We start from the raw sequence: 72,089 nt of genomic DNA, 5'->3' as shown, positions 1-72,089 counted from the left end.
AAATATGCTTTTTAGAATGGTACTTGCTCTTTGTCCTTATCATACCTATGATAAGATATCTGGCATTCAAATTCTTCATTTTATTCCAATAAATCTTATAATTATTCCCTGGGTAAAGGAGGAAATTTTCTCAACATTTTTTGTTGATTCTTTATGATATCACAATCCAATCCCTCCTAGTACTTTGTCTCTGTCTCCTTGTTATTTCTGCCCTCAGCAAAAAATTCAATTTGAGTTATTAATATATTTTATTGGGTGTGGTCGAACTTTCAATGGTTTGCCCACTAAATGGAGCTGAATTCTTTCCCAACCAAAGCACTGCTGGGACTCCTCTTCTATGGACCATAATACCCCAGTATTCTATCAATTTTAAGAGATATTTCATGGCTTCCTGTCTAGGCTGTTTTGTTTTTGTAGTGGGTGTGGGTGTGACTTGGGGTGAATGTAATGGGGTTGTCACAGAAGTCATCTACGTCCTTTTGTTTCTAAACTGTGAATTTTCAGTTATTGATATTAGTGATAAAGTAACTTATTTGCTCTTTATGTAACACAGTAGCATGGATTATGGGCTTCCACATAGTTTCTCATGTCAATACAGATCACAAACTGGGCTCCCATTTGCATTAGCGCTACCAACCCAATTTAGGCCCTCTGATGAGACTGGGAAGTTGAGAACATGGCTTCTGATGCAGCATAAACCATGGACATCCACAGGGCATTTGCTGGGCAACATGGGACATGGACATCAACTCAGACCAGGTCTTAGTAAAACCAGGGACACAGCCATGGCTCTCTGTGGTAGCATGGACCTGTGCATCACCATGGCCTTGGGTGGCAGTGCTGGCCACTCAGATTAGTGTGGCTAACAGCTGCATCATAGTTCATAAACTTCAATATGGCTTCAAGCTGCAGCATAGACCACATATATCCACATAGCTTTTGGTGGTAGCACAGGACATCAACAGAGACCCAGCTATAAAGGAACACAGAACAATACATTTCCCTCTACAGCACCATGGACCTGGACATCTCCATGGATCCAGGTGGCAGTGCAGGCCACCCATATCTACGTGGCCCCTGGTGACAGCTCAGCCCATTAACAAGAGTATGGTTTCAGATTACAGCAAAGACGCTGGACATCCACATGACCTCAGGTGGTAGCATGGACCACAAATATCAACACAGAGCCAGATTCAGTAGGACCACTAACTTTCCCTCCATCCCCCTCTGTGTATGTATGGGTGTATGTAAAAGAAACAAACGTTTCTCTTTCATTCTTAAGAGTTATTGATACCCCGATTTCATCATAAAGTGCATTATTAGAATAATTTGTTATATTGACACAAATTCTATGTGGGGATAGTTTGAATAATTTATTATCTTTTAAGGACATAACTCTCTTTTTGCCAATTATCTGTATTGGATTTAATGACTATAAATACAGATTAAAGTGTTGTGAAAATTGGATAAGAAGAGTTTCAATCAATTCTTAAAATCAAATTGTTTTTGAATGTGTAATAAGAGTATTATATAATTTTATTTGTAAATATTACCATCCAGAATACAAAACCAACTTCTTTTAGTTGAATTTAGGAACTACTTCTAGTATCATACTGCAGGCAAAGAAGGAAGTCTCGTCAAAAGTGTCCCTAATTCTGGTCTAACAGTGATAGCATGTTATATAGATTTGGGGGGACAGCTTATATATAGACACTCAATACATTTCTATTCAGTGATCTCCAGTATTCAGTCCTTGTGGTCTGATGGCATATGGTATTATACTCTTTTGTGTTACTAAATATACTTATTTGTGTTTATATTTTATCATCCTGATGTTTAAATCTTAATATATATGCAAAATATATTTCTTGGTGCTGAGTTAATTGCTCATTTGACAAAGTAGTTGCTGAACAAGCATAAGCCAAGAATGGTGGTTTGTGTATAATTTCAGCGTGGAAGGTTCAGAAAGAGGAAGATTAATGGGGCTGGCTTGACAGCCAGTCTAGCTAAAGGGTCAGCTGTAAGTCAACAAGAGACCTTATCTGAAAAGAAAGATAGACAGCTTCTGAGGACCTGCACTAAGTTATGATCTCTTGCCTCTCCATGCATGTGCACAGAAACATATTTCTTGCTCAGAGTAATGAGTCAATTAACTAAAAATGGAAATTGAGATACAATCCACAGTTCAGCAACTTGAGACAAGTTGAACACTTCTATTTTCCCAGCCAAATATATAGGCTCAGACACAATGGAAAGATACTGAGATTTTTTTTCTGAAGAACCTGTTAGCCACAGTACAAGAAGAAGATCCGTGAGCTTCAAAATGATAATGAAACTAAAACTCTTGATCTGTTCTCTTAGGATTTTGTCTTCAGTAATTGATCATTTCTTTGGTCTATTGATTTTCCCTTTAAAGATAAATTACTTTCTTTTTCTTTCCTTGTTACTGTGAATGAACAGTGGAATTCATCATTGTGAGCAATTCTTATTCCAATTTAATTTAGCTGTCATCCATAAACTTGGAATATTCCTGACTTAGAAATAAATAGCACCAGTGTTTGAAATCAATCTCTTACTACTTCTTGATTTTATCAAAGCCAATAACAAACTAAATGATTTAGACTTCAAATGGAAAAGCTGTATTTTATAAAAATATAAATGTGTTACTTATACCCAAGTAATACTTTGACAACAAGTGATATTTGAAGATTAAAATGAAATGAAAATCTACATAGACATCTCACCAGGAACATGCCTTTCTTAGCAGCATTAAGGTGGTCTCAATTTAGAAATAAATATGAAAAAAGTCTATTTGAACCTGTCAGTTGCATAAAAGCAATAAATTCTTAAATGTAATTTACTACATGTGATTAACAACTTGACACAAAATAATATATAATATTTGTATACCTATTCATTTTATGGAGAATGAAGAATTGCCTTTTCTTTTATTTTCCATAAAGATTATGATGGTTTATGTTCCCACCACTAGTGTGAACATCTTTTATTTTTTTCATACATTCAGGGGCATTTCATATTTTCTTTTTAATAATATTCCTAATGTATTCATCATATTTTACCATATCCATTGGGAATTTCTTTGTCTCCTTTTGAATAGAAGATATTTTCAGGTTCATTGGCTACATTTTCAGTTGTGTTATTTAGATTTTATTTTATACGTTTACTATTGAGTGATATGAAGTTCTTTATATATTATATATACTAAACACTTATGAGATTTATTCTGTAGATTGCCTTGTCATTTGTTTAATTCTAACTTTTTTGCACTAAGTAGAATAAGCAAACCTCTAAAAGAAGCAAATTGCAATTTTTCTTTTATATACGGGAAAAATAAAAACATATATAACATACAAACAGAAGAGAATTACTAGAATTTCTGAATTACCATGGAAAGAGACATGGAGAAAGTTGAGAGATACAGGCCAAAGTATTAGAAATAGAAGTTATATCATGGCAATAAGTAGAGATCTATGGTACAGAATAAAGACCTGCAGTTCATCACAAGGAGTAAAATAATCCTTGTGCTACTTAATTTTTGTAAACTTGAGATAAACTGGATCATTGAACGAAGGGCAATTGCCCCCATCAGATTAGTTTGTGGGCATGTGTATGGGATATTTTCTTGATTAGTACTTAACATGGCAGGGAACAGTTTACTGTGAGCAGGACAATTCTACATAGGTTGTCCTGAGATTTATAAGAAAGCAAGCCAAAAAGGAGTATTCCACAGTTCTTGATTAAGTCTCTGCCTTCAATGTCTGCCTTTAGTTCTTGCCTTGACTTTCCTCACTGATGAAATGTAACCTGGGAAATCAACCCTTTCTTCTTTAAGTTTTCTTTAGTCAATGTTTATTAACTACAACAGAAAGCCAACTAGAACACTGGTGCATCCAGCTTCTTACAGAGGTTTGGAAATAACGTTCTTTTTTGTTTGTAATGACTAATGACTGAACAATCTTAATAACCCTACCTTACTATATAGTTCCTTAAACATTAAATTAAATAGATATTAATATATTGTATAATGTTCTTTTTGTGTATGTTTCCTAGTATATACTTTCATATCTTTTATGCATTCATAGATACTTTTGTTTTCACACTGAAATAAGACACAATGTATGAGGATATATACATTATGGCTGTGTATAACTGCAGAAAAACTAGAATATACTTATCAAAACTATATGATAAGTATATGATAAAGTGATAAGACTTGATTTAAAACAACAACCTATATTTTACAAGTTGTTACAATTACTCAAAAATGCTGCATAATCTGACCCCTTTTCAAAATAATTTCCTGCAACTCTGCTTGATAATTCCACTGCATTCACACTGACCTCCTTGGTAGTCTTTTAAAACATCAATCAGAAAAGGAATAATGAAAATTTTACTCCTACTCCTACTCCTCTTCATCATCATCATCATCATCATCATCATCATCATCATCATCCTCATCCTCATCCTCATCATCATATCTTTTCTTTCTTTTAAGAACAGTAATCCTTAATGGGAGTTGGAATGGGATGTTTCTAAACAAGTATTTTTGCCCTCTGTCACACAAACCTATATCTGTGTGCAAAAAATATTATCAATTATAAAAATTAGCCTTCATTACTATTTTAGCATTTCTGGCATCACCTCAATGTGTGCATGTGTGTGCGTGTGTGTGTGCATGTGTGTGTGTGTGTTTTCTGTTTGTGGAAACTTGCTTTGCTTTTTCAAACAATGTGTTATTCATTTGTGCTCCTGAATGATGCATTTCTAAATCATCCTAGCGTTAAGCTGGGAATATGTAACTGCAAAGAAAATAATGAAAAATAATGATAAATTATTTTGGAAACTCCAACAGTGCAAAAATCTGTATAACATTCCATATTTACTTTCTTACTTTACAATGGCCGTGAATCTCTGAGTATGGGGTACAGACTCCCTGTGTTTGTCCAAAATGAAGGAAAGTTTTAGGATTGATTTGTTTTGTTTCAAAACAAAGTATGACTATGAATGTAGGGATGGCTGAATTCTTTGATCACCCTGTTTCTGTTTTCCAAGGGCTTGAATTGTCATGGAAAATCATACCCTATAATAATCAAGGCCAGACACCTGATCCAGTTTAGGTATAGAAGTTACTACATTTAATTTTGTATGTAGTCTCAACCTGAGCCAGCTATATAATCTCTTTGAAAAACACTGTTATAATTATCATTCAGGTATATCATGCCGGTTGAATATATTCAGATATAATTCATCCATTCAGATATAATACATGCAGATATAATAATTGGCTGAATAATATCAGTTGAGTCACACATATAATCATTCACTGATATTTGCATTAATTTAATATGGCAATAGGCACACATTTCAGTTTTGCCTGTGAGGCTATTTCCTTATTGACCACTACATATATGTATTTAAGTTCCTCCTAGTTTTCATCTGTTTCTCAAATTATATATATAACTTTAATTTTATTTATTTTCATTTATCTGTTCTTGAGATATTCATATGATTGTGTTAATACTACCCTTCACAGTCTCCTGAACATTGCTCTTCTTCTTTCTATATTGAATTCTGTACCCATTAAATAATAACTTCTCATTTCTGTTCACTCTGTCCTTTACCAATGACATTTTAAGTTTTGTATTTTTTTAACTTGATGATGTTAGCCATCTCTTATTAATAGAATCTTACCATATTGCCTGTATATGGTAAATGTATTTAATGTAAGGTAATGCCTTCAATGTCCATGAATGATGTGGTAAAAGTTAAAAGTTTCTTTCTGATAACTGAACAAGAATGTATTTTATGTACTTAGTCTCTGCTCAATTGCTACGAAGAGGCACCCTGGCAATTCTAATAAAAGAAATGTTTTAATTGGAAACTTGCCTACAATTTCAGAGGTTTAGTTCATATCAATATGGTACAGAAAATGGTAATACACATTACAGTTATGGTCTAAGAAAGTAGATGACATAGAAAGAGAATGGACCTGGCATAGGTTTAGAAATTGCAAATCTCATCCCAAGTATTATACTTCCTCAACAAGTTCACACCTCCTAATCCTTCCAATCCTTTCAAGGAATTGTAGTCTCTGGTGACTAAGAATTCATATATGAGCCTATAAGAGCCATTATTATTCAAGTAACCAAATCTGTATTTTGCATTTTATTTATCCATGTTTATCACTGGAAATGGTTTTTAAATAACTTTTGACCACTGTTTTTTAAACTTTCTAATTTTGAGATCCTTTAATACAGATTGTCGTATTATGAAGACACCAATATAAAATTATTTTTCTCTCAACTGTAAGCTTTATGCTATTAGGAATTTTAATGTAAATACTTTTGTGGACAGAAGTTTGCTATAGGAGCAGTGACCCACCAGTTGAGAACCACTATTTTGATCATTGTGAATATGCTGGCACAAACAAAAATGTAAAAGTAATTGAATATTTCTTTTCAATGTTTCAAATAAATATTTTAATTTGTTTTGAAGATTTTAGTGCTTTCTATAGTGACTAAATTATTTTATATTCATAACAAAAGTATGTAATGATCCTCATAGATTTCCAATATTCTTGTGTCTTTATTATGGTTTCTATTGCTATGATGAAATATAATGACCAAAGCAACTCAGAGAGGAAGAGATTTGTTTGGCGTGCACTTCCACATCACTGTTCATTATTGAAGGAAGTCAGGATAAGAACTAAAACAGGATAGGAAGTTAGAGGCTGCAGCTCATGCAGGACATGAAGGGGCACTGCTTAATAGATTGCTCATAATATCTTGCTCAGTTTGCTTTTTTGTAGAACCCAGGATCAAAGACCAGGTTTGACTCTACCCCCAAATGGACTGGGAATTTCTCATCAATGACTAATCAAAAAAATAGTCTACAGGTCGTCCTATAAACCAACTTTACTGAGGCATTTTCTCAAATGAGGTTTCCTCTTCTCCAGTGACTGTAGCTTGCTTCAAGTTGACATAAAACAAGCCAGTGTATATTAACTTATTTTTCCTACTTTTTAAAATTAGACATCCTAATAGTAATAAAGTAGTATCTCATTGTTATTTAGATTTGCAAATTATTGGTTATTAACAATATTAAATTATTTTCATGAGTTTCCTAGATATTTTGTATAATTTATTTGATAGACATGTATATTTGAAATCATTTTCCAATTTAATATTTTAATTAATTAATTAATTTTTGGACGGAGAATATTTACACCTGGTTTCTAAATCCATCTGGGCAGAATAGTAAGCACTTCCATGGGTTGGATTTGTTTTAGGATTCTCTTGCCTCAGTGTCAGTAGAGCTGAGGTTAACCAACTTGATTTGTATTTATTTGTTTCTTTCTTTGTTTACTTATTTATTTATTTTTATTGGACATTTTCTGTATTTACATTTCAAATGTTATACCCTTTCCACACTCTCCCATCCCCTCACTTCCCCCTCAGTACCCTAGCATTCCTCTACATTGGGGAAATGAGCCTTCACCAGGACCAAAAGTTCCTCCTATTGACGCCAGACAATGCCATCCTCTTCTACATATGCTGCTGGAGCCATGAGTCCCTCTATGTGTACTCTTGGGATGATGGTTTAGTCCCTGGGGGTTCTGGGAGGTTTGGTTCGTTGATTTTGTTCTTCCTAGGGGGTTGAAAACCCCTTCAGCTCCTTTAGTCCTTTCTCTACCTCATCCATTGGAGTCCTCATGCTCAGTCCGATGGTTAGCTGCAAACATTCTCATCTGTTTCAGTAAAGCTCTGGCAGAGCCCCTCAAGAGACATCTATATCAGGCTGTCAGGAAGTACTTTTTGGCATTAGCAATAGTGTGTGGGTTTAATGTCTATGTATAGGATAGATCTCCAGGTATGGCAGTCTCTAGATGGCCTTTCCTTCAGTCTTTGCTCCACATTTTGCCCCTTTATTTCCTCCCTTGAGTATTTTGTTCTCCCCTCTAAGAAGGACTGAAGCATCCACATTTTGGTCTTCCTTTTTCTTGAACTTCATATGGTCTGTGAATTGTTTCTTGGTTATTCCAAACTTGTGGGCTAATATCACCTTATCAAGGAGTACACACTATGTGTGTTCTTTAGGGAATAGGTTACCTCCCTCAGGATGATATTTTCTAGTTCCATCCACTTGCCTAAAAATTTCATTTAGTCATTGTGTTTAATAGCTAAATAGTACTCCACTGTGTACATGTACCACATTTCTGTATCCATTCTTCTGTTGAAGGACATCTGGGTTCTTTCCAGCTTCTGGTTATTATAAATAAGGCTGCTATGAACATAGTGGAGCACGTGTCTTTTTTATATGTTGGGGCATCTTTTGGGTATATGCCCAAGAGAGGTATAGCTGGGTCCTCAGGTAGTGGAATGTCCAACTTTCTGAGGAACCTCCAGGCTGATTTCCAGAGTGGTTGTACCAATGTGCAATCCCACCAAAAATGAAGGAGTGTTCCTCTTTCTCCACATCCTTACCAGCATCTGCCATCACCTGAGTTTTTGATTTTAGCCATTCTGACTGGTGTAAGGTGGAATCTCAGAGTTGTTTTGATTTGCATTTCCACGATGAGTAAGGATGTTGAACATTTTTTTTCTTTTTCTTTCTTTTTTTCTTTTTTGCTTCATTGTGTATTTCTTTTTTTGTATTTTAAAATAATTCTCTTTTTTTAATTGGATTCTTTTATTTACATTTCAAATGTTATTCCCTTTTCTGGTTTCCCGGACATAAGCCTCCTATCCCATCCCCTTCCCCTTCTTCTAAAAGAGTGTTCCCCTTCCCATCCACCCAACCTTCCAGGCTCTGCTCCCCCAACATTTCCCTACACTGGGAGTCCAACCTTGGAAGGACCAAGGGCTTCTTCTCCCATTTCTGCCCAACAAGGTCATCCTCTGCTACATATGCAGCTGGAGCCATGCTTCAGTTCATGTATAGTCTTTAGGTAGTGGTTTAGTCCCAGGGAATTCTGGTTGGTTGTCATTTTTCTTATGGGGTTGCAAGCCCCTTCAGCTCTTTCAATTCTTTTTCTAATTCCTCCAACAGAGGTCCCGTTCTTAGTTCAATGGTTTGCTACTAGCATTCACCTCTGTATTTGGCATGCTCTGGCTGTGTCTCTCAGGTGACATCTATATCAGGTTCCTGTCAGCATACACTTCTTAGCTACATCATTCTTATCTAGGTGCTTCTAGGCCATTCGGTATTCCTCAGTTGAGAATTCTTTGTTTTGCTACCAAATTTTGATAGGATTATTTGATTCTTTGTAGTCAAACTTGATGAGTTCTTTGTATATATTAGGTATTTATTAGCCCTCTATCAAATGTAAGATTGGTAAAGATCTTTTCCTAATCTGTTAGTTGCTGTTTTGTCCTATTGAGAGTGTCCTTTGCCTTACAGAAGCTTTGCGACTTTATGAGGTTCCATGTTTATGTGTTTGTGTCTATGTGAGTATATGCAGTGTGTGTGTGTGTAGGTACATGTGTGTGTGCATGCATGTGCGCATGTTTGTATGTGCTTGTGTGTGTATGTGTAAGTGTGTGTGTGTGTGTGTGTGTGTGTGTGTGTGTGTGAGTGTTTACTGTCAGAGGTCATAAAGGGTTTATTCTGAGAAGTGTGAGTTACATGAACTCGATACTGGGAACTGGACTTATGTCTCTGGAAGAGCAGCCAATGTTCAAATCTCTTAAGCCATGTATCCACCTCTTTCTTTTTCTTAATTTTGTGGTTTTGTTGTTGTTGATTTGTTGACTTATTTGCATATTCTGAATATCGTATCCTGCGTTAATATATAGATAAGTAATGATTTACTCATAATTCACTGCAGAAAACATTGTCTGTGTTGTTTATATTCATTAGAAATGGTGTCATAGTATATCTCATTACTATATTTGTTCACATATAAGGCATTTTAACACTAATCAAATAGTTTTAAATTTTTGAGATCAGGATATTTAACTAAATATTAGTTAACATTTTAAAAGCTTCCTATTTATTCATTCAAATAAACAACATCTCTGTGTATCAACAAGTATTTATCTCAGCTGGGGCTGCAGTGAGTGTAAGTAACAAACATAACAACCTGAAATTTATAGTCAATATCACTGAGAACAGCAATAAAATAAGAAAATCATATTAACATTTCCATTTAGCCATTATGCAGAGTCTATTAGATAAAAAGAAAATAGACAATTTTTTATTATTTATTTAATAAGTAAAGGATAAATCTAAGGCAAAAGCATGTCTCGAATTTCAGCCTCACCACTGGGAAATTTAAGTCATATTTGCTCATATTTACTTTAAAATTTTTTTTAAAATGTTTTCTAATTTTCTTACTGTATCCAGATAACGATGAACTAAGATAAAAATTTTCAACTAAATCTTCTGTAGACTTCCTTTCCAACTGTTTCAAGACCCTAAAAGAGAAGTTTCCCTCAATATCATGAAAACTCTATGAAAAATCACATGAAACCCTTGGGAAACGTGGAAATTCCCCTAGGTTATTGATTTTCTATTTTATTGTACTGACTATATTTCTTACAGTGCAGCAGTTTGTTTATTGTACTGAGGGAGGACTCAACCATCCCTACTGTGAGACTTAACAAGCTTGAGATTTCTAATATTTTCTAAACTGATAAAGGAGAAAACAACTTGAAGGTAACGTATCCACTACATTAATGAATGAGCAAAGAATAAATGCGAGACTGTGCAGTATGCTAAAAATGTACATTTTGTTTAGGGTACAAGAAATCTTCAAAATGCTGAGAATTTGAAAGAAATACATGTGTTTTGCAAAACAATAATGTATATGACAAAGTCTATGATATTAAGTAGAACTTTAACACTATTGCTATTTATGTGATTTATAACGAAGTGGTATCTGGAAATGTTCAAAAAAGTTTGATAGTTCTAATAATTTTCTAACTGACATAAATGTGTAATATATGAAATGTCAAATAAAGTTCAATTGAGTCACATTAAATTTTTAAAGATTTTTAATTGATTAAACCCAAGTTAATTAAGATTTAGATTTGACATTAAGAGAATATATGTAATAGATTTCCATATATTATATTTATATTTTATCAGTTCTTTATGAGTCTCATATCATGCACTCAAGTTCTGCATATTTATTTCCCCACCATTCCCTCATATCTGCCCTTTGCCCTTGTAACCTCTCCCATAAAATTAAAAACACACACACAAACAGCAAAAATAAAGTGTACAAAACATCCCATCGTGGAAGCTTTAAGTAAATACAAGTCCCACAAGATATGCCTCTGTGCACATATCTTCACTCGGCATATTGGGCCACGTACCTCATCTTAGCAACACAGCAGAAGTGACTTTGGTGGAAGGGGCAAAGATGATTCTCTAAGAGGGCTAAAGTACCGGATAGCTGGCCCAGCCACTCTTCTAAGGTGAGATGGCATAGCGCGAGACTGATGTCCTCCCTCTTCTACTCACACCACTAGAAGTAGATGAGAGAGCTTCCCCCTCCCCCCCACATTGGTTGTAGCACTTTGGAGAGCTGGGCACTGCATCTTGCCTAAATGATACAGTACAGCTGGCCTGATGGATGAGCCAGCTCCTAAGATGCAAGTGGGAGAGCAGGCTTAGCCCCTTACAGGCTGGAGAACTTGAGAGCCTGGGACCTGTGTTTTCATATGGATCACAGTGGAGCTGGCTCTGGAGGCTTGGATGCAGGTGAGCCTGTTCTGAAGGCATGTGATATATTTTGATTATGGTGGCCCTTCCCTTTCCTCCTCCCCATTTTCACCTCTCATTTAAATCTATCCCTTCTCTGTCATTAGAAAACAAATCAGCTTTTAATGATTCTCTGTTTTGCTTGTCCTCCAAGAGAGTGTCTACCCAGACAGCTGACTGAAACAGATGCAGCCATCCAATGCCAACATTGGAAGGATCTTGGATTCTCTTACTGAAGAATAGGAAGGATTGCAGGCCCTGGAGGGGATAGGACCTCCATAGGAAGACCAACAAAGTCAATTAACCTGCACTCTTGGGGACTCTCAGAGACTGCACCTCAGATCATACACAGGCTGGACCTTGGTAGCCCATATATATGTAGCAGATGGGCTGCTCAGTCTTCATGTGGGTCCTGAACAACTGGAGCTGGTGCTATCCTTAAATCTGTTGCCTGTCTGTGGAATCCATTTCCACAAGAGGACTGCTTTGCCTGGCCTCAGTGGAAGAAGGTGCTCCTAGCCTCCTAAAGACTTGTTTAGCTAGGGTAGGGGGATACACAGAAGTGCTCCACCCTTTCAAAGAAGAAGGGGATATGGGAGGGACTCTATGGGGTGGGGGTAGGAGACAGCACTTAGAATGTAAATAAATAAATAAGTAATAATAGCCAGAAGTTGGAAAGTACCCTGATCTCCTTTAATAAAGAAATGAATACAGAAAAAAATTCGTATATTTACACAATGGAGTACTACTAAGCTATTAAAAACAATGACCTCATGAAATTCTTAGGTAAACGGATGGAACTAGAAAATATACTGAGGGAGGTGACCTAATCACAAAAGAACACACAGAATATGCATTTACTGTTTAGTAGATATTAGCCCAAAAGCTCGGAATACCCAAAATACAATTTACAGACCACTTTAAACACAAGAAGAAGGAAGACCAAAATGTGGATGCTTCAGTCCTTAGAAGAGGAAACAAAATAGCCACGGGAGGAAATACGGAGACAAAGTGTGGAGCAGAGACTGAAGGAAAGGTCATCCAGAGACTGCCCCACCTCAGGATCCATCCCATATGCAGCCACCATACCCAGTCACTATTGTGATGCCAAGAAGTGCTTGCTGAAAGCTTGATATGGATATCTCCTGAGAGACTTCTTCCAGAGGCTTACTGATACAGATGAGGATGCTTGCAGCTAACCTTCGAACTGAGCACAGAGACAACAATGGAAAAGGTAGAGTAAGGATTAAGGAGCTGAAGGTGTTTGCAACCCCATAGAAAGAACAACAATATCACTAACCAGACCCCCCAGAGCTCCAAGGGACTAAACCACTAACAAAAGAGTACACGTGGAGTGACTCAAGGCTCCAGCGGCATACATAGTAGAGGATGGCCTTGTCAGGCATCAATGGGAGGTAAGGCCTTTTGACATGTGAAAGCTCCTTTCCCCAGTGAAGAAGAATGCCACAGCATGGAGCCTAGAGGCAGTGATTGAAGGGGAGGGGAATGGGATAGGAGAATTCTGGAGAAGAAACCTGGAAAGGGGATAACATTTGAAATGTAAATAAATAAAGAAAAATCCAATAAAAATATATACATATGAAATAAAAACGGAAAACAAATCAGCATAATGTTTTTAAAACAAAAGTTGGTACCAATAGAAATATCTTTATACCTGACTAAAAATATCTGTCAATGGAAATGAGGTAATACATATTTATACACACATACATACACACACACATACACACACACACACACACACACACACATACATGAAAAAGACAGCACTAAAATAATTTGTTTGCCTTTTCTGATTTTTTTGAAAAGTAATAATGGACTAATTTCAGAATGCAGTAGTTTAGGATGACCAGGCCAATTCTAAATCTATTTTATAAAATACTTTCATCCAAACAGTAGTGAGTAATTTGATTTCAGTTCTCTTTACAGCTCAAAATACTCTACCTGAAGCATAGATTTGGGTTGGCATATTTTACAAAACACAAACCCAAGATTTATCATACATAAATATGATTGTCCTAAAATTCTGATTTTCATTATGGGTTCACTACTATATGGGATAATATTTTTGATAATAAATTTGAGTTAAGTTTTTTGTTAGATATGGAAAATTACCAGGCAGTAGTAACCCATGATACAGGATGATATAGCTACTTGTAGTGAGAGCCGAATAAATAATAATTAGCAAGATATAAACTATAGTTCATATAAATTAATTTATTTTCTACAATCTATAGCCAAGGAATACTCAACATTCAGTAGAATGTGTTTTGATGTTAAAACAATACTTGGTCATTTGTTTGTATTAGGTATTTTATATCAATATACTTTTTCATAAGATAGTTCAGTATAGGATTAATTCAATATCATTAGTTACAAGTAAAATAAATGTCTAATATATGTGGATGCCATATATATATATACATATATATATACATTATTTAAAAAATGAGGAATGATTGATTTCTTAAACATATATACCTTTCTGTTTCTACTTTAGTATTTAATTTCTATTTCTTATATATTTTAAAACTTCCTGGATTTAGAGAGTTGTAGCAAACAAAGGCAAATGTGACAAATGTTTTTCATGGGATGGAATAGATAAGACCAACAAACAATATGTGTTCAATATAGGATAATTGTATGAAAAAATATTTATGTGTAGACTGCCTAATTTTTGTTATACTGCCAATGTGGACAAAAATCCAACATATAATGTAGAGAGAACAGAATATATTTCCTTGGCTTTAATTTCACTTCCATAGCTTTGATGAAGACAGATACCATCATGAATACTCATTATATACGAGAAGAGAAATGTGATGAGAACCTAATGCTATGAAGGGTTTCATAGGTGGAAGAAATATTAAATCAAGTCTTTCCAAATAGCTATATGGGTTAGGAATTGAATAAGTATGGTAATTTAAGAAAGGGAACATGTTAATCATTTGCTTGACGTTTTCCTCCATATTTCATTATAATTTGTGAAAATTGCTGCACTCCATTCCAGCTTTTCGTAGGAAGAACTTACAAGCAATTTCAAAACCAAATCACATTCTTGTTAAAGGGCTACCTCATATTATGCTAAATTAATCCTTTTTACTGTACTTCTTCATGGATATACAAACATTGATGTCAGCTGCAAATATTAAAGCTATTTTTTGATTCATAATATTTCATTTCCATAGTAGCAATAAAATAAAATAAATGAAAATGAAGTTTGATTTTTGAAAACTTAATATTTACTAACATCTCTGTAATATTAATTTTATTACCTAAAATGGGTATAACTACTCTTTTCTATGATAATATTATATGATAGAATATGTATTTGTGATAATAACCACTTATATCACTTGATATATGAGATCCTTTCTAATCTGGAAGATGTAATGTATCTAAATGTAGGTACCTTATAAGACAGAAACTATTCTCCAAATGGGAGAATTCCAGTCATTGTTTCTAAATGAAGTCTATAGGGAATGAGGTAAAATAAATTTGAGAAAAATAACAGACTTTCTTTTTATCTCTATGTGCTTTCTATTTCTAGAAATTCCAAAATATATTTCTTAATGTCTCTGAGACAGCTGTCTAGTTGATCAGGCTAACTCATGAAGCTGTAAAGAAGTCAATGTGGTCACAGCACATGGTTGGAGATGAGGAAGAGGTTCCAAGATGTTAAAACATCTGCTGCTTGGTTACTATGTGACGGCTCAATAGACAATGAAGTCCCATGAAAGGAATGGTTCTTGGGAAATGAACCAGAAACAGTCTAGCTTGATTACTCAGTCCAAAGTTGCACATAAAGAAGCAGAAGCTTTTCTAATCTTTGACTATGGTATAGAAGGAGTAGCAAGATTTATCCTTGAAGAGAATTTAAGAAGAAATATGATATGTCTCTGTGGCTCATCACAAGTTAAACAACTGCTAAATAATATATGGTGATGCTTCATATAACATCATTCTCAACCATTCCTTTTATTTGGGAACTGGGAAGAACTCACAAATAAAGTTGGGGCAACTAATCATGAAATTTAGTAGTAATGATGACAAAATTTGACTTTCACTGCAGTCATTCTAATACATTAGTTGGTAGGTTATGAAAACAAAATAAAGATGCTCAAGACATAAAAGTTAAATAAATTTATACTACTGCTTTAAATTTATAGAACTGTATATATCATAAGAATATAAAGGACATCGACCACATACACCTTGTAACATTTTGGAGTCTTATTTAAGGGAGCCACTGTTATTATTATTTTCTTAACTGACTTGTTCTTCTATAATTTCATACATATATAACGTTATTATAATTTCTATGATTTATAATTATAATTTTGTAAGGAAAACAAGCTCTGAAGCTGGCTATGTTACCATGCCTGTGAGTCTCCTACTTGGAATGTCGAATTAAGAAGACCAAAATTTTAAATCCACCCATAGTTACACAATTTATTTAAGACCAGCTTGAGATGCTTTGTCTTAAAACAAAATAAAATAATGGAATAGAAACTACCTTGAGATGATGCTTCTATTTATCAGTGATAAGAAACTGTGATGAATATCTTTTCACTTATATCTAATCCTCAGGATTATTATTTTGAAATTGGAGTCAGGACTATTTTTAGTTGTCTTCTAATGTTTATTTTCAGAATAGCAATTGGTCAATTGTTATCTTACCACTTTTACCCAAGAATAAGGTTTATCAGACACCTTGCCAAACTGTTACGTGGACATAAATGGTATATTGTTGTTTTAAAGAATATTTCTTTGTTTATTTATTTTATTTCCATAAGGCTTAAAATAAGGTAATACAGGAATGAGAGAATTTTAATATTGTCAAAATACATGATATACTTGAATGAAAATACTATAAAGCTGGGCCTCCTGCCATAGACCTACCCTTCAATCTATTTCAGAAAGTGAGGCAGGAAGATTATAATTCAAGGATTATTTGGGCTACAGAATTAGTTTAAGGACAAGCTTAGACACTTAGAGATAATGTCTCAAAATAGGAAGAAAAAGGAATACCAAGGATAAAATTCAAGGATAGAATGCTTGCCTTAGCCATGTGCAAAACCTTAATTTCAATGCACAAGAATGAAACATCACTTTGTTCAAAGAATATAGGTAATGAAAAAACATATATATATATATATACACACATATACACACACACATATATATATATTACCTGTGTTATTTTAGTTACTTTTCTTTCACTATGAGGAGACACCATGTCCGATGCAACTTATAAGAGGAAGCATTTAATTAGAAGATGCTTAAAGTTTCACAGCTTTATTCGATGAACATGACAGGCAGACAGGCATAACAGAAGAGCAGTAAATATGATCTCAAATCTGATCCACAAGTCACAGGCAGACAGAGAGAAACTAGGCCTGGTGTGGGCTTTTGAAACCTGAAAGCCCACCTCCAGTGACATACCTCCTCCAACAAGTCTGTACCTACTCCAACAATGCCTCAACTCCTAATCCTTCTCAAACAATTCCACTAATTGGAGACCAAACACCCCTATCGGAGTTTTGTGTTTTCAAACCACCATATGTACACAGACATGGTTGTACATGACTTCCGTCTGACCACTTAGAAGTCACAGGTAGATAGACCTTTATTATTTAATGAAAAACCTGGTCTACATAAAGCATTTAAGAACATCCATGGCTACATATATAGTGAGATCCTGTCTCAAATAAATAACCTGGAACTAAGAATTTTTACCAAGAAATGTTTGTTATCATTTATTGAGTGACTGACTAATATGTGCCAAATGCATGTGAAACTGTATTTGTCTGAGCTTTGTTTCTAATGATGTGATAAAACGTCATAACAAAAAACAATTTGGGAAGATGCTCCTTTTATCTTAAAACTCTCAGGTCACAGTGTGTCACTAAAGAAAGTCACAGCAGAAATTTGAGGTAGTAACTTGGACAGGGATTAAAGCAGGAACACGGAAAAACTCTTTATTAACTTGCTCCACATGGTTTGCACAGCCTGCTTTTTATAGTAAGAAAGACCACCTTGCCAGTGATGGAACTGTCCCCGTCAGGCAGGAACTGAAGCAGAAGCCATGGAGGAAGGTTGCTTACATACATTCTCAATGTGGCTTGTCCATCCTGTTTTGTTATACAATTTAGGACTAGCTGCCAGTGGGTGGCACTGCTCATATAAAGAGCTGGGCCCTTTCACATCAGTCAGTCAAGAAATATCCTTCAGACTTGCCTGCAAGCATTATTTTGGAGGCATTTTCTCAATTGGGGCATTTGCCATATAAATTTAGTTTGTAGGAAGTTAGCAAAGACTGATCATTATGGCACTGTACATATTCTCAACAATCCTTTTCACAGTCTTATAAAGAAAAATTACTCCTATCCCCATTTTGCAGATAAGTAAAATGAAGTCTCAGTGCTCACTCAAAAGCCCAGTAAATGAATCAGAATGTAGGCTGAGTCACTCTACCTTCAAAATAGTGATTCTCAATCTTCCTAATGCTGTGATCTTTTAGTACAGTTCCTGAGGTTTTTGGATCCCTGACCATAAAATTATTTGTGTTGCTATGTTATAACTAAAGTTTGCTTGTGTTAATTGTAATGTAAATATCTGTATTTTTCAATGGTCTTAAATGACCACTGTGAAAGGATCATTCAATCCCTTAAAGGAATTTCAACCCACAGGCTGAGAACTACTGATTTAGAAACATTAAGGTTAACTACTTTATAAAGAATAATGTAATATGTGTAATCAAACTTAGAAACATATTGAAAGTCTGAAGCAGTCAAAGCTCACTTGCTTTAGAGTCATCTAAGTGAAGAGTCGAGCAGGTGAATAGTGAGTCATTTATTGTTCAGACACATTCCTCATTCATCAGCATGTTAGTACCTATAGGGTCCATAGAGACTAGCGAAATTAATTTTCTCATATAAAATATCCTATATTTACATTTTATAGAGAGACTTCTTTAACAATTTCTTTGAAAACAAATGAAATTTACAACTAATATTAAAAATTAAAATTTAAAAATGTAACAGGACATACACTTAACCAAATACTGTTATCATTTAGTTGAACAAAAAGAAAATACTAACTTCCATATAGCTCTGGGACAGTTCATAAATCCAGCTCATGTTGTATCTTGTTTCATATCAACAAATAAGACAGTAAAACTTATGGAAGGAAATGTTACTTTGTGGATAAGAAAACTGAGTCACTCTAATGCTAAGACACACATGTTCCAAGTAAAAGTCAGTCTGTGACAGAATTATGTAAGTATATGGGGGAGATGTGCATGCACACAGAGGACAAAAAGCAATATTTGGAGTGCTACACTTTCCACCTATTCCTTTGAAATATAGCCTGCCACTGAACTTGAACCTCACCTTGTTTTGGAGGGGAAGGTGAGTAGTCAGTGTGGTCAGCAAACCCCAAAATATCTTTCTGGTTTTGTGATCGCTTTACAACATCACTGGGCTAACACATTCCTGCAGTTATGCACAATTTTCCTCCATGTGCATGCTGGAGATTTGAACGCAGGTCCTCATGCTTGCTTAGCAAGTGTTCTTATCCACCAAACTATCTCCCTCAAAAGGTAGTTTTTTCATTTTAATTGCAGCCTCAACAATTTCCAAGTTTATTGCTTATAAAATACATTCAAACTCAAAATAGAAGTAATAAAATCTGTGCATTATTGCTATTGGGTTTTAAATATGGCCATAAGTGTAAAAACAAAAAATTACAAAGGACAAGCATACAGTTTTGCATAGATACCATAATCGCATTTTATGCTAAAACTCCCAGTTTATGAAAAACTTTCATTCTAAATGCTCACAGTATTTTCATAGTTTTTCTGGAAACAGAAGACCTATTTTCATCCATCCAATTGCTTATGTGGAAACAGAAGGACTATTTCCTTCTGAGCAATCTTATAAACATTTCTCAGATCCCTCCATTACCCTGACAATTCCATTAAGGCCATTATATAATTGCATGATGTTGTTTATCCAGTTTCAGGAGTCAAAGTTGAGAGTTGTAGTTAAGCAGCTGCCTGTGAATGGTAATAAAATTATTGATATTTCCAGAATATATGTTTGAATAAATAACTTGACATGTTATATTTTTAGGAGAGAAGTAGACAACAATAATAACAAAGCAAAAATAATAAATTGGATTGTTGATAATCAGTTGCTGATAGAAGACACTAAGTCGTGCGTAAACAAGCACTATTTTGTGGGAAAGAAGACTTGGACTTGGAAGTTCTCATCGATTCTCTCACCTGTACCCTCAGTATCTACACTGTGCATTATCTGAAGTATGCTCTTAATATTGAATTCATCAGAAATTTATCAAAAGTTCATATTATAGAATGCTTTTTCTAAGAAAATTATATAAACATACAGATTGTTACAAAAGAAGATACCAGGTCACAGGAATAAAACCTAGGAGCATAAAAAAATATTAGTTTGGTAGATATATCAAGGAACAAAGAAGCAAACTTACCTCTCTTCGAGGTTAGAAAGGAGAGACATCTAGCTGTCCTTTTCACCTACATTAGTGCTTCCTTCTGTGCCTGCAACACTAAACAGTAATTAGATCAAGGAGAGCTCTGTATGTCCTGCTAAGACATTTAGACAGTGTCCTGAAGGCCATGAAGTCACTAAAGGGTTTTAATTCACAGATGAACACTTACGTGTTAGTTTCAATTATTGCAGATTACTTTCCATGTGCACTTAATGTTGCTTCCAGGCAACTGAACAAAACACTGTAACCCTCAGCTTTTGCTTGTAAACATTTAGTATATTTTATCTTCTTCTGAAACAGGAACAGAAAGATAAACTTTGAGTTTATTAACATAAAATCTTTGGGGTGATGTTATAAAACTCAGTATTTATTAGCAAACCAGATACATTATTCTTAACAAGCTGGATACAGAATTCATTATGCTCATTGCCATTTTTCGAGGTCACCAGATATGAAGGCCTCTGGCAGCATTTCTAGTGGGCTAAACACTTTAATATATAATGCAAAAGCTTTTTATAGAGGAATGTAACTTTAGCTAGAGTGCCCACTCAGCAGTAAGGCATGCAGGCTTTTTCTCCTGTATTGAATCAAATTTGTTGACATGTTGCTCCTTAGAGTCCTTAAAGTCTGATGGCTTCCTAGATTTATTATAAACTCTGCTCAGAGGATCTTGAACTTCACAGAGCATATCTCTATGCTGCCCTTTCTCTAAAGTAGAGCTGCAATAACTTTATCTGCCTGGAAAGAATTGGCACTATGGAAATGAGACTACTTTTCTTGGCCAGTTAGAGGGCAATGGAAAGAGGTTTACATAGTCCAAACGCATTGATCCATTACTTAAACAATTTGGTTTCTTGCCTCTCAAGAGAATACAAATGTAAGAGGCTGAGCTGAAGCATTTGTGCAGTATAAAGTGCTATCTGTAAGTGGATAGCTATTCTTACTTCTCAGAAAAGGAAAGGTGACTTATTTGAAAACACATTTGTTTTTTTTTAAATTCTTTAGAATTCTTGCTTTCATAATTGATTGCTATTATTGCTGTTTAGATGCAGAGTCTTACTGTGAATCCCAGGAGGCCTAGAACTTTCTATTTAGATCAGGCAAGCCTCAAACTTCTGATGATCCTTCAGAGTTTGGAAGTTACAGTCATACATTATCTATCACGTATGTCCAAACTGCCAGCCTTCTAGGAAAAAGACCACTGCACAATCTGAATGTCTTCTAATATTTTATAACCATATTCAACAGTACCAAATATTACCATTATCAGTTCCTTGTATTACTGCTGAAATGTATTACTGCAAACTTTCTGTTTTTAGTAATTTAAGTCTATTACCCTTCAGTTCTATAGATAAGAAATAGGACCCAACTTCTCTAAATTCAGTTCTCCGTCAAGCTATCTCTTCCTTCCTTGAAGTTTGAGTGGTAATACTGTTTCATTTTCCTTACTATCATCTATAGACTGTTGACACATTGTCTCATACACCCTTTCTTTCTTAGCTAAAATCAATAGCATACCATTTTCATCTATCTCTGTCTCTGGATTCTGTTTAAATCATGTCTTCTCAGATTAAACTTTCTGATTTTATTTGATAAGGTTCCCACAGTTAAATTGCTAAATAAAAATGTAATCTTAGGATCTTCTGTTTTCTCTATCCCTAATACTTTATTTTGATGTCTCCCTCAACAAATAGTTTATATAAACTTAAGTGTAAAGATTTAATAGATTATCAAATCTGAGGGAAGTGTTGTGAGAAACATGAAATAGAAAAGAACTAAAGAAAGTGACCAAAGCTGTATGGAAACTTGATAAATTGTAAAAGAACATCAAGTCCATAATATCATTGTTATATATTTAAAGAAGTTTCTTTCAAACCCCTGTTTTTCAGACTTTTTCAGAATAATTCATTGAATTGATCAGCCTCACACATATTTATAAAGTCCTACTTGAATTTGATTTTTGGCATTTTGCCAATTGCTGTATTGAGACTTTTCTTTACTCTCAGGTACATATTCTTCTCAGATTTATTCTGTTTCATATCTCAGATCCATTTTAATCCCTAATATTTTAGATTCTCTTAATATTTCTCCCAAAACTACTCAGTCCATCCTTTATTTTTCTGTTGAATTATGTTCCCCATAAGCTGATTTTTTCAATATGTCAAAATTATTATGTTTCTCACTTTAGCAAACTCTAAGTTTCAGAAAAATGGAACTTCAAGTGTTTAAAATTTTGTCAGTATATATCTAAACCTCTGGGTTGTAATACATGGCTTGGGAGATGAACATATATTAACCAAATATTCACTAGGGGACTTACAGGACTGTTCTGTAGTGCTGTAAAGGACATTTGCTCCTTTGGCCTTCTGTTAACATCTGCTTTTTGTTGAAGGTACCATGCAAGCTTCCAAAGGAAGTAAACATTCAATTGCCTTATCACCCATGACAGCTATGGCACAATAACCGTAAGTGTACAGTAGTGGTATACATATTTTAGCAGTTACCAAATAGCTTCCATACTAGGCTTAAGTCTTACTAGATAAGAGGGTGTTTGTGTCTGGTAATGGGAACCTAGCTAACTGTTGAGTGCTTGTGAAATCATTTTTACTAGAATAACTCTAAAAACCACAAAATACTAAACATCTATAAAACCTAACAATAATCTATAAAAATATATATTCTTATACTGACAAATAAATGTCTTGATTCCCCATCAAGGCAAATTATTGTTGTAGCAGATGAAGATTATAGCAGAAAATCATAACCGTTTAAAATTCTGAGTTATAGCATCCAGTTTCAATGGGCACATCTACAAAAATATTCTGGGTATGTAAGGAAAGATCGTTGGGGAACAGAAATATTCTAAGTGCTAGAAGATCATGAAGCTTGCTGTGAAACAGTATTTCCTAGGAATTCCAGGATCTACATCCATAAAGTCTCACCAATGATATGAGCAGAACAAAGAAAACACCTATAGACATACCTAAGTTGACAGAGGAAAGACCATGAGGCCTCAGCTCTACAAACAGAACTAGAAGCAACTAATCATTGATGAGAGTGTGAGGGATAGTCTTCTCTAGGGAAGAGTATATCAACTGGTTATCCAATACTAGATGGTCAGCCCTGAAAATATACATAGTAGTAACATTATACAGATTGAACAGGTAATTTTTAGGAATATGTATGTCACATGCATATATGCACATACACATATATGCATATGAATACATTAATACAAAATGAGGCCATGAATTTGAAACCTAGGAAGCTACGTAGGAGGGCTTGGAATAAAGAAAGGGAAAGGGGAAAATCATGTAAATATAATTTCCTAAAAGAGAAAAAAATTTAAAACTCTCATAGGATGTATCACATGGGTTAATAAATGAAGGCAAAACTTACTGTATATCATTAATTTAATGCTTCCTTTTCTTGTTATCCAAAAAGGGGAGCATAACAATATAAGTTACCTTTTGTGTATCAAAGAATTTCATAAGTGCTTTCTTATACAATTTATGATTTTAATCATTTAAGTGAAATCAATGTCCATATGCTTATTTTACAGTGAGGAGGAAATTGCCCCTTTTTAAAATTTAAATAAAAATGTCCAATAAAAATTGTCATTTATATAAGATTATATCAGTCAATTTTAAAACTTTGACAGAATCTTGACCCATAATTAATTGATAGCCAAAGCTTTATATAAAAAGACTACCTGAATACATTGAATTGTAAGCGTTCATTTCAGAACTTTCTACCATATCTAATCATAAAAGGACAGAGGAAAACAGAAGTCTGCAACATGGTTCCAAAATCAGAATAGTTGACAAAGCATAAATCTACATATCATATGAATTCTCTGCAAAACTGTCCTGAGTCTCAGTTTAAAACTTCAAGAATGGGACTGAATTTTGTTCCAACCAGAACATAATTTTGTCATATAGCATAATACATTTAAGAATTTTTCATCACTGTGTATTACATACCTTCCAGTAATAGTATGTCTAGACTTGAGTAGACTTAGCAATTAGAAAGAAAATCTGACATGTTAAATTATACTAAATATATTATAGATTCCAAAAATATAATATAGGGAAGATATATAACATATTTAATATGCAATCATGGTCAAAGTGATATAAAAGTGTCCACAATATGTTGGGGAGGCGGCAATGTGGGTGGATAGGGAGGGGAGCACCCTTATAGAAGGGAGGGGGAGGGGTTAGGGGCTCATGGGCAAGAAACTGGGAAAGGAAATAACATTTGAAATGTAAATAAGAAATACTCAATTTAATAAAAATGGAAAAAAGAAGATATAAAAATGAATCTGTTCTTTCCCTTTCAAAATTGTTTCATATAGCAAATCTCCTTTCTCTGAGATTGTGGAGAGCCGCAATAACATTCGCCACCACAAGATGGCGCTGGCTTCCACTGCGCCCCACGTGGAAAGCCGGGATAGCATTCGCCATTACAAGATGGCGCTGGCTTCCGCCGTGCCAGCCCGACTTCCTTTCAGGAAGTTAACTGTGTGCGCATGTGCAAGAGTGTCTTCGTGCAGGGTTGGGGATTTAGCTCAGTGGTAGAGCGCTTGCCTAGCAAGCGCAAGGCCCTGGGTTCGGTCCCCAGCTCCAAAAAAAAAGGAAAAAAAAAGTGTCTTCGTGCCAGGTCTTTGCCCACTCCAGGGCGTGCCTATGAGATTTGGGTAAGCAACCAATCAGGTGTGGATGCGCCACGCTAGGGTGTATATAAGCCGCGCCATGCTGGCGCCCCGCGTCCCCTCTCTTTAAGATACAATAAACGTTTTTTGCAGAAGGATTCGTGTGTCCGCGCGTGCATTCTTTCTGGCGAGACGATAGCGCGGGACATGAGATAAAAGATTGATTCCAAATATCAAAATCATCACAAATTAAAAAATAACAAAATCCAAAGGAATAACATTTTTTCTTAGAAAAATTGCTTTTGCTTTTGCTTTTTTTAATGAAGACAAGGATAAAAGTACCAAAATTCTGTCAATTCAAGGAAGACCTCCACTCTCCAGCTACCTCTCATCCACCTCCATCAGATTCCTGAACCATGCAGGTAAGCTTTCCTTCCACCACCCAACTTTTCTGCTGACTAAGCCCTCTGGGCCAAGTCAAGTTGCCATCAGCAGCCTGCCATCCCAGGGAGAACTTCATTCTCCTACCACCTCTCCTCAACATCCATCAGACTCCTGAACTATATAGTTAAGCTTGCCTCCCCCCACCTATATTCCTTCCCCTTTTAGCCCTTTAAGTCAAGCCAAGCTGCCATTCTCCTGCCACCTCTACCCACCTTCATCATAAGAGGCTGCTGAGCCATACAAAACTTCAGATCCAGAGGCATGTAGCCCAACAGAGGCTTGCCATCCTGGTCTCCACCCCCCAGTACCTACTACATAAAGAGTATCTAGGGACAAAACCCATCCAGATGGCTAAATGCCTTTGTAAAACCATAATCAACAAGAGCCAAGCCAGTACAACACCTCTATAGCACAGCTAACCCAATGCAGCAAGCTCTGGCTATCCTAAAACAATTGAAACATAAGAAAGTGACTTTAAAACCAGTCTTATACAGATGATAGAAGCCTTTAAAAAGGAAATGAATAAATCCATTAAAGAAACACAGGAAAATACATTCAAACACATAGAGGTCTTTAAAGAGGAAACAAATAAATCTTTTTAAATCATAAAGAAAAATACAATTAAACCAGTGAAGAAATTAAATAAAACTCTGCAAGACATCTGAGTGGAAAGAGAAGCAAAGAAAAAAACACAAACTGAGGGAATCCTGGAAATGGAAAACCTAGGGAAGAGAAAAAAAAAAAAAAGATAGAAAAACTCCTAGCAAAACTAACCAAGAGACAGAGAAACATCCAAATAAACAAATCAGTAAAGAAAAAGGGAAATAGACTGATTTTTCTTATGAACAATGATGCAAAAATACTCAATAATATATTTGCAATCTGAATAGAGAAACACATCAAAAACATCATCCATCAAGATCAAGTAAGCTTCATCCCAGGTATGCAGGGATGTTTCAATACAGGAATTAAGAAACTAAAAGAAAAAAATCACACAATCATCCACTAGACACCGAAAAAAGCCTTTCGTTAAAACCAGCAACACTCCAGGTTAAAGATATTAACAGAATTAGGGACACAGGGCATGTACCAGCCACAATCAAAGCAATATTCAGCAAGCCAATAGCCAACATCAAACTAAATAGAGAGAAACTTAAGGAATTTCCACTAAAATCAAGGACAAGTCAAAGCTGCCTATTCTTTCCCTATCTACTCGGTATACTACTTGAAGTACTAGCTAGAGCAGTAAGAAAACTCAAGGAGATTAAGGGGATACGAATTGGAAAGGGAGAAGTCAACATATCTGAATTTGTAGATGATACGATAGTATACATAAGCAACCTGAAAAATTTTTATCAGCAAACAACTATAGCTCATAAACACTTTCGGCATAGTGGTTGGATATAAAATTAACTCAAAGATATCAATCAGTATGCATATGATAAACAGGAAGATAAAGAAATTAGGAAAATGACACCTTTTACAATAGCTACTAAAAACAAAAAAAAACATAAAAATATCTTGGAATAACTCTTAACTCAGCAAGAGAATGATAAATATGAAAAGAACATCAAGTCCCAGGAAGAAGAAATTGAAGAAGATATCAGAAAGATCTCCCATGCTCATGAATATGTAGGACTAACAGAGTGAAAATGCCCATTTAACCAACAGCAATCTAGAGATCAATGCAATCCCTATAAAAATTCCAACACAAGTTTTTATATACCTTAAAAGAGCAATTTCAACTACATATCGAAAAACAAAAACACAGAATAGCCAAAACAATCCTGAAACAATAAAAGAACTTTGGGAAGAAAAAGCTTTCCTGGACTCAAGCTGTACTACAGAGCAAATGTGTTAAAAATGCATTGTACTGAATCATAAAGAGACATGTTTATCAATGGAATCTAATTGAAGGTACAAAAAGAGACCCACACACCTACAGATACCTGATTGTTTTTATAAAGAAGACAAACCATTCAATATAAAAATGACAACATCTACAACAAATGATATTCAACTAACTGGACGTCTATATATAGTAGAGTGAACATAGATCCATACTCATCTTCCTACACAAAACTAAGTGGATCAAGGACCTCAACCAAAAACAGGTATACTAAATCTCATGGAAGAGAAAGTGACAAATAGCATGAAAACATTAGAATAGGAGACAATTTCCTGAACAGAACATTAGTGGCTCAGGCTCTAAAATCAACACTTGATAAATGAGTTCATTAAACTGCAAAGCTTCTGTAAGGCAAAGGATACTGTCCATAGATCAAATCATGAATCCAAAGGATCTTCATCAACTCCATATCTGACAGAAGGTTAGTATCTAAAATTATAAAGAACCCAAGAAGTTAGACACCAACATCCCAATTAATCGAGTTAAAAAAAATGGTATACAGAACTAAAGAGACGTCTCAACAGAAGAATCTTGAATAGTTGAGAAGTACTTAAAGAAGAACCAGGAAAGGGGATAACATTTGAAATGTAAATACATAAAATATTCGATAAAATAAAAGACGGAATTAGATTCCATTATTACAAAAAGAAGTGGTCAAAGTCCTTAGTTATCAGGGAAATGCAAATCAAAGCAACTGTGAATTTCCATTTTACAGCCATTAGAATGGCTAAGATAAAAAACACAGGCTTGTGAGGATGTGGAGCAAAAGGAACACTTCATCATTACTGATTGGAGTACAAACTTGAACAACCACTTTGCAAATAAATTTGGCATTTTTCTCAGAAAACTGGAAATAGTTCTACCACAAGACCCAACTATAACACTCCAGGTCATATACCTAGTAGATGTTCCACCATCTTGCAAAGAAAGACACTTGTTCAACTATGTTCACAGCAGTTTTCTTCTTTTTTTATTGGATTTTTTTATTTACATTTCAAATGTTTTCCCATCTCCTGGTTTTCCTTTCATAAACCCCCTATCCTATCCTCCCCTTTCTTCTATGAGGGTGTTTCCCACAACTACACAACCCTTCTCACCTCCCGGCCTTGGCATTACCCTACACTGGGGTTCCAGGCTTGGCAGGACCAAGGGCTTCTTCCCTCCCATTGATACCTATCAAGGCCTCTGTCCATGTGTACTCTTTGGGTAGTGGTTTAATCCCTGGGAGCTCTGGTTTATTGATATTGCTGCTTTTATGGGGGCTGCAAGCTCTCTCAGTCCTTTCTTTAATTCCTTCAATGGGGACCTTGTTCTCAGTTCAGTGGTTTGTTGCTAGCATTCACCTATGTATTTGCCATGCTCTGGCAGAGCCTTTCAGGAGACAGCTATATCAGGCTCCTGTCAGCATGTACTTCTTGACTCCATCAATATTGTCTGGATTTGGTGGCTGCATGTATATGGGCTGGATCCCGATGTGAGGCAGAATCTGAATGGCCTTTCCTTCAGTCCCTGTTCCAAATTTCGTCTCCATATTTCTTCCTATAAATATTTTTGTTCCTCTTTTTTTAGAAGGACTGAATCACCCACATTTTGGTGATCCTTCTTCTTGAGCTTCATGTGGTCTGTGGATTGTATCTTGGGTGATTTGAGCTTTTGGGCTAATATCTACTTATCAGTGAGTGCATACCATGTGTGTTTTTCTGTGATTGGTTTACCTCACTCAGGATGATATTTTCAAGTTCCATCCATTTGCCTATGAATTTCACAAAGTCATTGTTTTTGATAGCTGAATAATATTCCATTGTGTAGATGTACCACATTTTCTGTATCCATTCCTCTCTTGAAGGGCATCTGGGTTCTTTCCAGCTTTTGGCTACTATAAATAAGCTGCTATGAACATAGTGGAGCATGTGTCCTTGTTATATGGTTTCAACATCTTCCAGTGTGCCCTCTCCATATGATCTCTTTATAACATGATGTGGTGTGACACAGTTTAATCTTTTTAAGTATTTGTGAAAGACTACAATTTGAGTCAAACTCACTTACAAAATTATGAAAAGTAAGTGTATGTGTTAAAATGAATAACAAAGAAAATATAAATTGAGATAAAATTGGAAGCAATTAAATTGCATAACAGAATAGTATGCAGAATTGTCAAAGGTAAGTAAATATGTTTGCTTCTAGGTGGTCATGAAAACAGAACTAAGAGAGATTTACATGATCAAATCCTGAGATAATATTTAGAAGTTTCCCAGTGACATGTAACTGATGGCACTAAAGTCTGAAAAAAAAAAAACCTTTGTAGGACTGGTCACTTGCTGTCACTTGGAAAAGTCACTGATTTTGTGAGGAATATAGTTCTTTAAAGTATGCGGGGCTAGATTTCTTGTGTTTCCTACCACTGCATTGGAGGTCTAACCTTCAGAACACAACGAGTGTACAGCACTCATGTGGTTCAATAATAGGAATCAGACAGAGGCCAAAATAAATGTTTTCTACTTCTCCACCTCTAGATGCTGGCTTGATCCAAAGCCTGACTTTAGAATAGCTAAAGCTGTTACTTTAAATGCCAAACTCTACTCTTCTGAGTCTTGTAGTTGGTTTTGAAACATGTGGGGAAAAATATTTTAGAGTGTGGATTCCGCACTCTGATTTTTTAAACAGCACTGTAATTTTGTGTCTTAATGTTATAATATGATTTCATAAAATATTTTACAATTTACTTGATAACATCAGAGTTTTTAATTTTCTTTAAAGATGGAACATCATCTCAATTTTTTCCATAACCCCTCCCCCTCCCTTTCTATATGGGTGTTCCCCTCCCCATCCTCTCCCCATTACCACTTAAAGTATAGTTGTCAAAGCTACAATTTCAATGGTTCTTTTTCCTTGGTTTCTATAAAATAAGTCAAAATCACGTTACTTCGTATTTTCTATCATTAAATGTAACATAGTAAGAAAATACATGGAAAAGCTACTACAGAAATAATCAGAATCACACTTATCACAATGGCTGTGAACATTTTAATCATTTTCTTAAAAATTATCAAAATAAACATTGTAAAAAATATTTTTCTATTATCAATATGTTGTCACCTGTATTTGTGTATATATGTACATTATACTTTATTTTTTTATTTTTTTCTTTCTTTATTTCTTCATTGACCAGGTGATCATTCATTAGAGAGTTGTCCAATTTCCATGAGTTTGTCAGCTTCCTGTTTTTTTTTTCTGTTGTTGTAGAAATCCAGCTTTAATCCATGGTGGTCTGATAAGATACAGGGGGTTATTTTAATATTTTTTGAATCTGTTGAGATTTGTTTTGTGAACAAGTATGTGGTCAATTTTGGAAAAGGTTCCATGATGTGCTGAGAAGAAGAGATAGATAGATAGATAGATAGATAGATAGATAGATAGATAGATAGATAGATAGATAGATAGATAGATAGATGTTTGGGTGAAATGTTCTGGAGATATCTGTTAAGTCCATTTCATTCATACCTCTTTCAGTTTCATTATTTCTCAGTTTAGTTTCTGCCTGGATGACCTGTCCATTGGTAAGAGTGGGTTGTTGAAGTCTCTCACTACTAATGTGTGAAGTTGATTGTGTGATATAAGTTTTAGTAATGTTTCTTACAAATGTGGGTGCCTTTGCATTTGAGGCATACATGTTCAGAATTGGGATATCATGTGAGATATCATCTTAGGAGGTTTTATACTTTATTTTTAGAAGAGAATTATTTATTCATTTTATGTATGTGAGTACCCTTAGCTGTCTTCATACAAACCAGAAGAGGGAATCAGATCCCACTACAGAGGGTTGTGAGCAACCATGTCGCTGCTGGGAACTGAACTTCAGACCTCTTGAAGAGCAGCCAATATTCTTAAGTGCTAAGCCATTTCTCCAGCCCATACTTTTCACTTTCAAGGGAGAAGCTACCCCTCATCCTCATATATCAGAAAAAGTATTATGAACCCATTACTTCTTGAAAATAGGTAGATAAGAGAATATTTGTTTTTGTAATTCCTGTTATGTTTCTAGTAATTAATCTCAGCAATGTATGTACATTCTTAAATCATGGCAAAATCCCAAATATTAGTGAATCTAGTTCTTTCTGACAAGATTATTCTAGTTATAGAACATGACCTTCGGTAAAGTATTAAAAAATGCCATGTTTGCTTTTTGTATTTCTTCATATTATAACAGATTATTACAAATCATTTGCTTGCAACATTTATCTACAATCTCAAGATATGGTGGTTTAGAAATCCATACAGAATCTATATTCTGCTCTTGCTTTGGGACTCTCAAGGGGAAACACAAGGAATGTTAAGAAGAAAATCTGTGCTAGGAAACATCATATACAAGCATATATATTTAACTTCTCTAGATTTTGCTGAGTATATGTATGCTACATGTGACTTCTATGTATTGCATATGTATAATTTACATGTAATGCTCTGTTCAACTTAATTTTTTACTGAATCAAACATATTTTCTCTGAAATATGTGAAAGAGTATTCAGATAAGAAATCAAAATCACACCTATTCTACAGTTATAACTTAAGGGTTGTACTAGATTACCCTTACTCTACCTCTCTGTCTCTCTGTCTCTCTGTCTCTCTGTCTCTCTGTCTCTGTCTCTCTGTCTCTCTGTCTCTCTCTGTCTCTCTGTCTCTCTCTCTCTCTCTCTCTCTCTCTCTCTCTCTCTCTCTCTCTCTCTCTCTCTCTGCCTTACAGAAGCTTTGCAGTTTTATGAGGTCCCATTTGTTGATTCTTGACCTTAGAGCATAAGCCGTTTGTGTTCTGGTCAGGAAATTTTCCCGTGTCCAGGTATTCGAGGCTTTTCCCTACTTTTGCTTCCATTCTTAATCTGAATATATAAAGTAGAAAGACATACTCTAAACGTTGGGAACACCTTCTTGTTGGAGCCTCAAATAAAACTATATGGAAAAGGAAACATTATTTGTTTGTCTGCATTCTTAACATCATTTAGCATCTTAGAGCATTCCTTTACTTTTTGAAGTAGATTCCTTGGGTTTTCAATGTAGGTTCACAAAAAGAATGTCTCCAGAAATTCCCATGCACTGAACAGCTCACTATCACCAGATATGGACTGAAATATTTATCCTAATCGATCAAGTGGCTACTGGATTCTCAGCCTCTACAGTACGATCAACTATTGCTGACTTCTTGGACTATACCCTGTAAGCCAATCTAGTATTTTACACACACACACATGCAAACACACACATACAATACACACATTTTATATGCAGTACATATAATACATATTATTTAACTTTATATTTATATTTTATATAATAAATGTATTTACTAAAATTATATGTATATTACTTATGTATATGTGTGTATGTACATAGATCTGTGTTTGTGTGTGTGTGTATGTGTGTATGTGTGTATGTGTGTATGTGCATGCATGTGTACTGAAAAGAAGAGTACCAAAGAGGAGTAAATGGAAGTGTGTGGAATAAGGAGATATAAGATCTAAAATTAAATCATAATCTCAAAGATAAAATAAATTTTGAAATAGATCATCTCTAAAATCAAACATACTTTCAAAAAGTCATTTGATGTATAGTACATGGAAAATGCAAATCATTAATCATTAGGCTTATTTTCATTTTGATTACAAATAGTTGATGCATATTAGTTAATTATCCATAAATCTAGTATGAATTTCAACAGCTCTTTTCTGGTGGGCATAATCCTTTTAGCTGAATACTTGCATTAGAAACTGAAGGTAATCAAGCTCAAATTTTCTATATTGGAAATACATCAATAAATAGTATATTTTGCTTTATTCAGCAGAAGAATGGGAAAAGAGTATACATGTGTATGTAATATGTGACTGTATATGTGCTTAAAAATGTATTAATACACAAAAGATATTATATTATTTGCACCAACATTAGAAGAAGTGATGGAAATCTTACTAATTAAAATAAGCCAGACTTGGAAAAATAGTATATGAGTTTTTCAGTATGTCCCTATCTAGATTAGACATAGACCACACATATATAGGGCATTAAATAGAAATGGTATTATTTACAAGGAGGAAGCTATGTAACTAGGTGAGTGAGACAAGAAAAGAAACGAGAATAGGAATGAAGAATATGGTATACGTGTGTGAAAATGTCAAAAGGAAAAATAGTCAATGGGACGTAATGTTTACATAAATTTTAGTGATGTTTTAGTGACAAATTTTATTTTGACAACCATCAATGTGTCTTTGATATACTGGATATATAATATTTATTATTTTTAAACTTTAATTTGAGAATTACTTAAACATTCAGAAGTCCATACATAATTACAAACTTGATTTTAAAAATATACTTTACAAAACATGGCAGACTTAAAGTACTAATATATTAAATTATTCAGGCTCATTAATTTTAATTCACTTTCTTGTTGTAATATTAGTTCAACATGACACTATCGTGTGGAATTAATAATAATGTGCTGCTGAGCTAGAAATATGATAAAATATCTGATAGCATGTTTGGATTCATGCAGTCTTCCTAATCACGTATCTATTCTCTTTTAAAACTATGCCTTAGCTTTTAAGGCTTGGAATTTTTCAAAATTTCCACAGGAAATTTGATTCATAAAGTTTGATTCATAAAGTTTCCATACATTATTTATTAGCTTATTTATTCCAAAGACTAAGTTTGAAATAACTATTGGTCAAAAAGCCCTACTCTTCACTCACTATCATATGTATATGTATTTTATCTTCTGTGTTGTAAGTTTCTGAAAATGAGATCTTTAAAACAAAATGTCACAGATAATATAAAATATCTTGCAGTAACTCTAACCAAAGAAGTGAAAGACTTTTTTGATAAGAACTTCAAGTTTCTCAAGAAAGAAATTGAAGAAGATCTTAGAAAAAGGAGATATCTCCCATGCTCATGGATTGGCAGAATTAATATAGTAAAAATTGCCATCCTACCAAAGGCAACGCATAGATTCAATGCAATCTCCATTAAAGTCCCAACACAATTCTTCAAAGACTTGGGAAGAGCAATTCTCAAATTCATCTGGAAAGGCAAAAAACCTAGAATAGTGAAAACAATACTTAACAATCAAAGAATGGTTGGCTGAATCACCATCCCTGACCTCAAGCTCTACTACAGAGCAATAGTGATAAAAACTGCCTGGTAATGGTGTAGAGACAGACAGCTTGATCAATGGAATAGAATTGAATACCCGGAAACGAAACCACATACTTATGGATACTTGATCTTTGACAAAGAAGGGAAAAATATTCAATGAGAAAAAGAAAGGATCTTCAATAAATGGTGCTGGTCTAACTGGATGTCTGTGTGTAGAAAAATGAAAATAGACCCATATTTGTCACCATACACAAAGCTCAGGTCTAAGTAGATCAAGAACTTCAACTTAAAATTGGATACACTGAGTCTAATAGAAGAGAATGCGGGAAAGAGCCTTGAACTCATTGGCACAGGCAGAAATTTCCTAAACAGAACTCCATTGGCTTATGCTTTAAGATCATAATTTGATAAATAGGACCTCATGAAACTGGAAAGCTTCTTTAAGGCAAAGGACATAGTAAGACAAATTGGCATTCTACCGACTGGGGAAAACAATCATCACTAACCCCACATCAAAAAGAGGGCTAATATCCAAAATACTTAAAAAAAAACTCAAGAAACTTACTGCCAAAAAACCAAACAACACAATCAAAAAATGGGGTATTCACAATAGAGGAATCTCAAATTGCTGAGAAGCACCCAAAGAAACGTTCAAAGTCCTTAGTGATCAGAGAAATGCAAATCAAAACCCTGAGTTTCCACCTTATGCCAGTCAGAATTGCTAAAATCAAAAACTCAGGTGACAACACATGTTGTCGAAGATGCAGAGAAAGAGGAACACTCTTCCATTGCTGGTAGGATTTCAAACTGGTACAACCACTCTGGAAGTCAATTTGGATGTTTCTCAGAAAATTAGAAATATACCTACCGAAAGACCCAGAAATACCACTCTTGGGAATATACCCCAAAAGATGTCCTACCATGCCAAAGGGGCCCATATTCCATTATGTTCATAGAGGCCTTATTTGTGATAGCCAGAAGCTGGAAAAAACCCAGATGTCTCATGACAGAAGAATCAATACAGAAAATGTGGTTCATTTACACAATGGAATACTACTCATCTATTAAGAATGAGGACATCCTGAGTTTTGCAGGCAAAAGGATGAAAGTAGAAAATATCATGACTGAGGTAACTCAAACCAAAAAGGATACGCATGGTATGTTCTCTCAAAAAAGTGGATATTAGGCAAAAATAAATAAATAAATAAATAAATAAATAAATAAATAAATAAGTACAGAATACCCAAGATATAGTCCACAGGACACAAGAAGGTCAAGAAGCTGAAGGTCCCAAATGAGGACTCCTCAGTCCCACTTGGGAAGTATAAGCAACCACAATGGGGGCAGGGAGAGACAGGGGAGGGAAAGGAGATGGGGGTGGGAGGAAAGGGGAACATGATCTGGTATTGGGTCCTGAGTACCATGATCTGGTATTGAAGTCCTGAGCTCCAGCAGAAAGAATGGAAACAGGAGACCTGGGGAGGACAGAGGTTGGGACAACCCTCTAGATTGTACCAGAGACCTGGGAAGTGAGAGACTCTCAGGACTCAAAGGAATGAGCCTAGATGAAATACCCTACAGTGGGGAGAGGAAATTTATTAAATCCACCTCCAGCAGAAAGACAGGTCATCAAGTGAGGGATGGGGTTGCTGCTATCCCACAACCAAATCTCTGACCTATAATTCTTCCTGCCTGAAAGAAATTCAGGGAATAAAATGGAGAAAAGCCTGAAAAAGAGAAGGTCCAGCGACAGACCCAAAGTAGGATCCAGCTCAAGGGAAGGTCCCAAGATCTGACACCATTACTGAAACTATGGGGCGTTCACAAAAAAAGGACCTACCATGACTGCCCTCCAAAAGACCCAACAAGCAGCTGAAAGAGTCAGATGCAGATATGTACACCCAACCAAAGCACAGAAGCTGCTGGTTGAATAAGGGAAAGGGGGAGGAAACTGAGGAGGAGGGCAAACCTGTAGGAGGACCAGCCATCTCTACTAACCTGGACTCCTGAGATCTCTCAGACACTGGATCACCAACTAGGTAGCATATACCAACTGAGATGAGGCCTCCAACACATATGCAGCAGAGGACTCAGGCAACTGGGTTCAAAGAGGATGTACCTAACCCTCAAGAGCCTAGAAGCCCCAGGATATTTAGAGTCTAATGGGGTGGGTGGGGTGAGGACATCCTTGTGGAGACAGGAGCCTGAGTGTGGGGAACAAGGGGGGATATAAAATCTGGAGTGTAAAAATAAATAAATAAGTAAATAAATAAATAAATAAATAAATAAAATGTTTTGCCATTTATATGTTATCATTAATTTGTTTTAAACTGTAGTCATAGATAAAAGTCTTAATTTTATTATTTTCTTTGTAGTTATCTATGTCTCAACATATAAAATAATTAAATATTTTTGCATGTTCAGATGACTGAAAAGATAATAGCCATAACTAGAGAAGATCCTGCTTCAGTATCTGTCACTTTGACCATGGGTTTTGTTTACTAGGACATGTAGCTCATTGGTAGAGCACATGTTTTACAAGTATGGGGTCCTGAGTTTGATCTCTAAGACTTCTGAGTTTTGCTTTTCAGATTCTGTTTCTACACATGGTAACCCAAACTAAGTTCCAATTACACATAGATAATTATTGGATTGAAGTGCTCATCTGTGATTGACAAGTAAGCTACCCACGTTTTAACAAAGCTTAATGATAAGTCTGGTTCTGGGAGAAAATTGTTATCTTTGTGGGTAAGTGAAAAATGTTTGAGTCCATATACATATAAAATTCTCAACATAACTATAGATAATTAAAGTACCTCTTCATCTTTCTCAAGTCCTTCAGTACCATTCTATGAATATATATTTACTGGGTAGTCTCAGTTTAGAAAGAACAACAGTTAATTGGTTAAGGCAAAAAGTTATTTGGACCTGCTCCTCTTTTTCTTATTACACTCACTTATGTACTATGTATTTCCATCCATGAAAGCAATTGCTTGGAAGTTATTTATTTCTCCACCTAGCAAACTTTGGTATTTGGATGTGGTAGTCAGGACTGAACTATTTTTAAGTTGGTTAATCAAATACTTGTATTTGAAATAAATTAGCCATTAGGCTTTTCTTATGAATATTGAGTAAACTAACTGACCTACTCAAAAAGAAATGGGTGGTATAAGATTTTACTTCAAGCTTTTATCAAATGGCTAATATTTAATTAATAATCCTTCTATGAATATATAAAATTACATTTGTGTCAACCTACACAATACAGTTTTAGCCAGACAACTTCATACTGAATTTCTTGACATCAATAATAATAATAATTATAATAATAATAATAATGATAATAATAATAATGGTAATAATAATAACATTTAAAACTAACTGCAAATTCAGAAACAATAATAATAAAAATTTGTATGGAAGGAAAATACATAAAACAGAAAGACAAAGAGTAAATGTGGCATCTTCCTTCAGAAACATGCCTGGCACATAGCAGATAATACAAAATAGTTATTTACAACAGTTTACAACACATAGCCATACCTTATCTTGTTATTACATTATCTTAATGTTAGATGTGAATAATATAAATATATCAGTAATTTTGTTGCAGTTATAAAGTATTTAGGAAAAAATGATGATGAAACCACTATTTCAAAATACATATTTTCATCCAATGGGGATTTATATGACAGAAGGAAAATGGAAATTAGTTAGAGAAGTGATGGTTCAAAAATATAAAATATTTGCCATAGACAAAATGGAAATAAAGCAAGAAGAAATGCTATAGAACAGTGATTAGAGAATAAAATTATACAAAACACTCAATAAAATTCAAAATCTCTGCTGGGAAGTGGTGACACAGACATTTAATTCCAGAACTTGGAAGACAGTGACAGGTAAATCATTGTGAGTTCAAGGCCAGCCTGCTCTGCAGAGTGAGTTCCAGGACAGCCAGGGCTACACAGAGAAATTCTGTCTCAGAAAACATAAACAAACAAACTCAAAGATTCAATAAAACAAATCTAAACAGGAAATACATATACTAAGAACATTTCCCTTGGTGTTTGTTATTAGATTTCAGTTTTTTGTTTTTATATTATTTTTTCATCTGAGGCCTAAATCCCAAAGTTTGTGCTTGTTAACAAGTGCTCTAATTGCAAACATCAAAACAAATTTTTTCTATAATAAGTATTGTGAGAGTATTGTAAAACTCATCACCCTTCTTAAAACAATATAAAAATCACATGTCTGAAAAAATACTGATTTCTTATATAAGGCAATGTGACAATATAAGAGACAATATAAGAACATTGACAAGTTAAATAAATTCACTGGAGTCAAAGATACCTGATATAGCTACCCTGTGCCTTACAAATATACAAAGTATTACATTTTTAAAGTATCTTTAAAACATATTCTAAGGACAATTATTTTTCTAAGAGAACTTTTGAAAACCAACAAGAAAGAAATGTTGTTCTCTTTATTTTGTTGGACCAGTTTAACTTAGCATCACTTTACAGGAGCAATCTAAGGAAATTATGGAAGGGCTGGAGACATGGCTCAACAATTACGAGCACTTGTTTTACTAGGGTTCCCAGCAGCTATGTTTTGGCTAAGAATTGGAAGCAAGACTACGGTTAGAGCATCTGACACTTACTTCATGAAGACAAAAACAGTTATTTACACAAAGTAAAATAAATATATACAAACACTTGCCTTTACTAATTTTTAAGAATACAAAATAGAATATTTAATTCAACATGAATAAAATGAGTCATCATAATAAATGAATTTCTACCTCAGATTTTTGAGAATGTGTCCACAGTAGAAACTGAAAAAATTCAATACCTGAAATGAAATAAATATAGATTAAATGCTATGAATAATCTATGAATATAATACTTTATATTAGTTGTATTATTATTATTAATCTGTAACAAGTGGAATTTTGTATTATGATTAAGACCTATCATTTACAAGTTAAGGTCAGGTCAAATCGAAATTAGTACTGGATAAACATCAAGTTCAAGGTATGTGTCTTTGTTACACATTAGAGCACCTTTTGAGTATATACCCCGGAGTTGTGTAAGCTGAGTCCTCAGGTAGTACTTTGTCCAATTTTCAGAGGAACTGCCAGATCTGTTTCAAGAATGGTTGACCAGTTCGCAATCCCACCAAGGGAAGAGTGTTCCTCTTTCTCCACATACTTACCAGCATCTGCTGTCACCTGAGTTTTTTATCTTAGCCATTCTGACAGGTGTAAGGTGGACTCTCAGGGTTGTTTTGATTTTCATTTCCCTGATGACTAAGGATGTTGAACATTTTTTAGGTACTTCTCACCCATTCAATATTTGTCAGCTGAGAATTCTTTCTTTAGCTCTGTACTCCATTTTTAATAGGGTTATTTGGTTCTCTGGAGGCTAACTTCTTGAGTTCTTAGACATTAGCCATCTATCAGATGTAGGATTGGTAAAGATCTTTTCCCAATCTGTTGGTTGCCATTTTGTCCTAATGACAGTGTTCTTTGTCTTACTTGGATTACCCAAGATACAATCCACAAACCACATGAAACTCAAGATGAAGGATGACAAAAGTGTGGATGCTTCAGTCCTTCTTAGAAGGGGGAACAAAAATATTCATAGGAGGAAATATGGAGACAAAGTTTGGACCAGAGACTGAAGGAATGGCCATTCAGATCCTGCCCTACCTGGGGATCCAGCCCATATATATACAAATCACCATACTCAGAAAATATTGTTGATGCAAGAAGTGCATGCTGACAGGAGCCTGATATAGTTGTCTCTGAGAGGCTCAGTCAGAGCCTGACAGATACAGAGGCGGATGCTCACACTCAACCATTGAACCGATAACAGGAGTCACCATTGGAGGAGTTAGAGAGAGTATTGAAGGAGCTGAAGGGTTTGCAACCCCATAAGAACAACACCACCAACGAACCAGAGTGCCCAGTGACTAAGCAACCATCCAAAGTGTACACATGGATAGACCCATGGCTCCAGCCTCGTAGGTAGCAACAGATGGCCTTGTTGAGCACCAATGGGAGGAGAGCCCTTGGTCCTGCCAAGGTTGGACCCACCAGTATGGGGAATGTCAGGGTAGGGAGGCAGGTTGGGGTGGGTGGTTGGTGGGGAAAGGGAATAATATTTGAAATGTAAATAAAAAATATCCAATAAAAAAATAATATTAATAAATAAGGGACAAAATGAAATATTATATAAAATAATTATAAGTAATATAAATTGTTGTATATGTAGGTTAATTATATAAAATTTAAGAATATAATAATAAGAATTTAAACTTCTTTTATGTAAAATTCATGCATTTACTATTAATGCATATACCTTAAAACTGATTAAAATAGTCACCAGTAGTTACCATGCTAGTGTGAAATGAAGTAATCTCATGGATATCCATTCAAAAATGAAGATGTACAGATAATTTGTGGCTGCTGGGAGGAACAAATTAGACTTTCCTGAAGATAAGCCCCCTAACTGCTTATGCAATAAGAATCAAAACCAAACACTATACAGATGAATTTGAACAATATAAGTGGACTCAGCAGGTTGTATCTAAATATTCACATATATATATATATATCAATAATAATAGGAAACAAGACCATGACCAAAAAAAAAAAAACAAAACCTCCCACTAAATACATCAATACACTTACAATTAAATACATAAAAATATATTTTATAGAGAATTGCATAGGATTAACATATATTTAACAATTTTAAAAATATATAACTCAGTCTCAAAATTAAGAATTTTAACATATTCTCAGAAAATTCTATCATACTGATGTTAATCCCTTTAAAATTGATTTAGGATTACAATGTACTCACAACAGGACTGCAGATAGGATTAAATAGGGCTTAAAAAGCCAGTTTAATCAAGGAAAATGCTGAGAATAATTGATTTCTGAAGAAAATATACAAGTAGAGGAAGATTTTCATATTAATCACCAACATGTTACAAAGGGAATTTATTAAAATTATTCAAACTTTCACAAGCATAATTGAATCAGAGGAAATGGTAGGAAATTCAGAAACTGTTTCATCAATGGATAACATAAGTGTAACAGAATGGTATCAGAGTATTTTTTAACAATGTTATCATAACTTTAACCTTGGCAATTCTTCTGACTGGCTATGTGACTGACATGGGAGAAATAACTTACTATTTCTCATATCATTTCACTTAATATTAATAAATTTATATTAAAATAAATATAAATTTATGTTAAAATATACTGCATAAATTATTGTAACTATTTTAGCAGATAAACATATAATACTATGAACATAGGCTGCTAGTATATGACAGATATAGCAGTTGGAGTTTTAATAAATCTTCTACAAAAAATAAAGCGTACGTACACAGGTATGGTTATGTACACCCAAGCCTCTAGTACTCGAGAAATAAAGTTAGAAAGATAAGGATTTTCAGGTCATTCTTGGCTGCATGGTGACCTTGAAACCATTTTTGGGCAGGTAACAATAATTACAACAGAAGCCAACATTATAGCAAAAGTATGTTTTAATAAGTACAACAATTATGAAAAAATCAGAATAGAAATATATTTTCCAACCACTTAAAAGTAAAATGTTTATAAGCAGTACATACGTAGAAAGGGGAAATGGAAATAGAAATAGTAACAATTTGACATCAAGATAGAACTTTTCTCTAAGAGAAAAATAAAATCATTTGTCAGTTGTAATCAGTGAGGTGGAAAAATATGTGAAACATAGATACAGAGTAATGTTTAACATCCTTTGTGTAAAGAAATGGCTGAGAAGATGCAATTTACTGAAGAAACACACAAGGAAAGTGAGACTAGGGTTTTACACAGAAGATTTTTAATATAAAGAACATTTCTACAGTAAGATCAGAGATATACTATACTCATGTATGTTGTGAGAATTCTAAAAGTACAACAATTTCATGTGGGAGGATATGGCCAAAAATTAATTTTCTTCTAAACTAAAAATGGTCAAAAAATGTTTAAAACCAATCTGAAGAAGAATTTATAACACCACACAATAAACATGTATTCTTTATAAATAGGAATTGCATTCCCTATGTGCCACAAAGTTAAATATTAAAAATGTATATACAAATATAAAAATGATAAAACTGTGTTGTATCTCTTATGGAATGAATTGTGCCTTTCTATAGGAATTGCATAATTGAGCACCTAACCCCAGTATATCATTCAACTGGAGATAAGAACTTTAAAATGTAATTGTTTAAATGGTGCCATTAGGGTAGTCCCTAATGTAACATTAATATTATCCTGAGAAGAAGAATAAATGTGCATACACAGGCAGACCAGGAATGCATGCATGTTAAGAATATATGAGGACATATTGAAAAGTTGCCATCTGGATGCTGAGATGAGAGACCTTATTAAAAAAAACTTGTATTCATATTACAATAGATATCTAGCCTTCAGAACTGTGAGGAAATTATAGAATAATGCACTCTGTCTGTGGTATTTTCTTAATAGTGATCTTAGCAAATCAATACAACTACATAAATAAAATGTTGATATATATTGTGGTTTATGTTGGGAAAAGCTCAAACACTATACACAATCCTCATTCTTACAGTAGTAGTAGAATGTGACAGAATTAAAGGTGTGGAAACTAATAGTTGTCAAGTATGTCGTTTTACTTGTTGAGTTTGATATTGATTGTATAAAGTTGGTTTCCTAGAAATGAATATAGTGTATATTAAAAAAAACTAACAAACTTGATCTTGATGTCTTTATTTCTGTCTCACCATATGGTCTTGTCTGCAGGTGACTCTTTCTTTTGTTTTCTCTTTTATGTCATGAAAATATTGGTGGTTATTTACTAGAAGCATGACCAGACCAGATAGACGAAACTGCCATATCTTAAAATGTAGCCCTACACTCACCAAGAAGTACATTTATTTAAATCATAAAATGCCCAATTTCAGGTATATTGTGATATCAAGAGAAAATGAAGTAAAACCTATAACATATTTTTACATCAAAATGGCGTACATGAGGGGGTAGAAAGATAGTTCCACACAAAGACAAACTCATGAGTAAAAATTCAAATGATAAATTTTAAAGTAATGCAGAAAACATAACTATTAGCCAGGAGATAGAAGAAAATCTAAAACAGTTCTGATAGAGGGAGATGACCAGTTTTCAAGAACTTAATGAACCCAGTAAGGATTTCAAATTATGACATAGAAAATGTGAAGTTTGACTAAAATTATCTTCTTTTTTCCTTGCCTGAGATTGGGCATTTGTATACCAGGAATAACAGTCTCCGTCACCACAGAGAACTGGAGAGCAAATGAGCTAATATGCTTAATTGTGCTTACCATAATGTCTGATATAACACACAGTGCAAATTTTAGATTTATAAAAATACAATCATATGAATAAAATAAAGGATGTCAATGAGTATAACTATGAGGATGATTGTATTTGGAAATTATTCTGAGTCAAATGTGGCAGTGTTTCTGTTTGCGTGATGTTTAAAACTATCTGCAATTTCATTTGTGCTTTTCTAGATGCTTGGAATGCACTGAAACTTATAAAAAGACAGAGTCACTTCAGAGATTTAGAAAGTGTAAGAGGCAATAACTTTAAGGTTGTATTGAAATGATAAAACAACCAGAATTACCAAATACGGACTTTTTATTATAGAGCTCAGCTCAGTTCTGCAAAGCTCTTCGAAGATTTACAGAAGCCGTTTGAGGCACTGGAGCAATCTGAGTCCGGCTTAGAGAAAAGACCAGACAAAGCATTATGTATTGGGCCAGGAACTGACACTGGATTCGAAGTTATAAAACCAGCAATTTATTCTCTATATGGAGAAGAGAGAAAATGTATTTTAGCTCTACCAGGGACACTGAGGTGAAGTATATTGAATATGCAATGGGAAAAAATAGTTCAAATATCTCTGTTTCTTTAAAATATTGATGAGGGCTGGAGAAATAGAAAATGCAGATAAATATGTGTGATAAAGGGAATTGATGAGGAAAATATAATCCTTACAAAAAATTATTTGTAAAATGAATGAAAGAAAATATATTTTTTCATAAGGTCGGGGGCTATATTTGTTTTATTTTCCAATTAATTGCCTAATTCCCACTTCACACCTTTGTGGATTATCCACTTCAGAAGTAGACTCAGTGTGTTTATCACAAGATTCTAATAGGTGAAATGCATGGCCTTAGTTTTGCAATCACTCTTAACATTGGTCAGTTTTATCATCATTACTGAATATTTTATGCTATGCTTCCTAAACCTTTGAAGCTAATCGCTTACCAAGTGTTTCTGGATAAAATGAATCTACAGGAAGCTAATGCATTAATAGAAGAGCATGCACATTGGCACCTCAGCAGTTTGAGGAAATCAGGAGGAGGAATGGTGTAAACAAATGAATCCTGTTAAGATTACACTGAAGTCTGCATTTGAATCCACAGCTTTTATGTTGGCAAAGCCTCAGGCCATGTGAATTTCCTTCTTCAAAAGCACAGTTGTTTGAACCAGAAAATCCATTTTACAATTCATTTTTTTATTTTAGTTTTAGAAAAAGTTTTATTAAGCCTGAGAGCTTTCTAATAGACTTTACACGGTCTTCTAAGTAAAGAATCTCATTATGGGCACATAGGGAGAGTGTGACTTCTTTCCTTCTTAGTGTTCTGCACTTTATGTCTTTCTCTTTGTCTAATTGCTGCAGCTAAGATTTCAGCTCTATACTGAATAAAAGAATGGGCATGTTTATGAAGCTCCTGAATTTAGATCCAATGTTTTCCATTCGTCTCCATTTAATATAATGTCAGTTATAGGGTTTGTTATTTTGGTATATGCTCTACATATTCTTAAACTTTCCAGAACTTTTCCTTTATTAAAAATAAATTTTTCTCATACAATATATCCTGATAACAGTTTCCCCTTCCACTACTTTTCCCACTACCTCATCACATCTCTTACCATCCAGATCCACTACCTTTCTGTAACCCATTAGAAAACAAAGGGTAATAATAAAATAAAATAAAATAAAATTAATCCATTGTAATTGGAAAAATCAAACAAACAGAAAGAAAAGAGCCCAAAGGAATGTACAAGAGAGAGATGCTCGTTCATTTGGACACTCAGAGAACTCTTAAAAACAAAACACTAAACTGGAAGTCATAATATATATGCATAGGACTTGATGCAGTCCTGTGCAGGAGTGGTCCTTAACTTAAATCAGATAAGGATATCTGCATAAGATTAGGCCTATAAACATTGACAGAATGAAACTCATGAGGCAGGGAGATAGACTGAGCCTGGCATGGAATTTTGAAAACTTAAAACCCACTCCCAGTATCACATTCAACAGCAAGGCCAGACCGACTCCAACAAAGCCAAGCCTCCTAATCCTTCAAAAGTTTTCCTCAACTGGACACAATTTGTGTGAACATATGAGCCTATTGGGGCCATTCTTATTCAAACTCCAACTGTTTCGAACAAACCTAAAGGATTTATCATCCTACCTACTCAATTCATAATAGACAGAAATGGGAAATAACTTAGATGTCTGTCAACAAAAGAATACATAAAGAAAATGCGGCACATCTATGGATTGGAGAACTTACTCATCTGTTAAATAATGAAATTGTAAAATTTTCCATCAAACAAATGGAACTAGAAAGCATCATCCTGTTTGAGCAATCTCAGACCCAGAGGAAGAGATATGGTATGCACCTGTATGTGGATTTTAGCTATTAAGTCAAAAATAACCAAGGTACATTCTGTAGAGTCACAAAAGTTAGGTATACAGTAAGTAATTGGCAAGAACAGATTGGGAAAGGGATATGGGAAGCTGAAATAAGAGGTATCAAGTGGGGAAGTGGGAACAAGAGGAATGAGTGAATGAGTACAATGAAAGCCAGCTAAGATTGCAGACCATTTGAGGGGTAGTATGCAAACTTAATGCAGTAAAAGCTTCCTAAAGTACGTACATCTATAAAGGTAATCTTAGTGAAATTACTAAGTAATGGAGGAGACTATACACCTACTAGCCATCTTTTGTCACCAAACGAAGCTTCAAGTACTGGAACTAGATGACAATTAATTTGTTGGCCAAAGGCAACCCATAGGAATCTCTGAACAACACCAGCTTTTGCCATGACTATAAGTTGCTCTCTACAAACTTGCAATAAAGCATCACTTCTGAAGGCAATATTCACACAACCCATTGAAGAGGGAGAGTATGAGCTAGTGAATACATAGAAACTTCATCCTTAGATTTTAGTGTCTTCAGTATAGGAATATACTCTGCAAGCCACCAAAAGGGACAAGCAGGGTATGCTAATCCAATGGTCACACAAATCAAGTTTTATTTCATCTAAGTTCTATCTTCAAAATTTTAGCTGTAAATAAACACAAAGTAGAGATATACACCAAATATTTGTAGATAAATTTTATTAAAACAAAAAACAAGTTCATAAATTTTGATAATATCTATTTCCTTGACTTTTCTTTCTTTGTATGATATATGAATGAGTGATTAGGCCCTAATCAAGGGCCATATAGTAATCATTAATAAAAGATTCATATTTCTTAAGCTACTATTGAACATAGAAGAACACAATAGACATGGTAACATGGAAGGAGGATAATTTCATTTGTTCCAACCAATAGACAAAGTACTCCAAAATATTATGCCTGCTAGAAAGAGAATTAACCTCTCCCAGGGATGAGCCTCCTTATGGACAAGCCATTGATGATTACTCATTCTGAACATATATACAAACATATTGCAAAAACAGACTAAGGACATTATATTTATACATTTGTACATAAGATGCACATGCACATATGTCCATGTATAAAAATAATAATGGAAAATAGGATATCATTTTAAGAGAATTGGGAGGAGTTGGAGAGAGAGAGAATATGGAAGGGATCTAAGGGAGGAAAAGGAGAGAAACTGATGTAATTCTATTCTAATTAAAATATAATTTAAAAATGAAAAATGGAGGATAACCTAGGCTATGAATCATATCAGGATTTTGAAATTAGCACAAAATCATCTAGAAGAGAAAAGAAAAGATTTACTATTAATTCATAGATTAATTTGACTCTATTATTCGAGGTCATCTGTGAAACAAACACCAGTAAAGAATTGGTCATGTAAATGACTATTTTTTCCTATTTAAAAAAATAGTTATTTATAGTGTTTTAATTTTTGTTGAATATCTTTTTTTACATTTCAAAAGTTATCCCTTTTCCCGCCCATAAACCCCCTAAACCATCCCTCCTTTCTCTTCTTCTATGACGGTGTTTCCCCCAACTACCCACCCCTTCCACCCTTCCTGCCCTGATATTCTCCTACATTGGAGGGTCCAGCCTTGGCAGGACCAACGGCTTCTCCTCCTATTGGTGCCCAAGAAGGCCATCCTCTGCTACATATGCAGCTGGAGTCATGGGTCTCTGGTTGCTCATATAGTCCTTGGGAGCTCTGGTTAGTTGGTATTGTTGTTTTTATGGGGTTGCAAGCCCCTTCAACTCCTTCAATCCTTTCTCTAACTCCTTGGACGGGGATCCTGTTCTCAGATAAATGGTTGGCTGCTAGCATTTGCCTCTGTATCTGGCAAAGCCTCTCAAGAGACAGCTATATCAGGCTCCTGTCAACATATACTCCTTGGCATCTGCAATATTGTCTGGGTTTGGTGGCTCTATGTTTATGGGTTGAATCCCCAGGTGGGGCTGGCTCTGAATGGCTATTCCTTCAGTTCTGTTCCAAACTTTGTCTCCATGTCTCCTCCTATAAATATTTTTACTCCCCCTTTTAAGGACTGTTTAATCGTGTTTTACAATCCAGAATATATCCCCCTCCCAGTCAACCCTCTGATTGCTCCACATCCCATACCTTCTACCCCCATCTCCACAAGGATGTCTCCACCCCCTAACCCCCACCCCCCCAGACCTCTCCACTCCCTGGGGGACCCCTGTCTCTTGAGGTTTAGGTGCATATTCTCTAAGTCCAAACCTGGCAGTCCTCTCCTGTTGGGGGCCTCATATCAGCTGTTGTATGTTGCATGGTTGGGGTTCCAGTAATTAAGACTGCTGTTCCTCCTACAGGGTTGCCCTCCTCCTCAGCTTCTTCCAGCTTTTCCCTAATTCAACCACAGGGGTCAGCAGCTCCTGTCCATTGGTTGGGTGTAAATATCTGCATCTGATTCTTTCAGCTGCTTTTTGGGTATTTCTCAGGGAAGTCATGAGCACAACATAGCCTCAGAAATAGTGTCAGTCTCTGAGGCCACCCTGTGAGCTGGATCCCACTTTGGGCCTGTCACTGGATTTTTTTCCTTCAGGCTCTTCTCCATTTGCATCCCTGCATTTCTTTCAGACATGAAGGCATGGGTCGGAGTTTTGACTGTGGGTTACCAAGCCCATCCCTCACTTGATGCCCTGTCTTTCTGCTGGAGGTGTGTTCTACAAGTTCCTTCTCCCCACCATAGGGCTTTTCATCTATGGTCCTTCCCATTGAATTCTGAGAGTCTTTCACTGCCCAGGTTTCTGGTACATTCTAGAGAGTCCCCCCACCTACTACCTCCTGAGATTGCCTCTTTCCATTCATTCTGCTGGCCCTCAGGTATTCAGTACTTTTCCATCACCCAATACCTGATCATGTTCCCCCTCTTCTGTGCCCTTTCCCACCCAGTTTCCTCCCTCCATCCTCCCTCCTGTGATCGCTTTCCAGTTCCTCCCAAGTGAGACTGAGGCATGTTCACTTGGTCTCTTCAGCTTGTTAACTGTTTTGAGTTCTATGTACTGTATCCTGAATATTCAGTCCTTTTTTGGCTAGTATCCAATTAGTGAGCAAATACCATGCATGTCCTTTTGGGTCTGAATTACCTCACTCAGGATGATATTTCTACTTCCATCCATTTGTCTGCAAAATAGCTGAATAGTATTCCATTGTGTAAATGAGCCATATTTTCTGTATTCATTCTTCTGTTGTGGGACATCTGGGTTGTTTCTCACTTCTGGGTATTACAAACATATCTGCTAAGAATGTAATGGAGCACATCCCTGTGGCATGGTGGGGTATTTTCTGGGTATATGCCCGAGTGATATAGCTGGATTTTTAGGTAGATCTGTTTCTAATTTTCTGAGGAATATTCAGACTGATTTCAAGAGCAGATGTAACAGTTTGCAATCCCATCAGCGAAGGAGGAGTGTTCTTTCTTCTCTACATCCTCACCAACACATCCTGTCATCTGAGGTTTTGATCTTAGTCATTTTAACTGATGTATGGCAGAATCTCAGGGTCATTTTGGTTTGAATTTCCCTGATCACTAAAGACTTTGAACATTTCATTAAGTGATTCTCAGCCACTGGAGATTTGACTGTTTTGAATTCTCTCTTTAGTTCTATACGCTGTTTTTTTATTGGGTCCTTTGGTTATTCGGTGGATAAAATCTTGAGGACTTTATATATTTTGGATATAACCCTTGTAATGTGAGGTTAAGGAAAAATTTTTCCCAATCTGTAGGTTGTTGATTTGTCCTTTTGACTATGTCCTTTGCCTTACAGAAGCTTTTTAGTTTTATGAAGTCCCATTTATCAATTCTTGATCTTAGAGCATGAGCCATTGGGGTTCTATTAGAAAATTTGCCTCTGAATGGTTGGAACTGGAAAATATCATCCTGAGTGAGCTAACCCAATCACAGAAAGACATACATGGTATGCACTCATTGATAAGTGGCTATTAGCCCAAATGCTTGAATTACCCTAGATGCCTAGAACAAATGAAACTCAAGATGGATGATCAAAATGTGAATGCTTCACTCCTTCTTTAAAAGGGGAACAAGAATACCCTTGGCAGGGAAGAGAGAGGCAAAGATTAAAACAGAGACTGAAGGAACACCCATTCAGAGCCTGCCCCACATGTGGCCCATACATATACAGCCACCCAATTAGACAAGATCGATGAAGCAAAGAAGTGCAGACCGACAGGAGCCGGATGTAGATCGCTCCTGAGAGACACAGCCAGAATACAGGAAATACAGAGGCGAATGCCAGCAGCAAACCACTGAACTGAGAATAGGACCCCCGTTGAAGGAATCAGAGAAAGAACTGGAAGAGCTTGAAGGGGCTCGAGACCCCATATGTACAACAATGCCAAGCTACCAGAGCTTCCAGGGACTAAGTCACTACCTAAAGACTATACATGGACTGACCCTGGACTCTGACCTCATAGGTAGCAATGAATATCCTAGTAAGAGCACCAGTGGAAGGGGAAGCCCTGGGTCCTGCTAAGACTGAACCCCCAGTGAACCAGACTGTTGGGGGGAGGGCGGCAATGGGGAGGTGGGGAGGGAACACCCATAAGGAAGGGAGGGGGAGGGATGTTTGCCCGAAACCGAAAGGGAATATCACCAAATGTATATAAGAAATACCAAGTTATTAAAAAAAAAAGAAAAAAGAAAAGAAAATTTGCCTCCGTGCCATTGATTTCATGGCTCTTTCCCACTTTTTCTTCTATTAGGTTCAGTGTATCTGGTTTTATGTTAAGGTCCTTGATCCACTTGAACTTGAGCTTTTTGCAAGGTGACAAATATCAATATATTATCATTTTTCTACATATAGACTGCCAGTTAGACCAGCACCATTTATTGAAGATGCTTTTTTTTGTCCCATCGTATACATTTGGCTTTTTTGTCAAAGATCACATGTCCATAAGTGTGTGGTTTTAGTTCTGGGTCTTCAATACTATTCTATTGATCTACCTGCCTGTCTCTATACCAATACTATGCAGTTTTTATCACTATTGCTCTGTAGTAAAATTGAGGTCAATACTCCAAGAGATCTTCTATTGCTAGGAATTGTTTATACTATTCTGGGTGTTTTGCTTTTCCAGATGAATTTGAGAATTACTCTTTCCATGTCTTTAAAGAATTATGTTGGGATTTTGATGGGGGTTGCATTGAATCTGGAGATTGCCTTTGGGGGGGATGTCCCTTTCTATTATGTTAATTTTGTCCATCTATGAGCATGGGAGATCTCTCCATTTTCTGAGATCTTCAATTTCTCTCTTGAGAGACTTAAAGTTCTTGTCATACAGATCTTTCACTTGTTTTGGTTAGAGTTATTCCCAAGACGTTATATATTATTTTTGGCTATCATGAAGCAATTGTTTCCCTAATTTCTTTCTCAGCTTGTTTATCATTTGTATAAAGGAAGGCTACTGTTTTATTTGAGTTGATATTATATTTAGCCACTTTGCTCAAGTTATTCATCAGCTATACAAGTTCTCTGGTTGAATTTTTGGGTCAGTTATGTATACAGTAATATTATCTGCAAACATTGATACCTTTACTACTTCTTTGCCAATTTGTATCACCTTCATATCTTTTTGTTGATTTATATTTTTAGCTTGAACTTTGAGTACTATATTGAATAGATATTGGGGGAGTAGGCACTCTTGTCTTGTCCCTCATTTTAGTGGGATTGCTTCAATATCTCTCCATTTCATTTGATGTTGGCTGTTGGTTTGCAATAAATTGCTTTTATTATTTTTAAGTATGGGCCTTGAATTCTTGACCTCTCCACTACTTTTAACATGAGGGGCATTTGCATTTTGTCAAATGCTTTTTCAGCATCTACTGAGCTGATAATGTGATTCTTTTCTTTGAGTTTGTTTAGGTAGTGGATTTTCTTGAACTAACCTTGTATCCCTGGTATTAATCATACTTGATCATGGTGAATGACCGTTTTGATGTGTACTTGGATTTGTTTTGCAAGATTTTACTGAGTATTTTTGCATTAATTTTCATAAAAGTAATTGTTTTGAAGTTCTTGTGTGTGTGTGTGTGTGTGCGTGCACACGCTGCACACGCGTGTGTCCGTGTGTGGTTTAGGTATCAGAGTAATTGTGGCTTCATAAAATGAATTAGGTAATGTTCCTTTTGTTTTTATTTTATGGAATAGTTTGAGGAATATTGGTATTAGATGTATTTTTAAATGTCTGGTAGAATTCTGCACTAAGGCCATCTGGCCCTGAGCTTTATTTGATTGGGAGAATTGTAATGACTTCAATTTCTTTATGGGATATGGTCCTATTAGATTGTTTACTTACTCTTGATTTAACTTTGGTATGTGATATCAGTCTAGAAAATCATCCATTTCATCTAGATTTTCCAGTTTTGTTGAGTGTAAGTGTTGGTAGTAGGATCTGATTATGTTTTGAATTTCCTCAGTTTCTGTTGCTGTCTCCATTTTTATTCGTGATTTTGTTAATTTTGATACTGCCTCTGGGCAATTTATTTAGTTTGGCTACAGGTTTATCTATCTTGTTGATTCTCTAAAAAAAAAAAAAAAAAGCTTTTGCTTTTTTCTTCATTCTTGTATCATTCTTTTGTTACTATTTTGGTTAATTTCAGTCCTGATTTTGACTATTTCCTGCTTTCTACTCCTCTTGGGTTTGTGTTTGTGTGCTTCTTCTGTTTCTAGAGCTCTCATGTGTGCTGTTATGTTGCTAGTATAGGATCTCTCTAATTTCTTTGGCGGGGCACTTAGGGCTATAGATTATCCATTTAGCCCTACTTCCATTGTGTCCCATCAGTATGGTTATATTCTATCATCATTTTCATTGAATTCCAGGAAGTCTTTAATTTCTTTACTTCTTCCCTGACTAAATTATCATTGACTAGAGAGTTGATCAGTTTCCAGGTGTATATGGGCATTTTGTTGTCTTTGAAGCCTTAGGCCACAGTGATCTGATAGGATGCTTGGGATTATTTCAGTCTTCTTGTACTGTGTAAGGCCTGTTTTCCACCAAGTATGTGGTCAGTTTTGGAGAAGGTACCATGAGGTGCTGAGAAGAAGGTACATACTTTTGTTTTAGGTTGGCATGTTCTATACATATATCTGTTAAATCCAGTTTATTAGTTTCACTATGTCTCTCTTTAGTTTCTTTTTCCGTGATCTGTCCTTCATAGAAGTGGGGTGTTGAAGTGTCCCACTATTATTGTGTATGGCTCAATGTAGGCTTTGAGCTTTAGTACAGTTTCTTTTATGAATGTGGGTACCCTTGCATTTGGAGCATAGACATTCAGGATAGAGAGTTAATCTTGGTGGATTTTACTTTGATGAATATGAATTGCTCTTCCTTATTTTTTTGATAACTTTTGGTTGAAAGTCTATTTTATTCAATATTAGAATGGCTACTTCAGCTTGTTTCTTGGGACCATTTGCTTAGAAAACTCTTTTCCAGCCTTTTACTCTTAGGTAGTGTCTGTCTTTGTCACTGAGGTATGTTTCCTCTATGCAGCAACATGCTGGGTCCTCTTTACATATCGAGTCTGTTAGTCTATGTCTATTTGTGTGGAATTGAGTCAACTGATATTAAGAGATAGAAAAGAATAGTGATTGTTGTTTCCTGTTATTTTTTTTTTGTTAGACGTAGAATTATATTTGTGTGGCTCTTTTGGGTTTGTTGCAAGAAGATTACTTTCTTGCTTTTTCTAGGGTGTAGTTTCACTTTTTGTATTGTAGTTTTCCATCTAATATCCTCTGTAGGACTAGATTTGTGTAAAGATACTGTGTAAATTTGGTTTTGTCATGGGATATCTTGGTTTATCCATCTATGTTAATTTGAGAGCATTGTAGCCAAGGCTTTTGTGTTCTTTAGGTCTGTATAATATCTGCCCCACCAACTTCTGCTTTTTTACAGCATCTGTGAGAAGTCTTGTGTAATTCTGATTGTTCTGCCTTTTATATGTTACTTGACATTTTTCCTTACTGTTTTAAATATTTTTTTTTTGTTTTTGTGCATTTGGTGTTTTGACTATTATGACAGGAAGAATTTCTTTTCAAATAGTATTTGAGTTCTGTAGGCTTTTATATGTTTATGGGGAATCTTTTCTTTAGGTTAGGAAGTTTTCCATAATTTTGTTGAAGATTTTTACTGGTCCTTTATGTTGGGAATCTTCATTCTCTTCTATACCTATTATACTTAGGTTTGATCTTCTCATTGTGTCGTGGATTTCTTGGATGTTTTTGGTTAGGAGCTTTTTGCATTTCACATTATCTTTGATGGTTCTGTCAATGTTTTCTATTGTATCTTCTGCCCCTGAGATTCTCTCTTTTATTCTGTTGGTGATGCCTGTTTCTATGACTCCTGATCTCTTTCTTAGGTTTTCTATCGCCAGGGTTGTCTTCCTTTGTGCTTTCTTTAATTGTTTCATTTTCCATTTTTATATCCTGGATGGTTTTGTTCCATTCCTTCACCTTATTTATGAAGGAGTTATTTATGTCCTTCTTAATGTACTCTATCATCATAATGAGATAAGATTTTAAATCCAAATCTTGTTTTCCCAGTGTGTTGGGATATCCGGTATTTGCTTTGGTGAGAAAACTAGACTCTGATGATGCCAAGTAGTCTTTGTTTCTGTTGCTTTGGTTCCTGTGCTTGTCTCTTGCCATCTATTTGTCTCTGGTATTAGCTGGTCTTGCTGTCTCTGAAAGTGACTTGACCCTCCTGTAATCCTGTGTGTCAGCACTGCTACACACCTGCTTTCTCCCAGCAGGATCTGGGTACAGAGAGCTATTGCACTGGCTCAGCTCTGCGTGCTGGCAGAAATTGGAAGGATCCTGTCCCTGACTGCTCCTGGGTTCCTGTGTCCTGAGGGCTCTAGAGGGTTCCTTGGAGCAAAAGTGGTGGTCTTACATCTGCTCCCATGTTGGTCATCACTCCTTGTGACTGGCTTTCAGCTCTGGGCACAGGCAGAGATGGGAAGGGTTTTCTCCCTGACATTTACTAGGTTCCTGTGACCAGAGGGCTCTGAGCAGGTTCCTGTAGGGCCAGGAATGTGAGCAGAAATGGTGGTCTCCCCTGAGCTCTCAGGATTGTCTGCACTTCTGAGAGTCCAACTCTCTCCTCCATGGGATTTGGGTACAGAGAGTGTGGGACCGGTTCAGTGCTGGGCAAAGGCAGAAATTGGAATTGTTCAGTCCCAGACTGCACCTGGGTATTTGTTTCCTGAGGGCTACAGGCAGGTTCCTTATAGCAGAACTGTAGGTCTTACTCTATAAGTCACCCACTATTAGTTCAATGTAGACTTTGAGTTTTAGTAAAATTTCTTTATGAATGTATGTACCCTTGCATTTGGGGCATAGATATTCAGAACTGAGACTTGGATTTTTCCTTTGATGGATATGAAGTGTGTTCTTTTTTTGTTAACTTTTTTTGTAAGTCTATTCTATTGGATATTAGGATGGCAACTCCAGTTTGTGTCTTGGGACAGTTTGCTGGGAAGACTTTTTTCCAGTCTTTTACTCTGAGATAGTTGCTGTTTTTGTTATTGAGGTGTGTTTCTTCCACACAGCAAAATGCTGGATCCTGTTTGTATATTAAGTCAGCTAATGTCTTTTTTTAATAGGTGAGTTGAGTTCATTAATATTGAGAGATATTAAAGACAGATGATTGTTAGTTCCTGTTATCCTGTTATGTTTTTATACGTGGCATTATGAACATGTGGTTCTCTCCATTTGTCTTTGCAGGGAGATGATTTATATCTTGTCTTTACTTTGGTATAGACACCCTCCTTGTATTTGAATTTTCCATATAGAATCTTTCATAGGGAAGGATTGGTAGAAAGATACTGTTTGCATATGGTTTTGATTTGGAATATTTTGGATTTTCCATGTATGCCAATTGAGAGTTTTGATGGGAATAATGATCTGGGCTGACATTTGTGTTCTTTTAGAGTCTGCTTGACATCAGCATACAAATAAATTTGAAACATACTACTCACAGATAGAAATAAAAGACAGTATGTTAGAAAAAAATCGTTGAATTGCCTTTCATATCTAGACTTCATGAAGAAGCAGTGATGGACAAACTGTGTTGCTGTGTCTTAAATACTGAATGAATCTAAGATGAGAATCTTCAAGGTACATTCAGCTATCATAACATTGCTGAGTCTCACAAAGTCTGCTCTGCTTCCAAATTCCTGCTGTTTTTCATTAATGGCTAAGAATGGCTCAGACCAAAGAAATGCCATAATGAAGGTAATTTTATATTTCAAATTCAGCAACGATGGGTGAGGATCAACTTCATGTCGGAGTGCCCTCATGTATCCACAAGCTTGGTTTGGGTACCTCAGAATCTATTTTATACTCAACAGTCAGCTGAACAATTGCTCAAATAGTCACTACTATGTGTTACAAAGTCACTTCCCACCCTCTTGAAAATATGTACTTTGAATTATTAACCTCTAGTGTGATGGTATTAGGAGTAAAGCTTTTGAGAAGTAGTTGGCCTTAGATGGGGTCAGGAAATTTGAGCTCTCATACTGAATAAAACATCAGAGATTTTTCTGTTCTTATTATTTAAGGACATAGAAGGATAGGAATATTTGAAAGTCGGGAATGTAGTCCAAATTGGACACTCAATATCCCTGTATTTTTCATCTTTTTCTTAATTGAAAATAGATTATTTTCTCATACAGTATTTCTTGATTTTACTTTCCCTGCCCTCTACTACTTGAAGTTCTAAGCTCATCTCTCCTCACCTCCAGATCTTTCTTTCTGTTTCCAATTAGAAAGGAAGAGGGTTCTAAGAGGTAACGATGAAACCTTACAAATTAAATTATAAAAAGGTGAAGCAAAAACTACCATATTAAAGTGGAAGAAAGCAACCCAACAGCAAGAAGAGTCCTAATAACAGGAGCAAGAGTCAGATACTTACAATTTCTCACTCAGGAAGCCCATAGTAAGCTAATAAATCACCCTTTCTCACAGTCAGGAAACCCGTAATACTAAGCTAATTTATGCAGAGGACCTTGTACAGACCCACATAGACCCTGCGTTTGCTGCTTCAGTCTCTGTAGGCTCTTATTGTGTTGCTTAGTTGATTCAGAGAAACTTGTTTTCCTGGCATCACATATCCCCTCTAACTTTTCCAATCTTGATGGAATATCAGAAACAACCATCTGTTATTTAGACCATCACAGCATTTTATTACTGCAAAACAAGTACAGTGAGATATATGATACTCAGAGAGACAACATCAGTTGTACCCTAAAGGTGGTAACAATTTAGTACTGAAAGAATGTACTCTCAACAATAAAAAAAGAACATGAGAAAAGTGTATAAAATGATAAACAAGCCTTATGCAGTGGTGTTAGAGAGAGTTACAACGGGTTAAAATCAATTCATCTAGGTACTTTGAGATAAGGTTCAAAGAAAAAGATTCATTTAATTTCACTTTCAATGAAGAAGAATTTTTATAGGAGACAAAATATAGAAAGACACTAAGATGCAGTGAAGAGTATAATCAGATAAAAATAAAGACTTGGAATGTTTCAGAAAAATGAAAACAAAAACAATGCTAAGCCAGTTTTATGGAAGCTTAAAGGTTTTCTTTTTTGTTATGGAAAATAGTATAAAGATGTGAATTAAAGTTGGTCATAGCTGCTCATCCTTCCTTAAAGTACAAGTCTGTGATATATAAATATACGTGTGTGTGTGTGTGTGTGTGTGTGTGTGAATGTGTGCTCTTGCTTTATTTCTTCCTAGAAATTCTTGAAGATTTATTCAAAAAGGATTCTGTGCCTTGAAATGATTATACTTATATAGCAACATTTCTTTACTCCATGTAGTAGAAAATGTTTGAGATGAGACAGAAGAGAATAAAGGTACTGAAGACAAGAAAATCCCTCATTGCTGCACTGCAGAAGGCAAAGAATATGTCAAACTAAAGATGTTAACTGTCCCGCGCTACGTCTCGCCAGCAGGAACGACGCGGCACACACAGGATCCTTCTACAGAAAAAGCTTTACTGCGTCTTGAGAGGGAGAGCATAAGCTTACAATGCGGAGACGCCGAGTGAGGAATAACCGCCCTTATATAGGAAACTATCTCGCTTAGGACGGTACCTTCTGACTGGTCGCTAATTATGCCAGATGACGACTACAACGACGCGGTCCCTTCGTAGGGAAGTTACCAGGGCGTCATTATTGCCCCTTTTTACTAGGTGCGTTCTGCCAGATGCTGGTGCCATCTTGTAATGGATGTAAGGGACAGCCCGGACAGTTTTCACATCTGGAGGACAGCTCCTCGACAGCTCCTCACATCTGTGAGGACAGCCCGGACAGCTCCTCACATCTCCCCTTTTCTGTTTTTTAAGCAAACAGGGACACCCAGATATAGGAGGGCGAAGACAGAGGTCATATCCTCGTACAAAGTTGGTGAACCTGTACAAGAGAGATAATTTTAGGCTGTTGTTGGGACCCAGGGCACTCGGACCCGTCGCAGACTGCCATTTTTCGAGGGAGGGAAAATGGGGCAGAAACCTCATGTAATATGACATGCCTTCCAGGGAGCGATTTGGTAGAACTTCCCTGTGCGATGTTAAGCTGCCACCCTCATGGGCTGCCAAGCTGGACACTCTAATCCTGTGCAATGAACCGAGGTTCTAGGAGTGCAAGAGCTGTCCAGTCACACCTGTTGCTTGAGCATGGTCAACTAGATATCAGCTGACGCCCTTGTTCAAGGGCCAAGCCCCTGGGCAATCACTACTTTGTCCTTTTTCTTGTTTGAGATCTCAATTTGCAAAGCAAACCAGAGGAGTAACACTAATCCACAGCAGAGGATCACTCCAAAAAGTCCCACCCCACTCATTCCTTGAAATAAGAGACTGCTGAGGTGATCCAGGACGACAATCCTCCGTCAAAGACAGGTCCAGTCGGGTAGAATTTACTTGAATGATGGTCGCCTCAGCTCCCGGGTGTCTGTTCAAACTCCGAGGTCCAATTTGTAACAGATGCTGTGAAAGACTCTTAGACAGATTAGCAGCTCGGGTAAATTTGTCATATTATATGGAGGTGACAAAGGCCTGGGAGTTTTTGCTCATAGCCAAGTTGGGCTAGTTGCCATAGAATGTCTAATTGCCATCTATAATGCTAGTTGAAGTTATAAGGCCTCCTTTATATTGAGTATTGGCCGAGGCCTGTCTGTCCCGGAAAGCCACAGAGACGGTGGGTATTTATAAATCATTGATAGTTTGGGTTGTCTGTACTGAATTTGACAAGACCAATGCCTTAGGCAGTAATCGAGGCAGCTAATACTGCTGTCGAGTAATAATGCCAGCAATAATTGCAGAAGTATCAAAATCTCTTTTTTTCCTCTAAATAAGGTCATGGTCCCCTGGCATCAATAGGATCGGGCTAAAGCTTAGCCATGGTAACCACTGCGATATTTTATGAGTAGCTGTCCAGACAGAGGCAGCAGGTTTGATGTTCCCCATCCAGGAAAAATGACAACCGTCCCTTTTCTCCCTTCTCCAAGTAGATCACCATGGGCGTAAGTGCAGCTACCACTAACGCAATGTAAGGCCACCACCATAGAGAACTGTGGCATTAGCCACAATGTCCTCCTCACCAGTTCCCCCATGTGGCCTCCCTTAACCAAGCAGAAGATTGATTATATAACATAATGCAAGGGAGATCAAAAGATGTTTTGTTGAATATGCTAAAACAAAGGCTGCCCTTAAGGGAATAGTCCTATTTTCTTTTTAGTCGCTCAACCTGTGGATCCTTAGGTAAATAGGGCCAACCCAAATCCCTGTTAGTGGTACATCACCGCATCGGGAGTGGAAAGGTTGACATTATTCCCCATCGTGAGCTCGCCTCTGCAACCGCTGTTGGCATCCATGGAAGAAGAGTGAGGAGGTGCAGGGTCCCAGTCCTTCTTGATCACTTGCTGTGATGCTGAGTAAGTCGTCCTGGGATCCATATGGGATTTTCATTGTCCTGTGGGAAAAACACAGACCACTCCCTGGATCTTATTAAAAACAGGATCCGTGCTTTCCATTCATTTGTTAATACATCCTTCCATTTGACTAATTTTTGTCCCTTTGGCTCTGGAGTAATGTCGCCAGCCGCTGTTTGTCCAGCTTCATCAAGATTTAAAAATTTAAGGTAAAAAGGGCCAGAGCAGTGGCTACTCGGGGTGTTGGGGGGAGTTCATCATAACCCCTTTTTGTTTTATTAAATATGATTTGAGCATCCGATGAGCACGCCTTATGATTCCCTGTCCTTGAGGGTTGTAAGGCAGGCCCATCAGGTGGGTAACCTGCATCTGAGCAACAAAACTGACGGAATTTTTGAGATGTGTAGGCGGGGCCATTGTCAGTTTTTACACATTTTAGCTTTCCCTAAGCACTCCATGCTTCAAGGCAGTGCTGGAATGACATGTTGTTTTTTTCTCCTGTAAGTGGGGTGTATGTAGAATGCCAGAACATGTCTATAGATACATGCATATACTGTAATTTTCCAAAGTAGAATTTATGAGTCGCATCCATTTGCCAGATTTGTAATGGTTGTATTCCTCTCGGGTTGACCCCATGTGAGGAACTGGGAGGAACTGGCAGCACTGCTGGCATTGGGTGACTATATCACGTGGCTCTTTTTCTAGTTATAGAGAAGAAGCGTAAAGTTTCTGAGGTGACATGGAAATTGCCATGAAAGGCTTTAGCGGCCTCTAAAAGAGAGACCAGGGCTACAGTTATCATTTTGTGGCTTTGTCAGCCAAATCATTCTCTGAACTCATTAAATAGGAGTCCAGAATGGGCCCAGATATGAGTAATGTATACAGGAATTCCTTCATTTAATAGGATAATTTGGATTTTTTCGAAAACATCTGCCACCTTACTAGTGGTTTTAATTATAATCAATGTTTCAAGAATACTAAACAGCATTAACCACATAGGAGGAATCTGAAAAACAATATTTAGAGGAACCTGAATTTTCAATGACCTCCCATGACCACTAGGCATTCTACCACTTGGGGTGAGGTTTCAAAATATTGTCGGAGAATACTTGGGAGTTTACACATATGCTCCCACCCCTGTTTTTGACCCATCCAGATACAACCGCTATCCCCTCCCTTAATGGTCTGTGGGATGTGACGCCAGGGAAAAACAATAGGTTGTGATCTTGCAAAACACAATAGGGGTGTTTAGGATAATGATTATCTATCTTCCTGTAAAGGATGTGAGCAGCACTGCCCAATCATCAGAGGTAGCGTGGCCAGAGTTTGACCTGGTAGGGGGTATAGGGATAATCATGATTGGGGTGGAGTCCCAAAATGACAGATGGCAGCTTTTAGGCCCTTAATAGCCAGATGTGCTACTGCAGCTGGATACCAATCAACAATCTTCACAGGGAAGCATGTGGATGGATCCATAATAGTGGACCTTGCTGCATAAACTGCAGTGTGGTAAATCTTGGTATCTAGTACACAGAGTGAAAAGGTAGAGACCAATCAATGCTGCAATTGGGCCTGTTTTACGGGCATCTTCTACTTTTAGTAAGGCCTTGTTGCAGCGGAGTTAGCAACAGGGGAGGATGATGGCCGCCCCTTCCAATATTTTAAAGGAACAAAGGTTTTAATTCATGAAGGATTTTCAAAAATGGTCTCAACCAGTTGATATCTCCCAAGAGCTTGAAAGTCACAGAGTATGGAGGTGGTCTCACGGATTTCCAGTTTCTGGGGTATAATCTTATCAGGAAAATAATGGATCCTAGAAATGACCTGTGTCAGCAATTTGACCTTTCTGTGGTAGCAAATACAAGTCCCATTGTTTAAGGGTTTTTGTAATAAGGAATAGGCTTGTTTGAGTAATTCTAAGTCTTTATGACACATCAATATATCATCCATGTAATGGATTACCAGTAAATTTGGATAGGTCTCCTGACTGGTTTGAGGGCTTCCTGAACATATAACTGACACATCGTAGGGCTGTTGGCCATGCCCTGAGGTAGGACCTTCCACTGGTATCTTTTTTATCAGGTTCAGTATGATTAATTGATGGGACAGTAAAAGCAAACCTGGGGCCTATCTGGGGGTAAAGCAGAATAGAGAAAAAAACAATCCTTGATATCTATTATTACCAAATTCCAATCTTTTGTAGGGCCGAGAGTATAGGAAGGCCCCATTGAATGGGTCCAAGGATTCCATCTGATCGTTAGCACGGCCCTCAAGTCATGGAGTAGCCGCCATTTTCCCTGATTTTTTTCCTTATTAAAAAATTGTTTAACCAAATATATATCACAGGTATATTCATAGATGGTTGGTATGTTGCTTTATTACCATAGTTTGTGGAATTTTTTGAAGGATTTACAGCATCTCGTTTAATTTGAATTTATAATATTTTTCAGAATAGTGCTGACTCTTCAAATTTACTGTATCCATTTTAGATCATGCCTAATATGACATCAGATATCTTTCTTTGATATTTTTTGTCTGAATTGAAAAGGAATCAAATGAGTCAACAAATAGAAGTGTTCATGAGCATGTGATAATTGTGATATCTAGTCTTTAGGAAATTTCTTGATTTTTTTTGTCTGTTTAGCTCCATTCTATTTCCCACGTCTGTGTGCTGTATGTGTCCATGTTTTGGGAATATATGCCTTGACCTCAAATGTACAGAGGACAGAGGTAGACAATATCTGTCTTTATCTACTACTTTATCTATTACTCTCCACATGTACCTTTCAAGGCTAGATCTTTCACTGAAACCAATACCCACTATTAAGCTATAGATGCTATCTAGGTAATTCTACAGATAAATCTGTCCCCTTCCTTCACCTGTGTGTGTGTTAGAATCATAGAAGACATAGTCTTCTATTTTATGTAAATGCAGGATATTTTTTTCATTAGTTTATATATTTATTTTCTTTATATCCCAATTACTGCCCCTTTCCTGGTCCCTCCCTCACACAGTCCCTAACCCCCCATTCTTCCATACCTTTTTCTCTGAGAGGGAGGAGGATCCCCTGTGTTTTCTCCCACCCTGGAACATCAAATCTCTGCAGGGTTAGGCACATCCTTTCCCACTGAGATCAGACATGGCAGGGCAGTTAGATAAATAGATTCTGCAGTCAGACAAGAGTTTTAGGAACAGCCCTGCTCCAGTTGTTGGGGGAAAACACATGAATACAAAGCTGCATATCTGTTAGAAATGTGCACAAGGCATAGGTTCAGCCCATATATGCTCCTTGTTTTGTGATTCAGTCTCTTAGAATCCTCAAGCAACCACATTGATTGTATTCCTCTGGAGTTCTGAACCTCTTAGGGACCTCAGTCCTTCCCCAGCTCTTCTATTAGATTCCTTAAGCTTCTTGTTTGGCTGCAGGTTTTTGCATCTGTTTCAGTCAACTGCTGGGAGGAGCCTCTCAGATGATAGTTATGCTCAGCTCCTGTCTGCAAACATAACAAATTAACATTAACAGTGTAAGGGATTGGTTCTTATTCATGGGATTTGTCTCAAGTTCGGTCAGTTATTGTTTGGCCATTTTCCCAATCTTTGCTCCATCTTTGTTGCTATATTTCTTGTTGACAGGATGAATTTTGTGTCAAAAGTTCTAGAGGTCCTATTTATTAATTGTTGATTTTAGATCCTGAGTCATTGGCATTCTGTTCATATAATTTTTTCCTATGCCAGTTTGTTCAAGGCTACTTCCCACTTTCTCTTCTTTTAGATTTAGTGTATCATGTTTTATATTTAGATCTTTGATCCACATTGACTTGAGTTTTATGCAGGGTGATAAATATGGATCTATTTTCATTCTTCTACATACAGACATCTAGTTCAACTGAAAGATCCCCGAAGGGAGACCCTTACTCAACTCTCGGGAAATCGCGGACCCCAGACACAGAGAGACCATCTTGGATATAATACACAAAGGTGAGGTTTATTATGGAGATCTGTTATGGAGATCTCTGGGCTGACATATCCCACGCAGGAGACAGAAGTGTCGAGCCCAAGTGGCTGGGAGAAGGGCTTTTTAAAGGAAGAAGTCACAAGCTCCAGGAGATGAGGGGATGTCAAAAGGAAATACCAAAAATGTCTCAAAGTCACAGGATTGTTCTTAAGACTCTAGGGTTTAAATGAGGGGAAAGGTCAAGCTCTCATTCTCCTGAGAACAGATCTTGATTGTTGTTTAGGGTAAATGTTTGTCAGAGTTGATGAGGCATCTGGTTAGGCTTAGGCCCGGTTTCCTGGAATACTCTCTGCAGGACACAATGGCTGGAGGGCACAATGGGGGCTTGAACAAATATCACAGGGGCAGAACAGAACCCATTACTCATTTACTCACGTCTGGTGATAAGTGAAGTGTCAGTGAGTCTGTACCAGTTCTCCTGCATTTTTAACAATCTGTCTTCCAGAGTCAGATCCTGTTGCTGAGTTTTGAGCTAATTTAAAACTCTATCTTTCACAACAACAGTCATTTATTGGAGATGCATTCTTTTTTCCATGGTTGCCTCTTTGTCAAAAATCAAATGTACATATGTATATGGATTTATTTCTGAAATTTTGAGTCAATTCCATTGACGAAGCTGTCTGATTCTACATCAACATAATTTAGCTTTTATCACTATTGTTCTGTAGTACAGTTTGAGATCAGGGATGGGTATATCTCCAGAAGTTCTTTTATTGTTCAGGACTGTTTTGGCTCTCCTGGGTTTTTTGTTTCGGCATATGAAATTGAGAATTGCTTTTTCAACGTATGGAAAGCAATGTGGTGGAATTTGATGGGAATTATATTGAATCCATAGATTTTTTTTGGTAAGATAGTAATTTTTGCTATTAATCCTAGCAATCCATGAGCATGGGAGATCTTTCTATCTGAGGATATCTTCTTCAATTTCTATTTTCAGAGACAAGAAGATTTTGTCATATATATTTTTAACTTGATTGGTTAGAGTTCCAAGGAAATATTTTATATTATTTCAGGTTACTGTGAAGGGTCTTTTTCCATAATTTCTTTCTCAGATCTCATGGAGAGTTTTGAGGCCTGCTTCTAGGAATTTGGCAAGAATTTGACATTTAGCTAGGACAAAGCAGTAGGCTCCATGTAAATACAGCCAAGGAATGTATGGCATTCCTTTTATCTTGGTAATCCTAATAAGTCCCTAGACACAGTAACTAAGGGACTTTGTTTATTGCCTTGTATGTTTACTTTGTTTATTGCCTTGTTTGGTTACTTTGTATTTGATCTAACAACTAACCATATTCTTTGCAAGCACCCAGAATGCTGTAAAAGCATACAGGGAAAAAATAAAACCAATTCAGCTTCAGAACTGGTTGGAGTCATTTTAAATGTTGTCTAATTATCTTTTCTTTTTTCAACTCTCCCTCCCTCCCTTGAGACCCTGTTGACTGATTGAGCTTTAATAAACCGTATATATCATTTGTACAAAGGGTGGAGCTACTGATTCTTTTTTGAGTTAATTTTATCCAGTCAGTTTGCAAAGTTGTTTATAAACTGTAGGTATTTCTTTGAACTTGGGTTGCTTTTATGTATACCTCATATCCTCAGAATAACAAGGCTTTGACTTCTTCCTTTCCAATTTATTTGTATCCTGTTGATTTCCTTTTGTTTTCTTATTGCTCTAGTTAGAAATTCAAGAACCATATTGAATAGATAAAGAATTGGCAGTATTATTTTGTCCCTGATTTTAGTGAAATTGCTTTAAATTTCATTCATTTAATTTGATACTAGTACCTAAAATATAGTTTTTTATTATATTTAGGGATGTTTTGTTTGCCTTAATCTCTCCAAGTCTTTTTAATACAGATGTGGTGTTGGATTTGTCAAAGGCAAAGATCGCTTATCAAAAAGATAATCCAATGATGACATCATGTGTTTTCTTTTCAGTTTGTTTATATGGTAGATGAGGTTGATGATTTATATTGAAGCATCCCTGCATTCCTGGGATGTAGTTTTACCATCAGATGAATGATGTTCATCTGTCTTGAATTAGGTTTGCAGTCTTTTATTGAGTATTTTGCATAGATATTTGTAAGGAAATTGGTCAGAAATTCTTTTCTTTGCTGAGTCTATTTTGGTTTATCCATCAGATGTTGGCGGCCCCTTTATATTTGTGTAGTAGTATTCTTCTGTTTCTATTAGTTTAATAGTTTAAGAAGGATTGGTATTGGCTCTCTTTGAAAGTCTGGTAAAATATTGTGCTAAAAAAACAGTCCACTGGCTGGGGACTATTTTCTGGTTGGGAGAATTTTCATGAGTGCTTCTCTTTGCTTAGGTGTAATAGGGTTGTTTAGATAGTTCACCTCATACTGATTTAACTTTGCCATAAGATATCTGTCTAGAACGTCATCCATTTTGTTTAGATTTTCTAACGTTGTGGAGTAGAGACTTTTGAAGTAAATCCTAATACTTTTTTGGAATTGCTTAAACGTCTGTTGTTGTGTCTCCTTTTCATTTCTTATTTTGTTAATTTGGATATTTTTCTCTTTGTTTCTAATTGATATATTGTAGCAACAAGTTTGATTATTTCCTGCCAGTTACTCCTTTTGGGTGTGTTTACTTCTTTTTATTCTAGGGCTTTCAGGTGTGCTGTTAAGTTGTTAGTATGAGAACTCTAATTTCTTTATGGAGGCACTTAGTGCTATGAACTTTTCTCTTTAACACTGCTTCATCAAGTCCCAGAATTTTAAATATGTTGTATCTTAATTTTTCTTAAATTGTAGAAAGTCTGTGATTTCTTTCCTTAGTTCTTCTTTGACCCAGTGGTAATTGAGAATAGAATTGTTTAGTTTCCAAGAGGTTGTAGGCTTTCTGTTGTTGAATTCCAGTTTAATCCGTGAATATCTAATAAGATGTAAGGGGTTATTGCAAACCTATTTTTTTTCTGTCAATGTTTGCTTTGTTACTGAAGATATGGTCAATTTTGTATAAGGTTCCATGAGGTGATGAGAAGAATGTATATTCTTTTGTATTTGGGTGAAAGGTTCTGTAAAAATCTATTATATCCATCTGCTTCATAACATCTGTTTGTTTCATTTTTTCTTTGTTTAATATCTGTTTCAAATGACATGTATCGGGTTGTGGTTCAATGTGTGATTAAACTTTAGTAATGTTCCTGTTATGAATGATGGTGCCATGTATTTGGGGGTGGAAAATGTTTAGAATTGAGACATCAGCATGGTGGATTTTTCCTTTGATGAGTATGGAGTGTCCTTCCACATTCTTGATACCTTCTGAATAAAAGTCTATTTTATTAGATATTACAATATCTACTTTAATTTGTTTCTTTTGTCTGTCTTCTTGGGGAAAAAAAAGGCATTTTCTAGACCTTTATGCTAAAGTCTATCATTTTGTTGAGGTGTTTCCTTTACGCAGCAGAATGCTGGATCCTGTTTATAAGTCTACTCTGTTAGCCTGTGTCTTTTTTATTGGGGAATTGAGTTCATTGATGTTGAGTGATATTAAAACCAGTGATTGTTGGTTCCTGTTATTTTGTTGTTTGAAGTGGTATTATGTTTGTGTGGTTCTTTCACTTGGGTTTGTTGTGAGATGATTAATTCCTTGGTTATCCTTGGGTATAGTTTTCCTCCATGTGTTGGAATTTTCCTTCTATTAGCCTCTATAGGACTGGATAAGTATAAAGATGTAGTTTTAATTTAGTTTCATCATGAATATCTTGGTTTTTCTATCTATTATGAATGAAAATTTTGCTGGGTATAGTAGTCTGGGCTGATAACTATGGTCTCTTTTTGTCTACAAGTCTTCTCTCCAAGCCACTGTGATTTTTAGAATCTTCCTTGTCAGGCATAATTCTTACAGGTCTGCCTTTATGTGGTCCTTGGCCTTTTCCCTTTCCTGCTTTTAAAATTCTCTCTTTGTATACTTAGTGTTTTGATTATAATGTGAGAGGATTTCATTTTCTGGTCTAATCTGTTCACTATTCTCTAAGATTCTTTTATCTTTATAGGCATCTCTTTCTTTAGGTTAAGAAAATGTCCTTCTAGGATATTGTTGAAGATGTTTTCTGAGCCTTTGGGTGGATAATGTTCTTCAACTCCTGTAATTCATAAATTTGGTCTTTGATAGAGTTCAAAATTTCCTGGATGTTCTGTGTCATGTATATTTTTTATTTGGAACTTTTTTGAACAATGTATCAGGGTTTTGTTTTGTTTTTTCCTACTGTATCATCTGTGTCTGGAATTCTCTCTGTCATCTCTTTTATTCTGTAGATGATGGTTTTCTGACTCACAGAGAAAAAGGTTTTACAGTACAAAGTCTCAATTAATATCAGTAAGAGATATATTTATCTACTAGTGCAGTGAACCAAAAGTATTGCAACTTTCCTTGAGGAATTTCATATATTAGTATCATCAATATGTATGTAAATGATACTGAAGGAGTAACTTGGATCTCATCATTGACCTTCCTTATGATAAAAAGTGTAAGGTCTTTTTTGTTTGTTTGTTTTGTTTGTTTGTTTGTTTGTTTGTTTGTTTGTTTGCTTTTTACTTGAGACGATTTACTCTAGATTTGGACTTTCCTTTCTTGCATGCAATTCTTCTACCAAAGTCATCATCCCAGAAGTGGAATTACATCACAACTTAATCATCACCATGGTTTCCATACAGTATTGCATTTAACCATGAAATTCAATGTGCCTCACTAGAAACAATTTTCACATACCCATAGGATTCACTGATTTCCTCTAGTCCCTATTACCTTGAAGTGTTTGGTTTGATGGTATAACAGAAGAGGATTTTGAAGATTATCTTATTGCACCATGTAGGTGGCCATCCTTGTATGACCAACGTAGAGTTTTTCAGAGAATTATCATAGTATACATGCTTCTTTTCTCCGGGTTTTGGTTGCTTTTTGTAAGATTTTATCTGTTTTTTTCCCCCCAAGTTACTTTAGTTTCAATGGAAATGATGTTTACAGCATGATAAACAATTGGATACTAAATATACTATGGAGCCCCTTTGAGTTTATCATGTTTTGAGTCAGCATTACTCACAGTAGTAGGTAGAGCAATTGATTTGGGCCTTCAGTGGGAATTCTTTTCTTCTTTATTTGGTATTTACTGAAATTGTATGGAAAAATTGAAGGTGTGTTAAAAGATAATTTATTTTAAACGATGTGAATTTCATGTGAAGATATAGATATTTTAACTTTATTTTTATCAATTAAACATAACATTCAAATAAAATCCTTTTGAGGATCAAACATATGAGCTTGTTTCATAACTAAGAACTGAAAATAATTCATTCATTTTTAATGTGTTTGTATATTTGTTGGATATCAAATATTGTATAAATATGTTTTAAAAATATAAATATTTTGTGACTAGAGAGATAGCTCAGTAGTCAAGAGCAGTTGCCGTTCATTCAGAGAACAGGGTTTCAGTCTTCAGCACTCATATAATGACTAACAGTCCTTGAAAATTTCTATTAGAGGGACCACAGGAAACACTGTTTTGGACTCTTTGAGCACTTCAAAAGGTGTACATACATAGATGCAGGCAAGATACTCTCACATACACACACACACACACACACACACACACACACTATGTGTGTGTGTGTTTGTGTAAAATGTAAAAATAAAGTAAAATTTAAAAGATATTACGTTCTCTGTCATCCTTTACTTGAATGGCAGGTTTGTATTTAATGTTTGCATTTTTAATTTAAATATCATGTTTGTCTCAAGTATTCAATTGTCTTTTAGATATAATTGTTCTCATTAATATTTATTTTTATATAAAGTTTTCTTCAACACTGTCGTTGTCAACCTTTTTTCATTGTTTTCACTGTAGTGTCTCCAGAAATATTTTTTTGCAAGCCTTTTCTCCTAGTAGCTTTTATATTGCTTTATAACTAACTATAATTCTGTTTTAGTTACTGTTTGTAATATTGTTAGGATCAGAACCCATTTTATTCTTTATTGTTTTCTTAGCAGATGTTGAATACTTAATTAACATTTAATGAAAAAGAGAACATGTTTTCCTGACCTCCCTGTACTTGACATTTGCCTACCAGATATTTCTTGAAATATTCTTTTCCTTCAGTTTCCATAGTATATTTCATTTCTGAGAGTTTCTTCTATATTTTAGAACAATAGTCTATTTTTTTAAGTCTATGTTCTTGTACCATCTCCTTAAATTCTATTATGTTTAAGGGCCTGCCTTTTTTGTTTGCTCTTTTCAATGTTGAGCATTCTTAAACAGTCCATTTGAGACCCTTAATCTTTTCCTATCATCCATATAATAATAATTTCAAAGTAAGTACCTGTATATCATATTTTTTAAACTCCTAAACTATCAGCGTTACTCAAATATAATGCAAAAATCAAAGAACATTCTTGGGAATAGGAAGAGGACAATATTTGTTTATGTAACTGGTTGACCATAATTGCATTTGACAATAATAAAAGACCAACTTTAGTTATTGTTAACGTCACAAGTTACCTACATAATCTAAGTCAAATCACTGGTCATGCTCAAGCATGACAAATCTGATTTCCCCTACTTTAATATGTTCCTTTGTGGGATTGGGGATTTAGCTCAGTGGTAGAGAGCTTGCCTAGCAAGCGCAAGGCCCTGGGTTTGGTCCCCAGCTCCGAAAAAAAAAATATGTTCCTTTGTTTACTGAATCTCTGTTGAAGTCTCCAAAGAATACCTTATACTTAAAATGTCTGAATCTGCTTTATACCTCTGAACTGAAAATAATCCCTTCTTGTGTGTTCTTCATTTCAGTGAATTCTATTACTATCTAATAATATTTTTAATACCAAACCAACCAAGCAACCAAACAAGCAAACAAAAAACAAACCAAAGAAACAAAACCAATAAACAATTGCAATCTCAATATTGTGTTAGATGTTTTTCTTACTTTATCACATTTGAATAGTTATGCAGCTGACACTCATTTAATTTAAACTAAAAATTAAACTTTCTCTTTCTCTTCATTTTTCCTGAAACCTCATCAAGTATATCTTTCTGATGACTGAAGCAACATTTGTTGTACTATAACTTACCCATATTTAGCACAGGATAATTTAAATCACCCTTGCCACAACCCTCTCTACAGTATGTATATAACTTCTCTGTTTATGTTTGTCTTTGTATTCTACCATATAACATACAAGTAATTTGTTTGAGCTGTGTCCAGGCTGGCCTCAACCTCTTGATTGTCCTACCTCCCTTCAGCATCTCTTACAGGCATACATCACCAGGCTTTGTTCAGATTATGTAAACATAATATAAAAACAGGACTGGTGTTGATCTCATTTATCATATTTTGAACTCTACTAATCTGAAAAGTTAGTAAGATGCCTTTACTAAATGTTAATTGAATGATATAAAATAAAATATATACAATATATCAAAAGACATACTAATAAAGGACAGGAATATCTCCTCTGATTTGTTAAGTTTGCAAAATAAAGGTTTAATTGTTAAAAGAAAAATAACCTTATCAGAATTGAAGAGATAAATAATATAAAAAGGTCCTTGAGGAGATAACATGGTATCCAGACACTGACCAGATGTAGACTTGTATGTCATACTGCTGATGAAGACATATCACTATGAGATATATCACAAACCCCTAAAGCTCAACACACTTAAAATGTAATACATCATTTTTGTCAAGACAGAAGAATCCCAAAAGCAAGAAAAAGCTAAGACTTTTATGAACTCCAGAATATCCCAGTAAGTTGGGACAATTTAAGCACCCAGTTGTAAATGTGTGGTTACTCGTAATTTCTCATTTTTTAGCTTCTACAATTGATATATTAACCCTCCTTCTTGCATTT

This window comes from Rattus rattus, chromosome X, assembly GCF_011064425.1.
Source record: "Rattus rattus isolate New Zealand chromosome X, Rrattus_CSIRO_v1, whole genome shotgun sequence".
NCBI lineage: Eukaryota > Metazoa > Chordata > Mammalia > Rodentia > Muridae > Rattus > Rattus rattus.
This window is presented reverse-complemented; position numbering follows the sequence as displayed.